This window comes from Scylla paramamosain, chromosome 3 (genome assembly GCF_035594125.1).
Source record: "Scylla paramamosain isolate STU-SP2022 chromosome 3, ASM3559412v1, whole genome shotgun sequence".
NCBI classification, from domain to species: domain Eukaryota; kingdom Metazoa; phylum Arthropoda; class Malacostraca; order Decapoda; family Portunidae; genus Scylla; species Scylla paramamosain.
Genome location: NC_087153.1, coordinates 10418861 through 10490949, shown reverse-complemented (window position 1 = coordinate 10490949; position 72089 = coordinate 10418861). Strand labels below are relative to the sequence as shown.

General features: G+C 41.3%; 2 protein-coding genes across 3 annotated transcripts; one reads left to right on the top strand and one right to left on the bottom strand.

The window, feature by feature from the left end:
- Positions 1–17509: 17509 nt before the first annotated feature.
- Positions 17510–41805, top strand: LOC135090159 (protein FAM8A1-like). Of its 2 annotated transcripts, none has more exons than XM_063986574.1 (10): positions 17510–17669; positions 20420–20592; positions 21281–21491; positions 22643–22763; positions 23361–23493; positions 24400–24542; positions 25176–26919; positions 36717–36762; positions 38627–38782; positions 40349–41805. In XM_063986574.1, the coding sequence occupies exons 2-7, from the start codon at positions 20422–20424 to the stop codon at positions 25357–25359; spliced, it is 963 nt and encodes a 320-aa protein (XP_063842644.1). In that variant the 5' UTR covers positions 17510–17669; positions 20420–20421; the 3' UTR covers positions 25360–26919; positions 36717–36762; positions 38627–38782; positions 40349–41805. The 2 variants fall into 2 exon arrangements, with proteins under 2 accessions (XP_063842644.1, XP_063842653.1); XM_063986583.1 differs by lacking the exon at positions 17510–17669 and adding an exon at positions 17887–17906.
- Positions 41806–45179: 3374 nt separating this feature from the next.
- Positions 45180–57857, bottom strand: LOC135090155 (uncharacterized). Its single transcript, XM_063986563.1, has 4 exons — positions 56939–57857; positions 47236–47480; positions 46801–46925; positions 45180–46400 (listed from the first exon to the last, which is right to left on the bottom strand). Exons 1-4 carry the CDS (start codon positions 57009–57011, stop codon positions 46259–46261), a joined length of 585 nt encoding a protein of 194 aa, XP_063842633.1. The 5' UTR covers positions 57012–57857; the 3' UTR covers positions 45180–46258.
- Between the last annotated feature and the right edge of the window lie 14232 nt (positions 57858–72089).

The following is a 72089-nucleotide window of genomic DNA, read 5'->3' as shown; positions in this document are numbered from 1 at the left end:
AAGAATAGAGAGTCAGTCGGTCTGTTAAAAGTGAACGATGAGTTAGTTAGTGAGAAAAGGATGAGTATAATTCTAAACGACTATTTATTTACTTTTCAACTCAAGTAAGACGTCTATTAGAAAAGGAAAACTAGCGTGGTATAGACAGTTGCTTGATTAAGTTAGATGTTAGAAAAGAAACTATGAGAGAGAGAAGACGAGAAGAAACACACACACACGCACACACACACACACACACACGCACACACACACACACACACACACACCATGAGACGCCAAGAAACATCACATCAAAACACCACAAGCCACGCCACAACAGAAACCGGGAAGAAGAATATGATACACACTGACAACACCAACAAGAGAGAAGAGCAAGGTAGCGAAAGACATCAAGAATTCAAGGACAGGAAATAATGGTTAGGAGAGACCGTCAGTATGGGGTAAGAAGCACAAATTGGCGGCAAGGGAGAATGGAGGTATTTATTGCCTATACGAGCCCCAGGTATTGTTGAGGGAAAGTTGATAACGCCGTAACCCTAAAGCGAAGTTGCCGGAGAGAGAGAGAGAGAGAGAGAGAGAGAGAGAGAGAGAGAGAGAGAGAGAGAGAGAGAGAGAGAGAGAGGCGTCCCGGGTTGGCTTGGAGGTGGAACGAACCAAATGGAGAAGGAAATTACAAGACGTACAAGAGGAAACAGTGATGAAAGGGAGGAATTAAGTTCTGGGAAAGGAATAAGGGAGAATGTGAAAGGCTGAAAGAAGGAAGAAGGAACAGGTATGATGAGATTTACTGAAAGAGAGAGAGAGAGAGAGAGAGAGAGAGAGAGAGAGAGAGAGAGAGAGAGAGAGAGAGAGAGAGAATCAGACAGATAAACAACCAACGAGTCAGACAGCCAGACAGCCAGACACACCCAACCAGACAGACAGCCAGACAAACAGACAGACAGATGCAATTATGTATATATCTTACCTGGACAGTGAGTGAAGCCAGGTAACCAAACGAAGACGAGGAAGGACGAAGGAAGAGAAGACAAGGAAGGGAAGAAAAGGCGAAGGAAAGCCAGAGGAGTGAAGTAGGACGTGGATGGATGAGACAGGCTGGGGAAGGTAAGACGAGGGAAGGAGGGAAGGAGGACGTGGTGTGGCTGGGGAGGGGGAGGGAGGCACACACGTCACCCACTAGCGTCGTGAGCGGGGCTTGAAGTAAGGCGGCCGTGAGGGAATGAAAATAAAATGATTTCGTAATATGTTTCCTGCCGTTACGTGTTTTGGTGGTAAGGAAAAAAAGAGAGAAAACATTGATAACAAGAAAATATTACAATTCTTGCGTCTAATAACATGTTTTGGTGTGTTTGTGGTTTTTCATGTGTATTGAAATGTGTGTGTGTGTGTGTGTGTGTGTGTGTGTGTGTGTGTGTGTGTGTTTACCTGGTTTTCTTTTAATCTGTCTGTTTGTGTTTGTCTGTCTTCTTGTGTTGGTTGACTTTCTGTTTGTTTGTGTCTCACTGTCTCTGTCTATCTGTGTATCTCTGTCTGTCTGGCTGTCTGTCAACCACACAGCCACACCCACTCACCCACCAAAATACTCACACACACACACACACACACACACACACACACACACACACACACACACACACACACACACATACGAGTACCAACCCAACCATCTACCCACTTACACACACACACACACACACACACACACTAGGTCCTAGAGAGCAGGGCGACTCAGCCTTCAACCTTCCCTTACGGCGAGCACAAGACAGGGGACACGTAAGGCAAAGGGCATGGAGGGGAAAAAACAATGGAAAAACGTGTACATCGATCAGCGACAGGTCTTTGTTTAGCGAGCGTGTGATGCGAAGATGTATCCCACTGAACCGGATTAGTTTTCCTCGCTTCCTCCATTAACCAAGGAATCCAGGGAGGTGCTAGAGGCTGCCAGGGGGAGGGACCAGTGGGTGCTAGGGGCCGCCAAACCATCCACACGGGGACCCAACCCAAGAAGCCCCTTGGGAAACTATACGAGGGGGCCACGGATAAAGAAAACGGAGGAGGAGAGAGTGTAATAATAGCCAATATTTTCGCCATACATCGCCAAGCAGGATCGTGAAGCTCTTCCTGACCTCTACTCCTAACTTTCCCCCGCCCGCCCGGTTGGAGAGGGACGAGGGGGGGAGGGAAGGGCAGGGCAGGGAGCGGCAGGGGTCATTCAGAGCGTCTCCAAGGTACTACACCACTCGAATTGGGTGCAGGGAAGGCAAAAAAGGAGGTGAGGTTAGGGGTAAAAGAGATTGGATAGGCAGCACCAGGAGGAGGAGAAGGAGAAGGAGGAAGGTCAGATAAGGAAAACATAGGAAGTTGTTATAAAGAATGTATGTAAGAGAGAGAGAGAGAGAGAGAGAGAGAGAGAGAGAGAGAGAGAGAGAGAGAGAGAGAGAGAGAGAGAGAGAGAGAGAGAGAAAGGGAGTTGAAGCGTAAAAGGAGTGTGGAAGGGTAAGAAATAATGGAAGAGGAGTAGAGAGTGGGAGAAATAAAATCACTACAAAGGGTGAAATAGGTAGAGAGAAAGGAAGAAGCGAAGTAGTAAAGGAGAGTGGGAGAGTAAGAAAGAATGAAGGAGGAGGAAAAGGAGAAGTACTGGACGGTGAAGGAAAAGTGCTTGTAAGAGGAGATAACAGAGAGATATAAGAGAAGGCAGAGGACAAATAAAAAAAAAAAAAAAAGTAGAGGAGAGAAACAAATTACATCTTCGTTATCTTGAAAGGTGTCAGTGCCTTACCTCGACAACTCGTGCCAGGGTGTAGTGGAAATAATTAAGGTTTCCAAGGAAATGTTCATGACTGGTGATAGTTGAGCCGTCACCTTGCACCCTCAGAAGAAGCAAAATATCCTTAAGAACCCAACTCATCATCTTGACCTTTGAAAACAGTCCTGACAAGAGAACACAGTGTTTAAGAGGCAATTTTACGGAGGCTGTAATAGAAGTTACTGCGGTTTCCAAGAGCGTTTTTAGCAGTATTGTTAGAAGTAGCAAAACACCCATGAGAACACGACTATTTACCTTGACATTTGAATACGGTCTTGACGGAAGATCATAGTTTTTAAGACCTCAAGATCATAAGGCTCAATTACTCTTATTTCCCTATTCCTCTTAATCTACTGCAATGATCAGCCTTTGTTAGCACTCAGAGGACTGTAAAACGTCTCTATATGTCCCTGTGAAAAGAAATAGAGAACAAGAGGTTAACTTTGTCTAATCTATGTTAACGAGCTACAGGAACTACCGCAAAGAATTCGTATCTAAAAGTTAATGATTATGAAGACGATTGTGCAGAATTCTTTAAGTGAGAGGTTTCAAGACACTTATCCTCCAATTTTGATCATCTTTTTGGCTTTCTCTTTAGGGACTGACACCTCAGAGGGCTTTTTTCTTCTTTTTTTCTGTCCCAAGCCAGTGTTCCTCTTACATATAAAAAAAAAAAAAAAAAAGCAGCGAAGGGATTAACCTCCAGCTCGCCAGCGTCCACCTTTTCCCTTTCCCTCTCCTCCCTTCCCTTCTGGAATGGCTGGACCCCCTCTGTGACAAATCGGTTCCCGGGGTGAGCCACTCCCGGTCCAGGGGCGCCCCGTTCTCAGCGTCCTCTTAAATCTTACAGCAGAAGCATCAGCAGTTGTCCCTCCTGCCCGCCCCTGCCTCCTCTCCTCCTCCGGGCCTGGTGAAGGAGAGTGAGGGCGATGGTCGGGTGAGGGAGTGTGTGGCTGTGAGAGGGGACGAGTGGGTAAGAGGATTTAAAGTTGGATGAGGGAGTGTTAGGGAATGTAGGAAGATGATTGGATGAGAGGGCTGAGTTTAAAGGAGAAGGTTGGATAAGGGAATTTAAAGATGGAGGGGGGGAGTGTTATGGAATGTAAAAGGACACAAATGGATGAAGAAACTTAAAGAACAACTTGATGAAGGAACGTAAAAGTGAAACGGTTGGATAAGGGAGAGTTAAGGAATATAATCCTAAAGGTTAAAACTAGCAAGTAACTCGTATTTTTTTTCTTTACAGTTTTTCACAATCATATTTCCTACATTTGTCTGAAAAAAAGAAAAAAAATTTATTTCATTTCATTTACCAGATCATTAATTATACAATGCGTGAAATGTGCCTTTTAATCCTTCACATTTTATCCAGTAACTTTGAACACTAACACACTAAGGACCATATTCTGAAACACTTCTGCGCATCACCTCCACTCCATTCAAAAGACTCTACTTGAAGTTACAAGGATTTTTAGGGATATTTTTTTGTGGTTTTATTGACAAATTAATAAGATCTCAACATTATTAACAGGAGAAACACTCTTGTAAATCCGGCTAATCATCTCTGTGGCCTTTGAAATTCATCGTGGTGAAAGACAGAAGCGTTTCAGAATACCGGCTTAAGTGAGAGTGTGTAGTAGAGCTGAGAAACAACTGAGGGACGGCAGGTAAAGCGACTATTAAGGAACAAAAGATAGAGCTAGCCAGGGAAGTACTGAGAAGAACTGTTAGTACCTTGAAATGGAATGTTACGAAGGTCTGAGTGATAAAGAAGAGTGAAGTGAAGTGGTGTAAGAAGTCTTAGGTTAGGAAGTGCAAGAAGTGTGGCTGCTGGCGGTGTTAATGGCTTTGTGAGGCATTACTCAGTGAGAATAGCGAGTTTGAATGAAGAATGTTATGTGGCGGTGCGTGTGTGGAGTGAAAAGTCATCTGGGTTCGGTTTGAAGGATGGAAGTCGAAGGTCAAGTGATAGGTGAATGGTAATTGATAATCTGGGCGAGATGTGGAGGGTTGTGGAGGAGTGTGTGAGGAGTAGAGAGTTGTCAGTGTTTGATTTGAAGGGTAAAAGTCAAAGGTCAAGTGATAGGTGGATGGTAGTCGATGGTTTGGGTGCGACGTGCAGGGTAGTGGAGTATCTGGATCAGAGGTGGAGAATTATATTAGTCTGACTGAAGAATAAAAGGTGGAGGGATGTATGGTTAGGGGCAGAAGGAAGTGGAAATTCTGAATGACAGTTTGAGGGTCTGAGTAAAGGTTATGGGCGTCTTCAAGAGCTGGGTAAGGATCAAAGCGAGAGATGGAAAGTTATGAGGAGCCAGGGAAAAGGAGTAAAGGCGAAGATACGTGTACAGGAAGTAGGTAGAGGCTCTGAATGAGGGTCTGGTCTGAGGAAAGGCAAAGGGCATCTTGAGAAGCTAAGTAAGGATCAAAGAGAGGGATACAAAGTTATGAGGAGCCTGGGAGAAAGAGTCAAGCAGAGGAGACGTGCACGGGAAGGCAGCAGAGCGGGGCCTTCCAGGAGCTGAACACAGGCCAGGACGCTGATCCGGTAATGACTGAAGTGACTCTCCTCAGTGACCTGGAAGATTTGTCCCCGAGCTCTCTTTGGGGCGGGGAAGTGCTGGCCTGTCTCCTTCACCGCCACCTAGGGACCCACACACACACACACACACACACACACGTTTGGGGTCCGCGTGTAGTACGAGGCGTGCACTGCTGGGAAGTCACGTTCAGAAGTGTTAGAGGAGAGGCGTGTAAAGAGTTCAAGGGGTAAAAAGGGGACGATTGGATAAGGGAGTTTTACGTGGAACAGACAGGCAGGCAGGCAGGTGAGAGAGTGTCAGAGGCAGGTATGTACGTACATAGTGAGGCAGGAATTCCTGTGGTGAGTTCTGAGAATAAAGGGGTTGTTATTGTTTTCAGTATTTTGATGTTCTTCTGTGAGGTAAGTAAAGTTTAATTTTGTAAGGATTTATAAAGTATGGCTATATATTTTTTTTCTTTTTATGGGTAGGTGTATGTATATATATATATATATATATATATATATATATATATATATATATATATATATATATATATATATATATATATATATATATATATATATATATATATATATATATATATATATATATATATATTTTTTTTTTTTTTTTTTTTTTTTTTTTTTTTTTTTCAAATGTCATTTTGATTGTCTGATGTTGCTTTTAATTGGAATTAGGTTTAGTTTTCTTCATTTTCATCATTTTTTTATTAGAGATATAGTTTTTTTTTCTAATTTTGCTCTTATATTTTCTTTGCAATTCTGTTCACGTACTAATTAAAAAGTTCATTCTTTCACTACCCAGTTTTTTTCCCCATAATCACTTACAATTTTTAACACTTAGATGTCTATTACAGTTTTATAAATATTTTGGCAGCCTATGTAGAAAAGACAAAATTAACTTTCTACTTTCTCGCTTCTGTATGTCCATTTGATTTTTTCTTTTAATTTTGTTGACAAAAAGCACCATAGCAATAAATAAGTTAACAAAAACTCTCGTTATTTCACTTCTTTCCCTAACCCACGCTGGAACACTCTGCCTTGTTTTGCCTTTCCTCCATCTTTGAAACAGACTTACTCGAGTGTGTCCAGGAGCAGCAAACACTTCGGGAAGTAAACTGACGCTTTCCCTCTCCAAACTTTCCAGCTTGTTGTGGTGAGGCGACGCGCTAGAGACTCTCTCCTTTGTTTTATTTCACCTCTTGGCCAGTTCTGAAAAATACCTATGAATTTGCTTCTATTTTTTAAGGATACAAGTAAGATATTTCGTGGCGGGAGCTATACTTTTTTATCCTCACCGACCAAACTTTTCATTCTCGCCTGCCTGACTTGCTAGAGAATACTTACAAACTTGGAGCAAAGGTTTAATATTCATGAGCGTCTAGATCCCTGAGGAGTCCGAGAATTTATGAGGTATTTGTGAGTTTTGCGCAAGTTTAAGTCAGAGAATTATGCGACTAGTGCAGAAGCATTTCTGGGTTCCTCTTGCAGAACAGTGCTTAAATCCACCTACTGACGAAGGCGGTGAGGGAGGATGGAATAGGATAAAAAAGGTAGAAAGGAAGAAGTGAGGCTTTATAAAGGGTTAGGATTTGCTTCTTTTTCTGGCATATAGACCATCGGCTTCTTGGCTTCCGTCGAGGACAAACCGATCGACTTTAACTTCTGGATGCCCTCGCTGCGGATCATATCGTAGAAGGCCAGAGAGGAGCGCAGGCCGCCCACAGGAAGCACCACCACGTACAGGTGATCCTTGTTGCCCACCTTCGCGCAGGTAACATCCGCCACGTACAGCTGCTTCTTACCTTTACCCACTGGCTTACCTCGCAGGTGTGTGGCCAAGGTTGTTGCATTGCCCGCCAGCCTCACCTGACCCTTAATCGACTCTGAAGTCCCGATCTCAAGAAAGTATTTTATCTGTCCCTTCCGTACAGAGGCCGTTGCTGAGTTCCAGGGGCTGCGCCAGTGACCCTCCAGCGCACACCAACCGTGGAAAGAGGAGCCGTTCAGGAGGTACTGGTCCTTGGTCCACTGTAAGAAGGCCTTGCTCATGATCGTGGCGTCTCCCACCCCGCCAGTCCAAGCCACCACCAGCGCTGCGAGGGACAGTTTGATAGCTAATGGAACACCCATACTGTTGTGAAAAGATAAACTGAATTCTTGTGATATTTGTGTGTATGGAAAATATGAGAGACATTCTAGATTATTTAGGGATTGTTAATTAAGTAAACGCATATAGCCTTATCAAGAAATGCAAGCAGCAGTAATATAATTCTGAATAATCCTTCTGACTATATTCTTTTGGGATTGGTACCTTCACTGAGCCTTTTTTTATGTCTTTATTTTTTGTTTTGTTCCCCTTGGACAGAATTCCCCATCTGAAAATATTGCTACTACTGCTACTACTACTACTACTGCTACTACTACTACTACTACTACTACTACTACTACTACTACTACTACTACTACTACTGCTGCTACTGCTGCTACTACTACTACTACTACTACTACTACTACTACTACTACTACTACTGCTACTGCTACTACTACTACTACTACTACTACTACAAAACCAAACAAATTCTCCTCACTCACAGCAATATTCCCGTGAGCACCCCGCCTTTTCCTTCTACCTTCCCATAATCACTCTCTCTTGCTCCTTCCTTCCCTGCCAGTCCTCTCTCCCTTCCTTCTAACCTATTCCCAACGTCCCTTCCTTGCCTCTTCCCTCTCCCTTCTCCCTCCCTCCTTATCAACTTATAGTCCACTCTTCTGACCTCTCTCTCCACTTTCTCCCTCACTCCTGCAGACTTAGTAGAGTAGATAGAGAGTGGATTTCAGTCTCTCCCAAACATTCTCCTCCTCTCCCTTCCTCACTGGTACGAATGTTGAGTAAAGAAGGAAGGAGGAAGAGGAGGAGGAGGAGGAAGAAGGAAGAGAAGTTTTTTAATTGGTCAGCTGATCCTTTTCCTTCCTCTCTCCGTCTCTCCTGCAGTTTCCTGTGTACTAAGCTGACTGAGGCAGGAGGGAAAAATTTCAAGCTTTGCAGCAAATTTAAGAGAAGTTCGCAGTATTGAAAGGAGACTGTTTTACGTAAGCTTCACTGAAATGTTTTGTTGTATTAGTGTAGTGAAGGTACTGGATCAGATTTTTCTTATCATCGTTGTTGTTGTTGTTGTTGTTGTTGTTGTTGTTGTTGTTGTTGTTGTTATTATTATTATTATTATTATTATTATTATTAATACACACACAGATGTAGTTTTTATATATGATTTTTCGATTGTTGGAAGTAATTAGTATCAGAGAGAGAGAGAGAGAGAGAGAGAGAGAATGCTGTATTGTTATTTCTTCCGACACATTTAATAGGCAGTCATTTACCATCATCATCATCATCATCATCATCATCATTAATATCATCACCATCATCATCAGGAGCAGCAGCAGCACTAACAGCAGCAGCAGTAGTAGTAATAGTAGTAGTAGTAGTAGTAGTAGTAGTAGTAGTAGAAACAGCACCAGTAGTAGCAGTGTAATACTAAAACACCAATTCTCCCAACCATACATACGTACCATAACAAACACGCCATCACCTCCACCAACACCGCACTCAGCACTCCTCTAAGCTCCCTCACCCCTCCAGCCTCTTCCCCCACCAGCACGCTGCCCGGTGCCGCAAATGATGTGTTTGCCTCTCTTATCGGCTGCCGGTGTATGGCGCCCCTCTGCTGGCTCCAGGCGACCATCCTGACGCGGTCCCGCCTCGCTAATGCCTCTGTTTACCCCGCCTGGCCAGTCCTCCTCGGTGACCTACACTGTGAGGGAACGACTTGGAGGAGGAGGAGGAGGAGAAGGAGGAGAAGAAGGAGAGATTATGGGGGAGGAGGAGTTGGAGGAGAGATTATGTGGAAGGAGGAGGAGGAAAAAGAGGTTATAAGGGAGGAATAGGAGGGAAAAAAGGAGGCGGAGAGGTTATGGGGGAGGAAAAGGAGAAAGCGGAGGAGAAGGGGGAGGAGAAGGAGGAATTGGAGAAGGAATGGGGGGGGGAGTTGGAGATGTTATAGGGAAGAAGGAAGGAAAAGGAGGAGGGTTATGGGAGGAGGAGAGGCTATAGAGGAGAAAGAAGAATAGGAGGAGGAGGAGGAGGAGAGGTTATGGGGAAAGGAAAGGCTAGGAAGATGAAAACAAGGAGGTATTTGATTGATAGTATGTATAGTAAATGGTATCGCTGTATTCTCTCTCTCTCTCTCTCTCTCTCTCTCTCTCTCTCTCTCTCTCTCTCTCTCTCTCTTGGCTTGTTTTCTGCTTTCTTTTCTTTTTCGTATATAATTTATCGCATCTTTTTATTGATTGATTTATTTGTTTGTTTATTTTTTTGTTTTTCTTTACTGTTATTTTCATTTTCTTTTATTTTATTTGTCTTTTCCTCTCCCTATTTTTTTTCCTCCTATTGCTTGTCTTTTGTCCTTTTCTTAGTCTTTTCATCCTCTTCCTCCTTCCTTTTTTTTTTTTCCATCGGCTCTTCCGCTTCCTCTTCCTCATCCTCTTCCTCTTCCTTTTCCTTCTCCTTCTCTTCCTCTTCCTGTTCGACCTCCTCCTCCTTCTCTTCCTCCTGTTCGCATCCGCTCAAAACTTTCATCACTTTTCCTTCCCCCCCCTCTCTCTCTCTCTCTCTCTCTCTCTCTCTCTCTCTCTCTCTCTCTCTCTCTCTCTCTCTCTCTCTCTCATAGAAAACGAGGTGCTGTTATAAGGAAAAGTGAACAAGAAAACGTAATATCTCATCTCATGGATCAATATTGGATCTCTCTCTCTCTCTCTCTCTCTCTCTCTCTCTCTCTCTCTCTCTCTCTCTCTCTCTCTCTCTCTCTCTTTCTGTCTCTCTCTCTCTCTCTCTTTCTCTCTCATCCTCAAAGTGACAAGTTCCCAGAAAAGATTTTTTTTTTCGAGTTTCCTTCAAAATTTAATTCGTAAAAGTTATATAACGTAACTGGTGTGCTGGTGATTTATGTGATTTTTGGTTATATATGTATAGAAAGTATTTTTTTTTTTTTTTTAGTTCTCTTTAACTTTCATTCGTACGTAGATTTATGATTCGTATGTTTTTTTTTTTATTCAGGTGAATGTTTTCCTTCGCAATTCAGTGAGCGTTTTTACAAATCCGTTTTTTATTTATTTTTTTCTTTGGTAGAGTTCATTTTACATAAAAAAAAAAGAAAACTTCCATCCATTTCTCGCTTGTCACTCGCTTCTTGTCATTACCGACTACCTCCTTTCCTCACCACTATTACACTCACCAGAATCATAAACACACTCTTGAAAACCAACCAATACCTTCCACTAGAGCTTATAGAGTGTAGAGCAAAGAGACCAATATGTTTGAGAACGCGATCCTTGTAGTATATTAAAAAGATGCTTCTTGTCCAGTGTTCTTGTTCAATGTTCATCCAAGGTTTTCTATCAATCGTTTCAGGAGTGGCTGGACTCGCCTTTCATTCCTCGTTACCCTCCTTTCCCATCCTTCACCTGTAATACACAGTTCCCTCACCCCTTCATCACTCACCTCTCCATCACACCACCCCATCATCACACCTCCATCTCCTTCACTTCACCCTGCACCTCCACCACCATTCCTCACCATCACCATCCTGCAAATTGTACCTTCTAGCAATCCTGCACTCTCCCCATCCTTCACTCACAAGAACCTCCCTCACTCTGTCATATTTCCCCCTCACTCATCATCCCTTCACCATTTCTCACTATCCTGTAAAGTCATCACCCGTCACCATTACGCTTTCTAACAATCTTTCACCATTCTTCACACACAAGAATCTCCCTGAGTTCATCCTATCTCCCCCTCACTCATCACTCCCTCACCCCTTACCTTACTCACTCCTTCACTCTCTCATCCTACATCCTCTGACCATCATCTCTCACATCCATCCTGTTACCTGTACCCTCTCCCAGCCTCTCCCAATCTCTCCCAGGTCCTCTCCCTCTCTCAGGACTCCTCACCGCCATCCTTTGTTCCCTTGACGTGTGATATACAACCAAGAATTTATGCACGTAGTAAATTTTCAGTAGCTCTTTGGCTTGTCCTATTTATTTATTTTATTTATTTATTTATTTATTTATTTATTTTATTTATTTATTTTTTTGCTTCAGTTTGTTCATCTATCTGTCCTGTAATTGTCTGAGAATGGTAGGAATTTTAAATGACATAAATTGCATTGAAAAAAAAAAAAAAACTGCTTATGATGTAAATTATCAATGACTGGTTTTCTTTAGTTTTCCTTGATGAAGATGATGATAAAGAAAACTTATTTATAAAGAAAGTCCTCTCATTATGCCGCTTCCGGGAAAAAAAAAAAAAAAGTAGGAAGGCCATATCTTTTTTTTTTTTTTAAGTGTCTTGATACTCATCTTTTGAAACACTCCAAGTCGTAAGTGTGCTGAAGAGAAAAATATATACTCTTGAACTTACAAGGAAAAAATTTACTCGCAGTCATCTTAAAAAAAATATAAATAAAATGTGACTTCTTAAACACATGGAGAAGAGAAGTGTACAGAGTTACATAGAATAGATACACAGGCCACAACAGACCTTGCGATCCTCAGGAGGTGACCTGGCCTTATGTTATGTATACATATTGATATCATCTCAAGAATTACTAGCAATATAATGTAACAACGTACCGTAGATATAGTCCTTTGCAGCACCTTTGGGAATTACATAAATCCTCCTTTCTCTTACTCTTCTTCTTCTACTTCTCTTTCCTCCTCCTCCTCCTCCTCCTCCTCTTCCCCACTTATCCCACAGGTCACAGTAGCAGGAAGACATTGAGTAATGATCTGAACCCAGTAACTGAGGCTTCGTTCCCCCTCCCTTCCTCTTCCTCCCTTCCTTACTTCCTCCTTCCCGTTCTCTCACCCTCCCTCCCTCATGCAGTTTTTTCCGTCTCCCTCACTAGTCATTTATCACTAATGTTTCCTGGTCCTCACCTTCATCTATCAACTAGCTGTCTATATTTATCAAGACAACACGTACTTACTCCTCCGGGATCGTGTTAAATGTTTCAGCCTCTTGTCTTGACTTTTTTAAATTGCGCTGGTGAGGTTATTGGGGTTTTCAAGGGGTGTTATTGGAGTGCGTGCGAAGTTACTGTGTTTTAAGGAATGTTATTGAGTTAAGGGAAGTTATTTGGGTTGTCAAGGGATGTTACTGGGGTTCTCAAGGAATGTTATTGTGGTTCTCAAGGAATGTTATTGTGGTTCTCAAGGAATGTTACTGGAACTGCCAAGGAATATTATTGGGGTTCTCAAGCGAAGAGCGTAGAGTTTTATTTCTTTCTTTCTTTCTTTATTTATTTATTTATTTATTTATCTTATTTTATTTTATTTTATTTTGTGTGTGTGTGTGAGTGATTCTAATGATAGTTTGTCAAGGGTCCTGTACAATCAACGGGAAAAAGACCCCATGGGAAACCGATTCGTTATCTTGGTGACCTTTGAAAACGATTCTTATGAAATCCCAAAGCATTTCAGAACACGGGCCCTGCCTCGACCAAGTCACACACAAACACACACACACACACACACACACACACGCGCGCGCGCAGAAACGCAAAACATGGATGAACTGAAGAGAAAAAAAATGGTAAACACGCAAATGCAACTAACAAATTAGAAACGAGAGAGAGAGAGAGAGAGAGAGAGAGAGAGAGAGAGAGAGAGAGAGAGAGAGAGAGAGAGAGAGAGAGAAGGGAGGAGACGAGAAAAGAAAGGATGCAAATGTGTAGAAATAAGAGTATGCATAGATGAAAGAACATACACACTCACCCACCTACACCCACACCCACACCCACACACACACACACACACACACACAGAGGCAGGCACACATACAAATCATGCCGTGTACATCCCATAGCAATCTGTATGCTAATTAACGCCTACCCAAGACCCTGCGGAGGTTTATGACGCTTGACAGGGAGCTAAACGGCGCGTCCCTGCTGCTGGGGGCAAAATTAAATGTAAACACACATAACTATCGGTCTGGCTAGGGTCTGGAGAGCGTGGGCGCCTCACAGGACCCATGAGTGAAAGTAAAAGCAGGAGGAATGATAAGATAATGTTGGTTGTCTTTATTCCTTGTTGTTCTTTGGAGGAAGAGTACAATAATAATGTTGGTTGGTTATTTTTGTTATTTTTTGCAGATGGAATGATAAAGTAGTGTTGTTTGTCTCTCTTCCTTGCTATTCTTTTGCTATCCATGACTGAAAACAAGAATCGTAGGATGTAAAAGAAAACAAAGCCTGTATTTTGAAATCCACTAGATAGAAACAGGAGGAAAGATAAGGTAATTTTAGTTGTCTCTTTGTTTGGGCAAAAATAAGAATCGCAGAGTATAAAGGAAACAAAATGTGTACTTTAAAACGCACTGGATAGAATTATGAGGAATGATAATGTTAGTTGTCTCTATTCTTGTTATTCCTTGCAATCTGTGAACAAGAGTAAGAATCGTGGAATACAAAAGAAAACAGTATGCGTAATTTTAAAACGCATTGGGCAGCAGGAGGAGGAATGATAATGTTGATTGTCTATATTCTCTGTTCAAGCGAGGATAAGAATCATGGAGTATGAGAGAGAGAAAAAGAAAAAAAAACTCTATCCTAAGAAGCACTGAATTCTCATAAGGACTGTTTTTGAAAGGCCACAGGGATGATTACTAAAGTTCTCATAGGTTGTCTTTTCTTGTTCATAATAATGGGGCAGAATTCCTGTTAAACTGTCACTAGAATCATGAAAATACTCTTGATAAAACACAAACTTTGTCCACAGCCTGACAAAAGTAATCAAAAGTAGTTGGTGTGGGGAACAGCTGGTGTTGGGGACAGACAGCTGGTGTATTGGTGACAGTTGGTGGTGGGGACAGCTGCTGTATTGGTGACAGTTGGTGGTGGGGACAGCTGGTGTTGGGGACAGCTGGTGTTGAGGGACAGCTGGTGTTGGGGACAGCTGGTGTTGAGGGACAGCTGGTGTTAGGGGACAGCTGGTATTGTGGACAGTTGGTGTTGGGGATAGCTGGTATTGTGGACAGCTGGTGTTGGAGGACAGTTGGTGCTGGGGGACAGCTGGTATTGTGGACAGCTGGTGTTGTGGACAGCTGTTGTTGGGGGCAATTGGTTCAGGACACTTTTTGATATACCTACATTTCTATTCAGTATTTCTCCATTTGCCGCCTTTTTGCAACAAGCGGTTTTTGGCTCTGGTCCAGATCCTCCATTAGACACCTCTCTCTCTCTCTCTCTCTCTCTCTCTCTCTCTCTCTCTCTCTCTCTCTACAGCCCCTTCCTCTTCCATCCACGTCCGCCACCTTTCTCATCCACCCTAACACAAACCTTCTTTTCTACTGCAGTTTTACATCAGTCCTCCCACTCCGCTCTCTATCACTCCTCTCTCTCTCTCTCTCTCTCTCTCTCTCTCTCTCTCTCTCTCTCTCTCTCTCTCTCTCTCTGTTCTCACTCCCCAGCCCTCCCCTTACAGCTACCACTACCTCAGTCAGGCAGATCTCCTTTCCTATCCCTTCACTTCCTCCTAGCGCGTCCTCAGCAGCATCTTTCCCTCTCTCCCCTTCAGACATTTTACACTGTCATTGTCGAAATCATTTGTTCAGGAGTAAAGGAAGGAGACTATCAGAGAGAGAGAGAGAGAGAGAGAGAGAGAGAGAGAGAGTCATTTTGCCGTGATGAAGGAGTTGTGAGAAAGAATGTGCGCCCTTGTTCCTGTGTGTTCGTGTGTGTGTGTGTTTGTGCAGGGGACGTTGCTGTATATCTCCTCTTCGCATCCCGGTGAGAGGGAGTGGCGAGGATTGGCTGGGAGTAGGAGGGAGGGAGAGTGTGTGAAGTTTGTGGTTGTGGGTTGTGTTGTGTACCTCGCGTCTGTAGTGATATATCAAGGAAGTCTTGTGTAAACCCCTCCTTTTCACCGTCAACTCTCTCTCTCTCTCTCTCTCTCTCTCTCTCTCTCTCTCTCTCTCTCTCTCTCTCTCTCTCTCTCTCTCTCTCTCTCTTCCTCCGCCTCTCGTCCCTCACCGCTGATAAAATCTTAAGTTGTCTCTTCTTAGTGTCATATATTCTGAAGTGTGTTTGCTGCATCCTTCCTCTTTCTATCTTCCTTTCCTCCTGCACCTCTTGCTCTTCCTCTTCCTCCTCCTGCTGCACCTCTTGCTCTTCCTTCTCCTCCTCCTCCTCTCCTCTTCCCCCTCTTGCTACTCCCCCTCCTTCTCATTTTCCTTCTTTTCAATTTGGTCTTCTTTCTGTTCTTCTTTTCTGTCTCATTTTTGTTGTGTTTCCGTCCCTCTTCCCTTTTCTTTCTCTTTTTTCACTTCCCTGCTTTCATCGTTATCATTATTATCATCATTCATTATTGTAATCATCATCACAACCTTTTTTTTTCTTTTGGTTTCTCTCCTTATTCTTCCTTTCCGTTCCTCTTTTTGTCCTCTGTTCCTTCTCCTTAATACTCCTCCTTCCCTTTCTTATAGTATTTACATAATCCCTTCTTTATCATAGCTTTTCTTACTTTCTCTCATTATTGCTATTCTCTTCTATGTCCTGATTTAAAACGTGTTTATATTTCCATTCATTATTTCCTCTCCCTTTCCCCGACCCTCACTTCCTTTGTCGTTCTTTCCTTTTTCTCCTATTTCTTCCTTCTCCTTGCTCCTCCTTGTCCTTGCCATAATAGTTTTTATTATGATATTTCTAACGTTACGAGTAAAGACTTTGTATCAGGATTGCTTTAATACAGATAAGTATGTAAATAGATACAAAAGGATACGTAACAAATAATTTGATCTCATTCAAATGTTTCTAAGGGTGAGTATTTTTTTCATGATTTGATTGATACTTTAAATCTCTATGACTACTATTGCATTTAAGTGGGCTTTCTTTTTCGTTCGACTGCTTTTGTTACGATCGCCACAACAGATCAACCTTCTCCAACGATGTCGGTCTTCTGCGCTTTCCTTAGTCACACCTATTAGAAGAATGTGTTCTTTTATTTGCGTTTTTTTTTTTTTTACTGTATTCATTAATTCTCTTTTATTTTTTTTTTCATTTACTTATTTATCTTTTTTTATTTAATCAACTTAGGTAAGCTAGCAGTCCAGCACTCCCTAACATAAACCACAAAGCTTAGTAATACCGACTTCCTGCTAAAGTGTGGAATGTTCGTACAAAATTAATGTTTTCCATCACCATGCTCAATGCATTAATATATGCAATTGACAATAGGTTAAAGTTTAACAAATAGAAAGTACGCTCTCGTTGAAAAAAAGTATCCTTTTGGTATTTTTTATCCCTTGCAGGGAATACTAACATTGTATCGCCAAATTGCAGTATTTCCCAGCACCCTCTACATTTTTTTTTTTTTAGAACCCCAGGTTAAAAAATAATGCTATAAAGGGTTCAAGCTGTCTTTTTTTTTTTTATGTAGGAAGGATACTGGCCAAGGGCAACAAAAATCTAATAAAAAAAAAAATGCCCACTGAAATGCCAGTCCCATAAAGGGGTCAAAGCAGTGGTCAAAAATTGGTGGATAAGTGTCTTGAAACCTCCCTCTTGAAGGAATTCAAGTCATAGGAAGGTGGAAATACAGAAGCAGGCAGGGAGTTCCAGAGTTTACCAGAGAAAGGGATGAATGATTGAGAATACTGGTTAACTCTTGCGTTAGAGAGGTGGACAGAATAGGGGTGAGAGAAAGAAGAAAGTCTTGTGCAGCGACGCCGTGGAAGAAGGGGAGGCATGCAGTTAGCAAGATCAAAAGAGCAGTTAGCATGAAAATAGTGGTAGAAGACAGCTAGATATGCAACATTGCGGCGGTGAGAGAGAGGCTGAAGACAGTCAGTTAGAGGAGAGAAGTTGATGAGACGAAAAGCTTTTGATTCCACCCTGTCCAGAAGAGCAGTATGAGTGGAACCCCCCCCAGACATGTGAAGCATACTCCATACATGGACGGATCTACTGATACTTAATTGTCTCTTTTATAATTGTACTCTAAATAAACATCAAAATTTTCTGAGCTTGAACAACCATAATAGCTAACAAGGATTCAACATCGGTGGTCCAGAAAGAAACTAAAAACCAAATTAAAGATGCCGTTGCAAAGACAAATTCCCTGCAAAGCAACGCGCTGCTACACATCTTCTCCCCGGGACGGTCTCGGTGTTTACCAAGAGTAGGATCAGTTATTCTTGGCACCATTACCCATATCTCCTTCCATTCATGTGCTCTTGAGTGGACAGGGCAGCACTGAGAGGTGAGTGGATGTCTGTTAAATCACGTGAAGGTATGTTACGTCAATAAGAATAGTTATATTGTAAGAAAGGAGATGAACTTTGTGCTTCTTATCATGACGTGGCCTTAGAATTCATTATGGGCCTGTGTTTATTATTGATGCGTTGTTGTGCCGAGCCTTCATGTTAGTTGCTGTTATATCGGTGACAGTGTGTAGTGGTGTCACATCCCTGCTTCTCTCCTTCCTCCAACAAGCTGAGTATGTGTTGTTCTTTCATCCAGTTACATGGTGTGTGGTCAAGAATACTTTGTCACGTATTTTTGGTGCGTTCAGAATGATGGTCGGTAAATTTGCAGTTTCAGCCAATACTCCCATCCTGTTTATCTCTTTCACTAAAGCCAACAAGCAAAGAGGCTTGGTTGGAATGCGGGGTTGTTTGGGTGGGGAAAGCCAAAATGAGTTTTTTTTTTTTTCTAAGGATGACAAACTGCATATTTTGAAAACGGAAAACTTCTACACTATCCTAACCTAACATAACCAAACTAACCTTACTGTGGGAGGCTTTGCCTCCCCCTGGTCCCCACCTTAAGGTCACTAACCTAACCTAACATTACGTAACGTAACATCCTAACGACCCCCTCATAAGATAAACTAATGTAAAGTAACATTTTGTAGCCTCTTACATTCTGTCAGTCATCACTGCATACCAACAGTAATTACTTAACGTAAAATACTTTAATAAAGAAGTTGAGGGAACTGGCAGTAAACTGCCAGTTCATATATTCACAGCCAGCATATGTCTCTTCAGTAGCCATGGTCTAACTGACACAACACAGACAGTTGTGGGTGCTGCTTCATCTTCTAAGCACACACGCCTGTATGTGATTGGCCAACAAATTTCCATGTGACCTGATTCACAGCAGGTAACCCCACATCATCATAGTTCTTAACACATGACTTAATGTCACATTGCCATCGCACATGCACATCATTAATAATAAACATACGAACACACTTAGTATCCTACAAGAGACGACTGGAGGTGGATCTAAACTAGAATTGACTTAAAGCTTAAAAATTCCCATCTGAAGTTATTATTAATTTCCAACAGGGTAAAATGGGGGTAGAAATGCTCTAAGCACTGAGATGTAGATCCTATAGTTATGCCTGTATATATACAGAGGCTTATAGTTACATACAATGTATTGGTTGAAACTGTAATAATACCTGATGGTCATATACTGCAATGAAGAAAATGCCTCATTTCGTCTCTACCAGCTCTCCTCCTTTACATCAAACATTATGCTCTGGCACAAAAGTATTATGAATGGGCTTTTCTTTTTCTTTTTTCTTTTTAGCAAGATATCTGAAATAACTCAGTGAATGTGTTCCCTGCCATGGCATACAGCAAAATGATTTTTCAGGAAATTTGTTTAGAACAGTTTTGTATGTGTATTTCATGATCATTATTTGCTTTCAATTGTTATTAACAGAAATACAAATTTAACATAACTTTTAACTTTGTGAGGCCAACCAGTTAGCAATATGAGGCACCAACCCTGTGGTACGCCATCCCTACAAGACCCACATTCTATATGAACACTGTTATGTGGCCATACTACAGCATGATATTTAATACAAAGAAAATATGGCATGTTTGGCAGCTTCTAAATGTGACAATCATTCTTAACACAGCAAAATACATGAGTGCAGTGAATCTTTGCCTGTGTACTTCATTACTGGTTGAAAGTTCAGTAATATCTTGATTATCCAGCACATAGCACCCAAGATCTTGCCAGATAATGTATCATTATTCTGATAGGCCCTTCCAGCTCCCACAAACCAAGTAATAACCAGCCTAAATAATGATCACAATATGTACATGTAATCATGATAATAATGACAAGAATAGTATAGGACTGTGACATCATGGCAGTTCCTGCAACTCACTATGTTTACAAGCTAAATGCACACTGCACTATCCATTGAAAAGATGTGTAGTGCACCTTTTGCTGAAATAAGCACAGGAATTTTTGCAGGATAATGTATCACAAAGACAGATAATATTTCAGTACAGCTGAATTGCTGATGCTGGATAGTGTCACTTGATGGATAATTGAGAGATTACTGTACCAAAACACCCAACAGGCTCTAGGGACTAGTGGATTTCCTTTTAGTTTGTTACCGTTTTGCTATTTCTTTAGTCATATGGCCCTGATGAGGATGTCATTGGCCACGGTAAAACTAGAGACAAATACGTGCCTCCTGTAGACAGACCTTCATCAGTCCTCAGAGATCCCGATTCCCAGCATCATCCTTGTGAAAATTTCCTGTAAATGTTTTGGTAATCCACTTCCTGTAACTCTCAAGATTAATGTATTTTCTGATAGTATCATGGACTCTCCATTAATTTGGTTAGTACTTCTCAGGAAAGGCAGTTTTTTTTTTCTTTTAAAGGGAAAGCCCTTCCCTTCAATAGGTTATTTTCTGTTTAATATTTAGCATCTGTTCCATGCAAATCAAAATCCATCAGTAAGAAAATTATTTTGTAATTAAAGTATTAATAAAGGTTATGTGAACAAGAAATATTCCTTTCCAAGGCAGGTTAACTATGAACAAAATATCACAAACTTAGCTCAAATTCTGTAAACTTCAACTTTGTAAACACATGCACACAAACACATACCACATGCACACAAAAGATATGGAATTAATAATATAGTGTGTATGTATCCTATGCATATTAATTCTGTTTCCATTAATTCCTCAAGTCATGGCTATAGTACCACAAGAACAAGCTCAGCACCCACAGCCACAGCAAGAGCAGCAGTACGGCAGCAATGAGGAATACATCACAGCACTGCAGGGGTGGATTGCCCAGCTGTACCAACTGCAGTGTGTGGCCATGTCTTTTCCTTACTTTCTGGCCAGTCTGCATTCTCAGGTCAGCGCCACACTTGTATCACTCTTGTTCCTCTTTTTGTTATTGGTATTTATATTTTTCTTCATGATGCTGATGGCAGTGGTGTTATTATTATAAGTTACATTACTGTTATTGTCCTATTGTTATTTGTATTCTTATTCCTATTGTTGTTGTTGGTGTCATTATTATTATCAGTTTCATTTCTGTTGTTCTTTTTATAGTTGTTTGTACTGTTATTTGTGTTGTTGCTAATGGCATTGGTGGTGCTATTACCAGTTATTGGTATTTATGTTATTGATATTGTTGGTAATTATTAAAACAGTAGTAATATATTGATTAAATAAATGAGAAAGAAACAGGATAGCATTTCTGGTATTTTCAAATCTGTGGTATTCTTTTTTTTACACTTTTCTTCCAAATGCAGCCTTACATGGGTGAAAAATGTAGCAGCAGCAGTAATAGTAGTAGTAGTAGTAGTAGGAATTGTACATATATTATTATCCATTACTATCATTCTGTTCTGCGTCAAACTCATTAAGGGAAAACAAGAACCTGTAAACAAAATGATGATGACATTTGTTATTCTTATCATCATACTTGCCATTACAATAACACAAGTCTCTGTTTTCCCCCTCTGGTGTGTGTGTGTGTGTGTGTGTGTGTGTGTGTGTGTGTGTGTGTGTGTGTGTGTGTGTGTGTGTGTGTGCAGGCCTCTCAAGGTGTTCCTCTGATCCCTCCAACCCTGGAACAACCCTCAGCATCCCTTCCAACCCCACCCACTGCCACCCGCACCTCCACCACCACACCACAGCAGCGGCAGCAACAACAGCAGCAGCAGCAACAGCAGCAGCAGCAACAGCAACAACAGCGACCACAACAGCAGCAACAGCAACAACAGAGACAACAGCTGCCACAGAGAGGTAAGCAAGAATATAGTAATTATTATTATATTTTTTACCATCATTTGTGACTATATCACTGTTTTGACATCCTAACCAACACCAACACCATTTAGACTACTCTTTTGACTTGCCTTCAGTATCTCATTTCTGCCCTCTGTTCAAGCTAACTTCAGTTTTTCACTAATGGTAGTTCTTTGGGTCTGTATTCTGAAATACCCTGGTCTCACATAAGAATTATTTTTGAAGGTCATGAGGATATTTACTCAGGTTCTCATGGATCTTTTGCCAGTTGATAATGTAGAATTGTGTTACATCCTGTATGTTTACATATGGATTTATCCTGTGTTTCTCAGGTTTATTTTTATTTGTGTATTTATCATTCTGTGTCTACTTTCTATTTACTTTTTACCTATGGAGCAGGCCAGACAAGGGCACAAGAAAAAAATAAATAAATAAAAAATACCCATAAAGCTGTTGGTTCCAAAAATAGTAAAATTTTATTGTTCATGTTCTTGTGGTTCAAGTTTTACCGTCTGTTTTGTTATGGAGGTAAACTTTTGTTCCATTTTAGATATTCATAACTATCTTCCTCTGTGTACTATTTCAATCCTATCTGAGCTTTGTATATTTATAGACATGTGTTATTTTTGTATCACATCTTTGTGAGTTACCCTGCTCAGAGACCTAAACTGTTTCCTCACACATATTGTAGCAATATTAATCATGAGAATGCTGTTATTTCTTATACTAGCGTTTATTTTAGGTGATATATTGATTGGAAGAGACAGTTTTCATCATGTTCATACCACTTTTGTTTCCTCCATCAAATTTACAGTTTAGAATATCTACTAGTTATGTCCAGCAAACCAATGAATGAGTGGCATATTGTGTGTGTGTGTATGTGTGTGTGTGTTTAATATATATATATATACATTTATTTATTTTATTTTTGTATCCATTTTTTCATTCTTGGCCTGTCTTCCTGATATGTAGAAAAAAAAAATGACAACTGCTTCAAAAAACATGCCATTTATCTCTGCAAGGGAAATTAAGGTTTTGAAAAGAACTAATGACAAAAAACATGCCAGTCAACTCTTCAAAGGAAAACAATAGTGACAATGATGTGTTATTAACTTTGCACTGGCATTAATTCATCCTTCTGTTCCCAGGAGTGGAGTACAAGATCCCCCCAGTCTGGAAGAGGCTTGTGGCAGAGGTCATTGACTTTGCACTCCTCTTTGTCATCAAGCTGGCTGTCACATTTGCTGCCGTGGACACTTTTGACCTCTTGTTAGTATGATAAATTTTCATTGCCTGTGTCTTACTTTTTATACAAATGGTTTGGGTTTGATGTTGCTTAAGGATAGTAAAATCTCAGATTGTTATTGCTTGTTTATTACTTTTTCTTTATTCAAATAGTGTGTATTTGTAGTTGATTAATAATGTGAGCTATTGTTGATTAAAAATATATGTAAGTAAACCTCTCTTTCCCGTAAAAAGTAATCCTCCAAAAAAAAACCAGATAGGATAATTTTCCTTTTTAAAACTTTAATTTGTTTTTCCATTCTTGAATGTGACAAGCGAGCAAACAGTGATATATAAAACATGTAAATACACACACATATATGAATATTGCAGGCATGTTTGTCTCTTGCTTATCATTTCATGTAACTGATTGTGGGATTGAAGGGAACATGAAATATATCCTCTTAGCATTCTAAACTTAGCCTTGATTTATTTTTGCAGCTGTAATGTCAAGAAGTATGAATTTGAAAACCCTTTATATTTGCTGTGCATTATACAGTATACAGCATAGTTACTGATTTGCTTCTTTACTTGAAATATTATTTACTACCACTTTAAACTGGCCTTTGTTAATTTCTGCAGTAGTAACGTCAAGAAGTATGAATTTGAAAACCTGCGTGCTGACTTCCTTGCCGACTACCACCTTGCCTTCCAAATGACCTCCGAGATTCTTGTCCTAGAGCTCATTCATCGTGTGGCCACTTGCCTTTTTGAGGTGAGCATGTGCAGCTTGTAGTGTGATAGAGAGAGGAATGGAGGGCAGTTCCAGATGAATTACTCTTTTCACATGCCTGACGATTTTTCCTATAACCACATATAAATTTTCTGAACATTAATTTTTTTTTGTACTGCAGGCTTTTTGATAGTTATGTTGTCTAAATAAAACAGAATTAATCCTTTATTCTCACTTTTCTTTGTCATTCATGCAAACAAATAAAATAAAATTTACCTCCTCTCACTTTTTTTGTCATCCATACAAAGTATTGTTTAACAGTATTCTGAATCTTAACATAGGATGACCACAGCAGGAAATATGTTATAAAAGATAGCTGTTGTAATAAAAATGCAGAAATATGTATGAAGTGTGATATTATCTTTTCCTCTACATGAGGCACATCTCATTTTTTTTCTATAGATTATGGTGCTAGGTTATGTGAATTTGTGTCTTGTGGGTGTTATTCATGAAATGATGATTGTTTTGTTATGTGAGTGTGTGTATTCATAAAGACTGAATACTGTTATGGTATCAACAAGTTCAGTATACTCATAATGTATTTTAGTTACATTTTCATAGCATCCCTCATGAATGCTTTAGCATATCCATGGTGCAGTGGCTAGCTTGCCATGTTACAAATATATGGGACATAATTTGTGTCTAGGTTCAGGCAGTTGGCACACAATGCACTGAGCTATTCTTTCTTGTGTCAAGTTGGTTGATAAATGGGTCTCTGGGGAAGGTAATCTGTGGAAACCTAGATGTCACAGTGGTGTTGTGTAAGGGATATCATGCACCACAAGCTCATAGGTCAGCAATACAGATATTAGCACTGAGGCCTCATGCAGCTGTAGTGTGTACCCCCAACTTTACCTCTACTCATGAATACCTGTTTTCTTATTCCAGGCTCTGTGTCTCCACCGTGGGTCGGGGGGACCAGGAGGTGCCACACCTGGCAAAAAGATTGTGGGTCTCCGGGTCGTGTACTGTGAGTGGGTGGCACCAACTGCAGCAGATCAGGCCCTGGTGTATCCTGCATCAGACCTTGGGTAGGTGACATGGTGAGGCATTGCAATGTAGTTTATCATTACTTGGAGGTATGTGTGTAGGTGTCATCAGAGAGAGAGAGAGAGAGAGAGAGAGAGAAATCAGTGGTAGGTTGTGTATTTTCATGAAATCTGCTATTCGTCATCATTGTCGGCCTGGGTTTTTTGTGTTTACATGAGTCAGGCAGCTTGTCCATCTGTACATGCAGTGTTTCATGGCTTGAAATGTAGAGGGAATGGCTGGGGATCAAATCATTGACCGAACTTCAAGGTACACAACTTACCAGCTGAGTCAAAATGTTCACTGTGACCAAGGTGGATTCATGTTCACTTTGATTACTCTACTATTACCCTTGTAAGCATGCAGGAGACAAGGACTGACTTATCCCAGTAAGAAATGTGGCTTTCAGGATGACTATGAATGATGATGGTCTAGATATAGAATGTATAGTTTAATGTGATATCATTCTCTCATGCCTTGTCAAACTGTTATTATGTCCTAGCAGGTTCAAGAGTAATGTATAATTTATAAGTCATTTATTAAAGGTGATGTTTTCCCAAGTTACACGAATAGGAAACAAAAAAAACCATGACGTGGCATTCCCAAGCGTAATTCAATAACTCCTCATTTTCCAGACTAGCTCGGGCCATTCTCCGGTCAGTCATGAAGAACTTCCTGCTGATGTTTCTGTTCCCTGTGTGCTTCACCTTCATCTCCTTCCACCACAACCGCACCATCTACGATGTGCTGGCCGGCTCCGTGGTTGTGGAAGACATGCCACTCCGCCAGCGCAACAATCACAACAATAACCGAAACTGATTGTTGTTTCCTAATACTGCCATTATTTTACCTCTAGATGTTTTATGGGTTCTCAGCATTCACCACCACCACTGCTGCTGTAATATTGTGGTGTGCAGTAGTGCCGGCAGTAGAGTGTCTGTCTACAATGCAGGAAGTCCTGTGTTCAGATCCCAGTTTATAGTTGGGGTTTTTCTTAGGTGACTGCCTGCTTCTAGGTTCACCCAGCCTTAAATGGGTACTGGTCAGCAGTGACTGGGAAGGTTAAGGACAGTGGAAAAAGGAGTCAGCCACCCTGCTCCATATGCTGAGGCCTGGGATTGAGTGGTGCTTCCAGTCCATCACCTATGTTTCTTGTTGAACTTCCTCACCTTTACTTGACATACCCAATCTGTTATACACACCTTCACTAATGAGGACCTGATTCTTCTCCCACCCAGTACTAGTTCAGGTACAAGGAAGCCTTTAAGAATTAGTGATTAATATTTCTGTGTTCTAATGTGATGCCTTAATATAATATGGGCCACATCTTTCAGACTACTGGTACCACTACTACTACCATTGCTACTTATAATGATGTTATTGTTGCTGCTACTGCTGCCACTACTACTACTTCTATCACTTTTCTTCATTCTAAAATTTTTCTCATACATTTGGGCATATTTTGAAGTGATTAGAGTATATTTTGATACATGTGAGATTTCTGAACTACATACTTATATCAAAATTTTTAATAACTCATGTTTTTTTTCACGTCGGCATTGTTTTTATGATTTTAGTGAATGAGTTATCAGAATATGAACATGAATTAGAAAGGAGATACTCTTTAGACACCTCATGGTTCTGATATCTAAGTGGTGGTAGTGAGGAAGAGCACCACCCACACCAAGCTAAGCTTGTCATGCTATGTATTCATCTTCCTTGGCCCTGGAGAGTGTGGGAGGAGTGTGGCTTTGTTGGCAGGTTACCAAGTGTGTGGAATAATGTACTACTGTTGTGGAGGAATGAGTTTTTTCTTTTATTTTTTTCTTTCCATGTGAAACATCCCAGTATTACAAAAAAAAAATGTAAAATACTACTGTGCTACATTTACCTCTTCTATACAATCCTTGGACCTGTTGAATGAAAGGGACCAGTTCATATTGTATCACTGTTATGTACTGATTGAACTTGATTATGTAAAGATAGAGTATATGTTGAAAGAATGTGTATGTGTGTGTGTGTACCTGATTATCTAGTTTAAATCGTCCTTGTATTATAGATAATCACAAATTCCTGGAAAATCAGGTTCCCAAAGAAATATAGCTACAGTAAATACTGACATTGTATCATATCATTCTCTTATTTCTAATGTTTGTTCGGTGGTTAGCTTCATATATGCAGCAGCTACGGTCAGCTGTTATGCCACTAGGGCGGCGACACTGGTGCGCCAGTTATCTTTGAGCACCTGTGGATGAGCGTTCATTTCGAATTTGTGTTATAATATCCATCAACAGGCCTTGTCGTGGTGTGCTGCGTGGACTGTGGTTGTAAAATTGTTAAGAGGAACACTTGGAAAAAGTAGGATAGCTTTTTTCACAGGTAAGTAAAGCGCCTTCAGCCTTACATGTAGTCCTTAACAGATCATTTAAGGTGGTAGAGTTTGTAAACAATGCACCGGATCTCGCCCACGCCCACCCGTGTGTTAAGTGTTGGTGGAAAAGTGAATTAATACCTTTTGGTAATAATTCATGCCATTATTTAGCTCTGATAAAAAAAAAAAAAAAAAATAGACTTCAAAAGTAATGTCAATAATGACCTACTCATCTTTGGCAACATATTATATCACATACGATCGATCACTGATAAGCAAGATGCAGTATCGATACTTATTTATATATACATATATCATGCTACGTATATATGTACAGAATATTGAAATTGATAAGGGAAGATAGGCATAGAATTCCAAATGAGTGAACGAGCCAACAATTGTTTATTTATTTATTCGTTTTTTTTTTTTCGTGCATGGTTTTTATACAGTATGCTCGACGTGCACAGAAACAACAGAAAGAAAAGTAACCACAGAATTCCATCTGAGTAACTATGAACCAAGGAAGCTTAACAAGATTCGCTTCCTTGCTATGAACGAAGTGTTTCCCCATGCGTGGTCTGTATTTTGATAGATTTGTTAGATGTATATGTATATAATAGTTAAAGTGAGAAAGAAAAATCTGTATAGAATTCCAATTGAGTAAAAAGGAACCTTGCTGGAGTCGAGCGCTAAGCTGCACGCACAAGTGTAGTGTGTCCCTGTGCATGGTGCTGCCGACACGCATGCGGTAAGACTGCCATTCCTTCCTCGAGTGTTCAGTTGTTACTTGATACTTCTTTGTTGTTGTGATTTGCTTCCCTTTATGGACATACACAGTCTATTGATTTAACATTAGTGAAGTTAGAATATATTGTCTTGGTCGTTGTTATTTCACATTTCATGGTGTGATTTGGTTTCCTTTGTGGACAGAAACAACCTAACACATTATCATATTGATTTAACATTAGTGGTTAGAATAAATTGTTTTGGTCGTTGTTATTTCACATTTCTTCATGTTGTGATTTGGCTTCCTTTGTGGACAGAAGCGACCTAACACAGCATCGGTGAGGTTAATGCAGTGAATTGGTAGTTACACAAGCATTCAGTTGTTTAATTGACTGCGAAGTGTAGTTATACATTCTTCTTCTTCTTCTTATTATTATTATTATTATTATTATTGCCAAAATTTCCATAACGATCATAGTACAGTTAACTTTTATGCGTTTTTTCCTCTCCGAATGGTATATTGGCTATTAAATCATATTATAATTATGCATCATAAAAAAAAAATACACTAGCTATTCAGTGGAGTATGGGGTGGTGTGGGTGGTTGTGAGTATTGCGCAGCTGTGGTGGTGCAGCAGGTGTTGGGACAGCTGGTCATGCACCTTCACACTTATCACTATCCCCACAACCATGGTTGCCACTACTTTTAGACTGAGATCATTGCCATTAAAATTTTATAACTTTGTCGTGAAACTGACTTGGCGTGTATATGAACTGAGAGAGAGAGAGAGAGAGAGAGAGAGAGAGAGAGAGAGAGAGAGAGAGAGAGAGAGAGAGAGAGATTGTTAATCCGTTAATTAACAATACAACCTGAAATCACACACACACACACACACACATTTTTAACATAATCAGAGGCCAGCATTTTTTAACAGTTTTGCATAGGCTGTCATCAGGACTGTTTCCAAAAGTGACAACTGGAAATTCGTGGTGGGGGTTTTCAAGGGTATTTTCATAGTTCTAGTGATAGTGTACAATAATGATCTTGTACCATTAGCAGGGGAGGAAAAAAAATCATTGGTGGTCGTTGTAAACAGTCATTATGAGAGAGAGAGAGAGAGAGAGAGAGAGAGAGAGAGAGAGAGAGAGAGAGAGAGAGAGAGAGAGAGAGAGAGAGAGAGAGCAAATAATTTCAAAACACAAATTTATGTGTCTTTTAAGAACGCTCCTTATGAGAAAGAAAAAAAAAAAAAATTCAAAACCCAGACTCCGGTGAAGGCAACAGAACCAACATTAGTATTTAACTTAGACTCGTCCACCCTCGCTATCAACTGACTAGCCTGACTCATCGCCACCTGGACTTGAACACGTGCGTTACCTACCATGTTATTTATCTATACTCACCCAGGGATTTCCCAAGCACACCTGCAGACTCCCATCAGAGCTTCCTCGTATCCCTTCTGCTCCTCCTCTTATTTACTTCAACGTTGACATTGCAAGAGTATTAAAAGTCTCATTGATTTGTCTTGTACATACATAGTGCGCTTTATAGGGTGATAGGTGGGTATAGGTGAGGATGAAAGACGGATAAGGTAGGCATGTTTCATAAAAAGGATTGCCACGTTTAGGCCTGATGGCTTCTTGCAGCTTCCCTTGTTTTCTAGTGTTCTTATGTTTTTTTATAATTTCTAAACACTTCTGCAGGTAATTCTGGACTTGCCTTCGAACTGCTTTCTTTAGATATTAAAGCTTTTATTGTTTTTTTTCCACTAGTTTTGGTTCTCCTTACCATTTATTTATATCATCTATCTCTAAAGACTGTTTATATTTCATCACTGAAATGGTTAATAGTAAAATAAACAGGGACGAGAGTGAATAGGATGATGATTAGGAATGATTCATATTGTCGTCACCATCACCAATTCTTATATATTTTTTTTTCCTTCCGTATAATTAGGACACCCTGCGTTTTGCTTGGCGTAACCATATTATTGGTGAGTGATAGAGGAGTGATGGATTATGATGAATAGTAATGATGATAATGATAGGAATTGATGCAATGATCATATTAGTGATGAGTGATAGAAAAGTGGTGAATTTTGATGAATAGTAGTGATGATGATGTTAGAGGTGACGCGTATTAATTAATGGTGATGACAGTAAGATACGATAAGCTAAAATGGGAACGATGAATGGTACTGATGGGGGTGGTAGTGGTGATGGTGGTAGTGGCGGTGGTGGTGGTAAAGTATATTGAGGTGTTGGTCGAGCCATTAAGTGTTCTGACTTAGCAGGGTTAGGTTAGTGTGCTGTGAGGAGTTTATACACGAGTTGAAGGGGGATGTGTATTGAATGGCCAGAAGATAATATAATCTGTGTTTGTGTTTGTGTTGTAGTTTATATTTTTTGTCAATACGGTAACTAAGTAACTAAAGAGAAAAAAAAAAACTTATAATTAACTAAAAAAATAAATAAAATAAACTAAGTAACTAACTAAGGAAATCTAAAGAAAATAAAGAACTTAGTATCTATCTAACTAGGCTAACCAGCTAACTGCTAACAAACAAACAAACTAATCAACAAACTAATCAACTGACTAACAAATTAACGAATTAACAAACTAAATAAATAAAGAAAAACGAAAGGAAGGAAGAAAGAGAGAAAGAGCTTATTAAAGACTAAACTACCTAACTAAATAACTATTTAAAACACTCAAATACGTGGCTCAACAGGCTCGTCAGGATGGTTGCGTGTCTTGCTATCGCGTTTTCACCTCCTGGGAGTGATTAGCGGCCCCTGATCGGCGGTAATAACTCACCCTACGACCTGCTTTGTGTTGAGAGACGAGGAGGAGACGGCACCATGCGACACAAACACACACCTACCGTTGAGACGTGAAATATAGATGGGAGAGAGTCAGAAAGTAGGCCATTGGAGATCTTGTCGTGGTCATTCATATTTCAGCTTGCCTAGTGTTTGTTATGCGTTTTGGTGGTAATTATTTCGTTCTGATGCCTATAAATAAATAGTAGTTGGCATGATTCTCAGTAATCAGGGTAGAACAAAAATAATGAGTTCAAGCTTGATAAGTTAGATTTACAAAAAAGAAATAGGAAGAAATTGACTCTCAAATAGAAGATGAATGGAGTAGACTCAACAGTAATCAGGTTGTTAGCGCCGAATCATGAGGAATCTGAACGAATATGAGGCGAATTTGTGGATAAGCATCATAGGTAGAAATAGGTAGGCATGTTTTATTTAGGAATTGCCACGTGTAGGTCCGATTACTCCTTGCAGCTTCCATTATCTCCTTGTGCTCCTTATGTTCAGTGCTTACGTAATGCGTACCGTAGCCAATTAGTGTGTATTAGGTTAGGTTTTAATGCCGAGGAATACGTAATGGTGAGAGTGGTGTGAGATCTTGTGATGAATTATATATTTTAGTCTGGTCAGTGCGTAATGCGTTTTGCTGGTAACTTTAAAGTGTAGTGTATTTTCGATGCTGAGATTATTGCAGCCTGGTGAGAGACGGTTCGGTGTTACTTGTTCAGGAGATTGGGATAATAGCTTGGAGTATAGTTCGAGATGTAATTGAAATGTGTGTGTGTGTGTGTGTGTGTGTGTGTGTGTGTTATTATTATTATTATTATTATTATTATTATTATTATTATTATTATTATTATTATTATTATTATTACTAGTCATTAAGGAGCAATGTAATTACCTAAGTTTTCATGCTATCTTTTTTGTGTTGTTTCTTTTACTTTTCCGTTTTCCGCTTTTTTTTTTTTTAACTTTGTTCCCCTTTTTCTCTTTTTTTTCTTTTTACTCCTCCAAGAAAGTAAAAAGATAAAAAAAAGATGTACACTTTTATTCATTTATTTATTTATATATATATTATTTATTTATATGTGTCTTGCTTTATTCATTCATTACTTTATTCATTCATTCGTACATTCATAAATCTATCGCTTAGCCACATGAGTGATGATGGGGATAATGGTGAAAAATGACTGGTTGTGATGACTGGACGATAAGTGGTGACCAAGGTGTGATGAGCGATTATAGATAGTGATGAGGGATGATGAGAACCAACAAGTAGATGGAAAGAAAGTGTTGTGGTGAATGCGGTGAATATCCTTGTGATGTGTGGTGATGAGATGGCCATTAGTGATGAATGATAGGTGATGATGAGTAACGCATTGCGGTAAGTGGTAGTGATGATGATGAGGATGATGATGTTGATTAATGGTGCTGGTAATGATAGTAATGATAGGTGGTGAAAAAGTAATGGTGGTGATGACAGTAAGAGACGATAAGCTAGTATGGGAATGATGGTGGTGGTGGTGGTGGTGGTGGTGGTGGTGGTGGTGAGAGGGTCATACAGTGCGATGGTGAATGATAGTGGTGAATATGGTGATGGATGATGAGAATGTACATAAATACACCAACAGGAAATGCGAGAATGTTCTGAATAACTGAGTGTGTGTGTGTGTGTGTGTGTGTGTGTGTGTGTGTGTGTGTGTGTGTGTGTGTGTGTGTGTGTGTGTGTGTGTGTTATTCACGATGGATGATGCAGATGTTTTTAGCACACACACACACACACACACACACACACACACACACACACACACACACACACACACACACACACACACACACACACACACACACCGCTACATATTTATTCATACAATTAATTTTTCAATCCAACACCACACCACTGCTCGTCTTCAAAATAATCAAGCTGTGTACAAGAAAGGAGTGTCAGTCTTGAGTCACAGAAGGAAAGACTCGTGTCACTTGTTATGTTGCTTGCTGAATGTCGGTCAGTACATACACCTTTGTACACTCTCGGTCACAAGTCACGTACACACCATTCCGCGTTCGCTTGCTTTCTTTTTTTCTTTTTTTCTTTTTTCCCTCAGTTATGAGTCATCTGGTTCGTTGATATTTTCACTGTTTTTTTTTTATTAACAATAAGAACTGAAAAAAATAAGTAAATAAAATAAGAAAATAAGTAAACAAATTATTAAATAAAATTGAATACACACAGAAATGAAAAGAAAGAAAAGAAAAAATAAACAGAGAGACAGATTGAAAGGTTAATGTTGTTTATTCAACAGTAGAGAGCTACGTGTGACAAAAACTATGGTACAAAAATAACTGGCTAAAACTTTGTAGACGATGATGCTAAAATATCCTCCATTTGTGAGAGGATTTAGAATTTTGTCAGTATTGTCTAGATTTTGTAAGACTCTCAGCTGACCAGAAGACTTTATACTGAGAAAAAGGCGAAACACATTTTTTATATATACTTTTTTTTTTTATGCACAAGTGAGAAAGACCCAAATGCAAAAAGCAAATTCAGGAGAGAGAGAGAGAGAGAGAGAGAGAGAGAGAGAGAGAGAGAGAGAGAGAGAGAGAGAGAGAGAGAGAGAGAGAGAGACTGCTAATTAACTCACCCATAGAAGAAAAAATAATACTAGAGACAATTCAGGTTTGGAATGCATATGTTTATTTGATTTATTCTGACGATGACTGCACAACCTCACGTCATACATATGCTCTCTGTACCAGGAGACATCCCCGCGACGAGGAAGGAGCGGCATGCGTGGGAAACCGTGCACAAATCATTCCCACGCCCTTAAAACTCAACAAAGTGACTCAAACCAACAATTATGTGGTGATGAGCGGTGGTGAGTGGTGAAGGTTGGTGAGGATTCCCGGTAGTGTGGTGATGAGTGGTTCGAGAAATTAATAAAACGAACTGTGTCTCCCCATTTGGTGATGAGTGGTGATGAGGGTTGGTGAGGTGTTACGGTAATGACTCAAAGGAACAAATACTATGCCTTTCCGTGTGGTGATGAGTGGTGGTGCTGGTGTTAAGGGGTCCGGGTAATGACAGGGCTATTAGGGAGTGCTAGTGAAAAGACATTCAGCTTCCCACATTTCCACTCTTTATTTACACACACCTGCGCTGCGCATTAACTCGCCTAACTCACCTGCAAACCCACGGACACATGCCCCCCGAGTACTGAGGCCGCTGCGTAGTGTGACTTTTCCACATCTGACCACACGAGAAAAGTCAGCTTTGGTTCTTGGTTTAGTAAAGGTCTCTACTACTGGGGGTCAACTTGGTAATTTTAACACGATAAACAATTTCATCCATCAAGAATTAAAATCTCTTAAAAAAAAAAAAAAGCAAAAAAAAAATTATCTTAGTATCACTGAGTTTAAACGCAGATTATCTAATGCGAGAGAGAAAAATTACTTACAAATACGAAGTTTTGTAAACATTTACTCAACTTCAACTTCGATAATCAGTTTCATTAATCAATAATCAAAACACGTAAAAAAATCTTAATATTACTCAGTTTCAACGCAGATCAGCAAGTGCAAGAAAGAAAATTAACTTATAAATACGAAGTTCCCTTTGATATTTACCTTTTAACTTCAATTTATCTAATTTCATCAATCAAAAATAAAACACGTAAAAGAGCAAAACAAATATCTTGCTATCACTCCATTTCAACTTAGGTCACCATCTGCAAGAAAGTAAAACAATTTACCGATGCGTACAAAGTTCCTAAAATGTTTGTCTTTAATTTCAATTTTGACCACCAGCGTCATCAATCAAGAATTAAAGTTACGTAAGAAAAAAAAAATCTCTAGTATCACTTTCAACGCAGATCACGAAACACAAGTAAAGAAACTACTTACAAACATAACATACCCTTTAATATTACCTTTTTCTTCAACCTAGATGATCAAATGCAATAAAAGAGTATTGAATAACACTAATAACCCCCATCGCCACCACTCACTGACGTCACCTCTCTCATATATCGAACACTCCGGTGGTGGGGAGCGTCAGTATTTCTTCAGTCACCAGCGTGGAAGTGTCCCCAGTAAAGGGTGAGGAAGAGGGGTGTGTGAATGCGGCCAGTTAGGAACACCTGTGTCGCTTTTATCTAGTCTGCCGGTGGACGTGTGTGTGTGTGTGTGTGTGTTGTGTGAATCAAGGGAGAGTGGATTTTGATCTTAACGCTGTTTCTACACTTGGTCCATATAACGCCCATATGACGTGTTAGAGTTTCACAATGATATGCGGCACTTCACAGCACTATAAACTCTATGGAGAATATTTACAAGCACTTACAAGAAATTAATTAGACTTGAACGAGTAGATTTTTCCAATTTCTAGTGTTGAGTGAGAAAGAGAAGGAAAATTTTGGATTTTAACACCGTTTTAACACTTTACCTTAAAATACTTTGTGATGTATGACAAGTTAGCATTATCACTGCAATATGTAACAATTCACAGCACCGAAAGTATGCTCTAAACTTTCACCACATCATTCTAATAAGCTCGATCAGAAATTTATACAAAGAAAGGATTAAGATACACGAACAAAAGCAAAATCCTGATATTACTTAGTTTCAACTTAGGTCGTCAAAGGCAAGACACGTTGATATATCACTGCAATATACAAAAACAATAACAATAGAGACTATACAAAACATTTACAACCACCTTCGAAAAACAAATTAGATTGATGGAGTATATTTTCCAGTCTGTACCCAGTATAATGTTCAGAGAGCAAAAAAAAGAAAAAAAGAAAAATATATAAATAAAATAAATGATAATAATAAATAAATGAATAAATAAATGAATAAATAAATAATAAATAAATAAATGAAAAATAAATAAATTAATAAATTAAGAATAAATAAATAAATAAATAAATAAATAAATAGAATAAAATAAGATAAATAAATAAGTAAATAAATGAATAAATAAATAAATACATAAATAAATAAAAATGAAATAAAGCAAAGTTTTAAAAGAATAAGAAAACAAATGTTTGACTCGTTTGTGATTAAGGAACGGTGTGTTGAATTCAGTTAATTAACTTTTGAGTGCACAGGTGTAGCAGACTCACCTGTGTTTGCTAATCAGTTCATCTTAGTTATCCTGAGTTCCTGTTTGCCTAACTCCAGCATATATTTGTTCATAGTGCTCTGACTAGTGTAGCCACAGAGTTTCACCAATGTGTGTGTGTGTGTGTGTGTGTGTAGATGACAACAACCCACACCCTACAGACACACATACACACATAACATTATCTCCTGTGTGGTTGTGATTGTGGTGGTGGTGGTGGTGAAAGTGATGGTGGTTGTGGGGGTGACGGTGTCATGACCTTCCTTACTCCAAGCTGGAGTGAACTGGCGGGACAAGCTTTTTATTATTGTTATTATTATTATTATTTTTTATTTATTTATTTATTTATTTTTATGTAAGAGCACAAGGGCAACAAAGAGCCTGATGAAAAGGCCCACTGAAGCTGTCAGTCCCCAGAGAATAGTCAAAACGAATTATCCAGAATTATGAGGAAAAGTGTCTTGAAACCTCCCTTTCTGAAGAGTTCAAAAGGCTGCCCATATTGTTGACTATAGTGCTTTGTTATGTGTAAATTAAAGGTACTAGAGGTGTTGGGGTATTTAATAGTGACTGGGGGGAAAGAAAGTGAAGGAGTTGGGATGATGAGTGTAGGGGAAGGGATTATGTTAGGTGTTGTGTGTAGAAGCTTTTGTCCTGCTGTGGAATCACGCAAGCTGGTGATAATGGTGATAAGGAAATGTGGTGGTGCATGTTGTGTGTTTTGATTGTGTATTTATTGTTAATGTCTTGCATGTTTATCATCTTCAGCGGTGTGGTGTGGAATGTTTGTGACACACACACACACACACACACACACACACACAGGAGATGAGGGTGTGCTTTAGTACACTTTTCCGAACACAGCAGTACGTAAACCAGTAGAATGAATTACTAGAGCAAGTGGTGTGTGTGCATAAAATATATATTATTTCATTATGAAAATGTGATACTTCTCTTTTTAAAAAGGTACATAATCAACTTTGATTAACACACACACACACACACACACACACAACTAAACATGATCCACAGAAAGACAGTATTATTATTGTGCTGTCCACCCGTTCCTTTATGTGTTAATTTATCTATAATATTATTTAATTCTTGCTTTACACTGCGTATTCTTTATTACAGATCATCATGCGTTGTCTGGCTTTAGTGATCGGGGTGTTATTAGTTGGTAAGTACACTGTGATTTTGCGTTATAGGCCGGGAAGGAAGGGCACTGGGCAAAGAAATTTTATTTGAGTTTACGTTGATTAATGCACTATTTTCTTCGTTTATCCGCCAGAGAAAATTAATTGCTTTTTATGGGTAACTGGAATTGATTTTGAAGTTTGTAATTAATATATATATATATATATATATATATATATATATATATATATATATATATATATATATATATATATATATATATGAACACTCAGCAGATAGTTATTAATTCATAAGCAGTAGAAATGTAGTGTAAGTATTGTAAGTTTATGGAAAAGTTATTATGATTTGTGTAGTGGTGGTGGTGGAGATGTGTGTGTGTGTGTGTGTGTTACAAAGATACTTACCGGAGATGATTTTGCAGTTACACAGAACAAGCCACAATCAGACCATAAAATTTAGGTAAAGGATAAATCTGTAAATAAAAGTGTTCGTCAATATATCTGTTTAGGACAGAAAATAAGTACAAGTCCACAAGATAATAACAGATAAAAAGATAAACAGTTAAATGAAAAAAAATAAAAATAAATAAATAAAAATAAAATAAAATAAGTAAAATAATAATAATAATTAGCAATGGGATGAAGTGCTTCTAGTAAACAAAGCAGCTTTATAATAATAAAAGTTTTACATTTGTTGCATCACCATTTACGTCGAGAATCTGAAGTCTTAAGAGAGTTCTTGAAAGAAAAACTTGAGTGTCTATAGACGAATGAGAAGAACAACACTTGGCGTATAATAAAGAACTTTAACAGAAAACAACACGGGTTAGACAAAAGATTTAGAAGTTTAGGATGTAATTAAAAGAGAGAAAAAAATGGATATAGGACATTTCATGCACTGAACAGATGATAGAAGAGACTAATGATACAACAGAATAGTGTCTAGGGCAGTAGTTCTCAGTCTGCTAAGTTCATGCATCCTTCCTTGAGCTTTTGAGAAGTTCATGTACCATAGCGCTTAGGAAAACGAATGTTTAAAAATACATGATTAATTAACTTTTTTCTCAAATTTTGAGACAAATTATAGAAATAAAAGTATTAACTTCAAGCCTCTGTTTTGAACATAGAAAATAAGTATTTGGTCCTGTATGATTGTTATATAGGTGCCCAATATATAACAAAACAAATTGCCACATCTTAAACCTTGAGGGGCGAGTTGTGTCTGGGTGTAATATGCTAATATGATACATAATTTTTCTAATATTTTCTTTTCAGTTTATTTTTTCTTCTACCTGCCACAGGTAGAACGTCTTTTCCTACTGTACACTCTTATATATACTGGCCTTGTCATGCACATGTTACATGCTATACAATTCCCAAAACATCTTTTCCTTCTGTGCACCATTGTACACACTGGCCTTGCCACCCTCTGAAAAATTTCACGCACCCTGGGGAGCACTGTGCACTAAGGTTGACTATCAGTAGTCTAGAGAATAGTAAAGAAGGCAGGACGGACAGAGAACCAAATAGAAAGATAAAGACGTCCAGGTTGTGACTGAAAGAGAGAGAGAAGTGGATGAATATAGGACACATCATTCGCTGAAAAGATAATAAATGAGCAGTTAATGTAATAGAATGGCATCTAGAGAATGGTTAAAGAAACAGGATAGACATAGAACCAAAAAGAAAGATGCAAAATTTTCTGGAATAGCCTGGAATAGATGATCGTTCTTATTGTTACTGCTATTACTGTTTTGTCAGTTTTACACCGCTGAACAGCAAATCCGTGAGAGGGAAGTACTAACATTCCTTTAAGGAGGGTGTGTTACACCAGCCAGTAGTGAGTCAAGCTTCTTACCACCTTCCCCTGCCCTGCTTCGCTTCCAGGATGGGTGAGCTGCGTCTGCGAGAAGGAGCCTGGGTCGAGGTACCGCACCATCAACAACTGTCCCATTAACCGCATGTTCCGGCCCCTGTGTGCCAGTGACGGCTGCTCCTACATCAACGACGACGCTCTGGCTTGTGCCAAGAAGGATAACCCACGTGAGGCTCCACCTTGTCTCTTTGTCACCACTTCAGTTTGCTTTCACTCGCATCACTCCCTTCGCCTTGACGCTTCCCTTCTCTTTCTTCATTTTCGTGTTTTCTGTCTGTCTAGCAAGTACCCTCAAGTCTTGTGTGAAGTCTGCTCGGGTGCCTTGCTTTGCCTTACTGATCCTGAACCAGTGAAATTTCTGCGCCCATTCACACCTTGAAATTTTTCGGCTCAAAACCCATCCAGCTCTCGCAAAATTTCTGTGCTCGCCCACACCCCGAACCTACAAAATTTTTGTGCCTGCCCACGCCCCGAACCTGCAAAATTTTTGTGCCCGCCCATGCCCCAAACCTGCAAAATGCCTGTTCCTGTCCACGCCCCGAACCTGCAAAATTTCAGTGCCCGCCCATGCCCCGAACCTGCAAAATGCCTGTGCCTGTCCACGCCCCGAACCTGCAAAATTTATGTGCCCGTCACGCCCTGAAACCCCAGTTTTTGTGCACCCCCACTTCCAGAAACTGCTAAATTTTTCGGCACAGAACCCACACCAGTTCTCGCACACACTGAGTCCTTCCAAGTCCACATACGTTCACATTCAGGAAACTTTGAAGTGAACAGTTAACAATGGCTGATTCTAGTGTGTTTAAAAATAGCTGCCTCACTTTCCATTCGCCTTGCATCCACGTCTTTATGACTTCCCGCTTCCACCATACACTCAGGATCAGCGATATGGGTTAAAGTTACCCACATTTTCAAGCCGTTCTGAGCCATCTTCACACCACATTTAGACCTCAAACAGCACAGTCCTCCCTCATATACTAACATCTTTTTTATTCTCGCATCCAATCCCGCGTGCCTTCACGGACTGTCGAACGCAGTAACATTCTTCTTATCAACTAATTAATTCTTTCCTTTAAAACTCAAATTACTTATGTCCAATCTTTATTGTTATTTATTTATTAATTTTCGTTATTTATTTTATTTTCTATGTAACAGCTCTAGTTTGGCAAAGTATTAATTTCTCTTATTTTCCTTATCTTCCTTAAATTTTCAGCAGTACTTATGCCGCAAACCTTATCCTTGCCAGGCTCACTGGGCTAAGACGGGGGTTTTTCCTCCGTATTCTTAAACGTCTTGGCGTCTTATCTCAGCTACGTACTTTTAACAGAATTTAATGGAAGTTGTTGTGGTTCTCAAGTGTGCGTTTTTTTTTATTTATTTATTTTTTTTATGATTCTAATGATAGTTTGATAAATTCTACACTCGTGGGACAAGCATCTATGAGAACTCACCTAATCATCTTTAGCTTTCAAAATAATAAAAAAAATAAAATAAAAAGAATCCTTATAAGAGACGAAAACTTTTAAGAATACAGGCGTTAGTTAGTATAATATACTTAGTCTCTACAAATGCTAGCAAATTAATACTAACTATCTTATAAGTAGATTGTAGACAGTAGAATAGAACTTGTGTATCTACTCTTCAATCACATTGCTACCATGTACTATTGTATGCTATTCTATGGACCTTTACTCTGTTCTTTGCACCATTACTAACACCACCGGGCGTTGCAGAGCTCAGGTTTGTTCACGATGGGATTTGTAAGGATGCCGAGGACCCCAAGGCGGACAACAACCTGCTGTAATGGAGAAGGGACCTCATGCAGACGCTCCTCGGTGGATGACTGATTCTTGCAGCGCCCTCCCACGCTCCCACAGAATCACCAGATACTCGCATACTCACAAAGGCACCACAGGACCACGCACATTGCACTGGATTCACATAATAACGAAGGGGAACGTAAGCACGAGGACACCTTAAGAGAACACGCTGAGTGGGATCGGTCTCGGAAAGCTGGTGTGAGACGAGGACAGAATTTAAAGGACGTGCAACCATCAGAGAAAACATTAAAGCAAGAACTGAAATGAAGGTGGAAGACTAGACAAAAATGTTTAGCCTCTTCCATTGTATATTCGTCATTTATTGGCATTCAGAACACCGTAATAAGATCTTTAGACGCAGAAATGAGAGAACTGGAGGTTAATTTTGTCTTTTTCTTAGCTACCAGACTATTTAAAAGACTATGGTACGTAAAAAAAGCATCTAGAGATTTGGTAATTATGAGAAACAATGTCTAACATTGAAAAAGACTCTAATACGTAAAGAAAATGCCTAAAAAATTGAAAGTGATGACCAGAAAATCGTCTAGTATTGAGAAATAAGAACAGTAACGTAGAATAAAAACAACAGATAACGAACGTAAACAAAAAAATAAATAAAAAAAAAAATCGGCAAGAACACAGAAGAAAGATTCTGGCTGGGGAAACGAACGTTGCACTAAGAGAGAACTAAATATTGGGCTTGTCAGAAAGAAGAATTAGTGACATCACAGCAGGAAAACGAGAGGAGGACAGACCCAGGGAGGACGCAGAAGACTCAAGGCTCCTGGGAGCGAGCAAAAAAAAATAAATAAATAAATAAAAATAAAAATAAATAAATAAATAAATAAATAAAAATAAATAGATAAAATAATAATGATAAATAAATAAATAATAAGAAAAAGAAGAAAACACAGCGAACCAAACCACGAAGTGTGTCCACTCACGAAGCAGAGTCTTCATCCCGTGAAGCACCAATGATTGAAGCACAGTATTCCTTCTACTTAGGTATATCATTATAATCCTGCTCGGCATTGGGTAATAAGCATGTTTTTGTCAGTAAGAGTTATTAAGCAACAGAGGACTCATCAGTGTTTCCTTGTAAGCATTGCACAACATTGGAAAAGCCTTAGTGTTTAAAGAATTTAATTATCTTGGGAAAAATATATACTTGAATCTTTACTCCCAATGATATATAAGGATGTAGCTTTTTTCTGCCTTTCTCTGTTTTTTTTTTTTTTTTTAATATTGCACGCCATTGTAACAGCTTCAGTCGGTATAGAACTGAATGATCTTGGGAAAAATATGTACTTGAATCATTACTATAAATGATATACGTACATATTCATACGTAATAAATTTTCTACTGCTTCTCCTTTTTTTATATTATTACTTTTCTAAACACTACACGCTACTGGAACAGCCTCACTCATTAATTAATTAAATTACCTTAAGAAAATATGTACTCGAGTCTTTACTCCCAACGATATATGCGTACGTAACTCTTATTTATTATTTTTTTGCTCCTTCCCTTTTCTTTTTATCAGCCTTGATGCTTGAAGAATAAAAGGTCTTGCGAAAAAAAAACATATATATATATATATATATATATATATATATATATATATATATATATATATATATATATATATATATATATATATATATATATATATATATATATATATATATATATATATATATATATATATATATATATATATATATATATATATGTATTTGAATCTCAACTCTTAATGATTTATGCGTACGTGGTTCTTTTTTTACCTCTTCCCTCTATCTTTATTTTTGTTGATCAGTCAGAGAGTGTCACTGCGTGCTCAAGGCCGCTGTCAACCTTATAACTGTAGTAGTAGTCATGTTTTTTTTGTTGATACCTCTGCTGCGTGCGCCACCGTCTTGGTATGGAACTCTCAAACATTCTTGCATCCTGCCTCTTCAGGTTTATTCATTTATTTATTTATTTATTTATTTTTTATTTTTTTGCGAGTCATCGTGTTAGCATGCCATTCTCAAACTTTCCAGCGTCTTACTTCGTCTACCTTGATTTGGCTTTTAGTGGAAGTTTTTAGGGTTTCTCGAAAACATAAGAAAATAAGGAAAACTGCAGGAAGCTATCAGGCTTACACGTGGCAGTCCCAGTATGAAACATATCTACCGGTTTCCATCTATCGCCCTCATTCAAAAAAATTTGTCTTACTTTTTTTTTTTCAAAGCTCCCCAATGACTCAGAACTAACAACCTGATTACTGGGTCAATTCCATTCATTTACCACTCTATTTGAGAAGCAATTCCCTTCTATCCCTTTTTTTTTTTTACTTTAATTTTGTTAAGCTTGAATCCATTATTTTTTGACCTAGCTTAACAAGTACTGTGCACTATCAGTAGGAAGAAATGCCCATGTAAACCCGACTATTCATCTTTGTGGCCCTTAAAAAAATGTTTCACTTCTGATCAACGTTTAGAAAGAAAGAAAATTACACTTTACTGGGTGATATAAACTTTCTACATACATATTTTACTTCTATATTTCACTTGTCAAAGTTCTGTAGTTTTTAGAGAAAAATTGTCAATTGCATTTTTTTTTTAATTCCGTAACAAAAAGTGGAAACCTTTTCAATCTCAAAATTTTTTGCTGAAAATATATATATGTTCTTGCTTAAAGGAGACACATTGTGGGTAAGTTTTGTGTTCATAGGAGCTGTGGGAAGACAGTGATATTTTACTTTAAAAATAGTCCTGAAGAGAGACGAAATCATTTAAATATGAATGATAATAAATATAACACGAGGAAGCTTACAGATGATACACACATGACATGGAGCAGCGTGAAGGAGACCTCAGGAAAGCGTGACGGGGCTGAGGGTGGTCCAAACGGTGATTAAGAATACCGCTTCTGCTCTTCTGATCTTGTTAAGAGCGTTCCTCCCCATCTCCCTCGTTCATATGTCTATGAATATTTTGAAGAGGAAGCTTTCAAGATATTTATCCTTCAACTCGGGTAAGTCACTTGGCTTCTTTTCATTAAGGACGTGCTTCTCAGTGGGCCCTTTTTCTTCTTTTTTGTTGCGCCGCTCTTACATCTTGCGTAATAAAGACTTGCACTCGCTTAGGTTAATGAAGTGATAGGCTGCCGTCTTGTCGCCATCATTAGTGCTCGTGTCTGCGCCGTAAAAAAAAAAAAAAAAAAAAGCGAGAGTAAAAAAATAGTGCTGATTTTATTTTATAAGCGTGTGTTGTTTAAGAGAAAGTGTGTGTGTGTGTGTGTGTTGAATGAGTTTTTTTTTTTTTTTTTTTTTTATGCAGCTGTCGTCTGCTTAAGGGCAACATGTATATTCCATCAGTTCTCATGAAGATATAACACCGTCTGCGAGTGTCTGTACCCATCACACACACACACACACACACACACACACACACACACACACACACACACACACACACACACACACACACACACACACATGCGTTGTCAGCGAGTATGCAGCGCAGCACCCGATTATTATGACCTGGAGGTGATGAGGTGGTGAGGTCATGAGACGGAGGAAAGTAGAGCACAGGAACGTCATTCCTATCAAGGCTTCTTTATGGATTCATTCGTAGTACGTAGTTGTAGTTAACTGACAAGATTTATTTTAGAAAAATGTATCAGTCTTTCTTACAAAATAATTTTTTACCCAAATAAAACCATAAATGCGTAATATTAATACAAAGCCGCTATGGATTCCCGCACAGAACCTTCCTTGGGTGTCATCAGTAGGTAGTTTAAATCACATGTTGTATTTCGCTGATGTTAAGATCACGTCCTGTATCTTTCTTGAAGTTCGATAATCTCTTGAAAACTGTACGATTAACTTAAATGAAGACTGAATTACTAATGCAACAAACAACCTCATGACTGAATGGGACTCCCCCACGTAACCTTGCCTGGGTCCCACCACTGTGTCGTTGAAATTGCGTGTCATATATCGCAGGTGTGAAGACTACTTCTTGTACCTTTTTGTTCGATAATCTCTTAAATGGTGTAAGATTTGACCGAAAATTATGAATGACTCGTGTAACAAACAGTGTCGTACATTTTCTGAGTGTGAAAGCAGTGCGATTGATTTACGAGTAACCGAAGGAATGACTAGTGTGGCAGACAATTTTAATGTTTTTCAAAGTTATTCATCTTTATACCGAACACAGTTTTGCGTAAGATTACTATAAGAAAGAAATAGAACGTGCATGTCTTATACGTCCCAAGGGTACGAATGGAGAGAAAGTGTGTACTGCGTGTACTGCGTTCTTCACTGTTGTCAATACAGTGTTGTTGTTATTGATTATGGTGGTGGTGTCAATGTTTTTGTTGTTGTTGATGATGACGATGGTGGTGGTGGTGATGGCAGTGTTCTTGTTGGTATTTCTGTTGTTGTTTTCATTCTTGCCATTGTACTCTAAGGAAACATATTGCATGCCCCGAGACTCACCCTTATGTTGTGTTCAAAGTTCATTCCAGCACCGACGCACACACTGTTGCATCACATAACCAAATGGATCCAATAACTTACAGCGAGCGTATGCAGTGGTGCTACATACCACCAAATAGTAGCTTTGTTGGCCCATCACTCATACAGCAAGCAGCTTATAAGTAATCCTGGAACTTTGAGATATTCCAGAGAATAAGGAAAATAACGAGGGAACTCACGGCGCAGTATTGTACATAGAAAGGAAAGAAAACTCCAGGTACAGTATATCACTTTAATATTATAGGACGGACTGTAACAAAGTTTATTTTGGGAATGTATGTATAAACCGACAAAAAAAAAAAAATGGGGAGGGGCTTAGGGAATAAGTTAGAGGAAAATGCCAAAATACGTGTGGATATGGACACGGTCGAGTCCTAGCGAGGGAGGGATGGGGGAGGGACAGCTCTAGGACAGGAGAGAGAAGCAGGAACAGAGAAGTGAGGTGAGAGGAAAGAAAAGTAGTTGGAAATACTGCTGAATCACAAGTATTCGCCTCAGTAGCGGGACGGGATGAAAGTGAAGGGCGATGACTCAGGAAAAGTTAGCATAGCAAAACAAGACGGAAGGCTCGGCAGGGTCATCAACGCCTGCTGGAGGAGGAAGGGAATCTCTCCTGAAAACTCGTGTTTGGCAGATCAGTCCAACCAGGCGGGGTGGTCGGTCAGATGGGATGAGATGGGACGGTCAGGCTTCTCCGGCCGGCCTTTGTCGGGAGTGGGACCGGCCCGGGGCTCCCTCGCTCTACCTACAGTGAGATCATCGTGGCCGGCTATGCGTGCGCGGGGCGGAGGCAGCGACTATAGCAGTGGGAGGAGGTGGCGGCGGCGGCAGTGATGAGCGACCAAGAGTAAGGCGACGCTTGGCTTTTGTGGACTTAAAGACTCTCAAGCTTCAGGCGGACTCTTGAAGAAGACGCAGACTGGATTCCTCCCATTGAGCAGCGCCGGAGGGAGGAGGCGAGTGTCAGGCGTCAGGAGGAGGCCGTCAGATTATGAAAAGCTAGTCTGTGCAGGACGGGACGCCTCCGACACTTTAAACACTGTGGCTTCCTGTGCATCATCGTCCTCTCGTTACAAAAATACGACCAATGTGGCCTAAAAACAGTACGACCTTTACGGTGACCAATGTGGCCTAAAGAGATTTTGCCCTCGCGTCGTGTGGGTGGGAAAGCAAACCCTGGACACGCAGCATGGTTCGGATCCCGCGGTGTCGGGCTCACGTGCTGCAGGTGGCGGTGACTCGACACGCGGCGGCCTATGCAGCCTCCCACCTGCCCTCCGTGGCCTCTGCTCGCCGGCTAAAGCTCCTCCTTGGGCGGCGTGAGTTTGCCCGGCATGAGGGTGACCACGCTGGAGGAGGAGGTGGCCGATATCTCTTCGTCCTTGGAGGGCTGCTTGGAGGCCGGGTCAGGATCCACCAGGGAGATCTTTGACTTGACTCTGTGGGGAAAGGAACTCATGTTAATGGAAGACAGGGAGTCACTGGCTGGGCAGGATAGCGTGACACTTGCCCCACCATTGATACTACACTGAAATCACTAATATGAGTGTAAAGACTTTGAACTTGACCACAGGAAAAAGAATGACGCTACAATTAGAGGCAATGAAAGCATGACAATGATATAGTTTTGTTGGCTGGACAGAAGAGCATGACACCTGCGTCACCATCAATGCTAAATTGAGAACCAGTATGAGTTAAATACTTGGACTTGACTGCAGGAAAATCTCCATAGCCAGAAGCAATAAGAGCAATATAGCTGGCTGGGCACAGCACAACGCCTGCCTTGGAGATAATGTCTATTAACACCGTAAGACAAAAGCGTTGATCAGCATCCCTTACCCAAGAGAGGCGTTGACGGTGACCTGATCGTGGCAGCGCAGGTCAAAGGCCAGGTCGCCGGGGAAGATGAGGTCATCGTCGTGCTGCACTACCACCGTGTTGACGTACGCACCCAGCTTGTCGTCCTGAGGTGGGGTGGGGCAGTGATGAGTCGGGGATGACTTGTGGCTAGTATTTTTGTTTATACGCTTTACGTTTCTACTTATAACTTTTTCAATCAATGAGTAGTTAAATAGATAGATGACTGAGTTACTGACTAAAAGATTAACTAGCTAACTAACTAAACTGACTGAATAAATAAATAAATATGTGAGCACTAAACTGACTGAATAAATAAATAAATATGTGAGCAATTTTCTCTCTCTCTCTCTCTCTCTCTCTCTCTCTCTCTCTCTCTCTCTCTCTCTCTCTCTCTCTCTCTCTCTCAGTACTCACATATTTAGTGGAGCAATCCTTGTAGGAGAACTTGAGAACAAACTCCGTGCCGCCCTCTGCGTCGAGGAAGCAGGGGCCCTGGCGGGAGTGGAAGCTTCCCCTCGTATACACTACGCCCTCAAAGTCCTTCTCCATGCGGATCACGAAGGCCATGTTCTCGTCCTCGCAGTCCAGCACGACCTTGGAGTAGCCGGCGTCACGCACCCCGATCCTTACGTAGTTGGTGAGGTCCTCTTTCCATCCGGCTGGGCAAACAGAAAATGAAACGTTAAAATGGAGGAAAGCGAGAAAAGTTATTTGTTTCGTGTGTGCGTGTTTTTTTTCTTTTCCTTTCTCGTGGAAAGAAGAAAGAACGGGTGATGCGATTTGTATAGGATTATTATGTAACACGCCTGATCTATTTTTACCTTTCCTTGGGGCTGCGAAAACATGAAAAAGAATGGAAGGTTAAAAGGGAGGAAAGCGAGTTGTTTCATGTTACTGTTTCTCGTGGGAATAAGAAAGCACGGCCGATGCGACGCATATCGAATTATTCTGTTATAAAGAAAGAAAAAAAAACATGCCTGACTTATTTCTACCCTAACCCCCAATAAAAAAAAAGAGTGAAACATTAAAAGGGAGTTGTTTCATGTTTCTCTGTCTCTCGTGGGAAGAAGACAGAGGAAGAAAAAATTTGCGACAGAGTTCTCCTATCATAAAAAAAAAAAAAAAAAAGCACGCCTGACCTATTTTACCTCTGACGAAACTGACGGCACGAGAACCTTGCAGGAACCAAACGCAGTAAGCTTCCTGCTTACACAAGCGTTGATTAAAGACCCTCCGTGGCAGGGCAGGTGGCGCCATGCCCCGCCCCTGCGCAATCCCAGGGCGCTATGGTGGCTGCAGGAGGTGAGGGGGAGGGGAAGCAATACCCAGAAAAGGTTCTCGGTGGCCAGTGTACCGTAAGTGATCGGGTGGCGCCACCCCTGACCAGCCTTGACGCCGCTGTCTCGTTCGCCTTGTGCTCAAAATCGGAAATTCAGGAAATATCAGCTTAACTAAGGGGAGGGAGAAGCATTGCCGGCCGCCACACCTGCTGATCCCCCGCGGCCCGGCGGCGTGGCGACGCAGAGACACACCTGCACTAGTGGAGCACAAGGTCGGGAGTTTCTCCATTCAGCAAGACCGCAGTGAAAACAAAGCCTCAGGTTAATTGGCGGTGTGTAGCAAGACAAGCAGGAGCCGTGCCGCGTGAACAACACCAAGCATGGGAACAATGACAGCTTGGTTGTTGTTCCATTCCTCTACTGTCATTATTTCTTTGTGTTAACGTCGCTATTGAGAACATCCTGCTTCTCCAGTTATCTTTGTCCTTAATCTGTGACCGAACTGATGAGCGGCTATTTAGGAAATCTGACACAGGGCGCCGCAGTGGAAGGAAGTTAGGTGGCACCGCGCGGGTCTGCGTCACGGCGCCAATCTGATGCCGCCGGCCTTGTCCCGCGCGCGCAGAAGGTTACATAGCATTTTCACTTCAGCACATCCGTCTACAGGAAAACTAATTGTTCACGCGACTATTATTAATCTACTTATTCATTTATTCGCTCATCCTCTAATATATCTGTCCATTACTGCCTTTTCCTGTGGTGTTTTTGGTGAAGTTGATAATCCAGTCTTGTGATTTTTGTTCTCCAGCATCCGACTAGCGACTCTTGTCTTGCTGGAAGTGATGACTAGGCAGACAGGTGGCCAGAACTTGTGAAGAGTGTGTGAGACGTGTTTCTTGTGACAACGACAGTGAATGTAGTAGTAGTAGTAGTAGTAGTTGTTGTTGTTGTAGTAATTGTTGTTGTTATTGTTGTTGTTGCAGTAGTTGTTGCTGTTGATGTTATTTCTTTTCTTCATCTTTACCTTCTCGTCCTCGTCCTCCTCCTCCTCCTCCTCCTCTTCCTATTCATCATCATCATCATCATCATCCTAACTAAAATAGCAATCACAGCAGCAAAAGAAACACACAAAAACACAAACTTAAACACCAGGAAAACAAACCCCAAGCATGACAAGGAGCAGGTCAGGTTGGGTGCGGGCGGCGGGCGGAGAGCGGGCGTGTTCCCTGTTTATTCTAAGGTCTACACTCAGGTGACCCCGGCGGCTGCTTACCTGGAGGGGGCGCCTATATTTAGACAACAATGGTGACCGCAAGAACCTGTCACTCACCTACATTCACGTGTGTGTTTGTGGGGTTAGTGTGTGGAGGGGGCGGGGAGAAGGGTAGGTGGGAAGCTGTGTGTGTGTTGGGGGGCTGGGGGTTTGGTCGGTGGTGGAATGTTGTCTCTGGAATCATATATTAGCTTCTTCGCTCTATTGTCTCCTTCGATTACGGGGTTCCTGTAAACATATCACCAGCATTTCCACTTTTTCTCTTCCACCGGCCGACTACCAACAGGCTACTTTTCTCTTCCTTCCCTTAACTTGTTGTTGTTGTTGTTGTGTGTGTGTGTGAGTGACTTTAGAAGCAGCGACCCGAAACTAAATATAGATATACCCTTTCCTCATACAGTACTACCAACAGGCTTCTTTTTTCACCCTTTGCTCTCGTTGTTGTGTGAATCTGGAAACGTAGCGACCTGAAACTGCGTATATTTATATCTTCATACAGTCCACTATTTGTTTTCGGGCGGTGTTCTGACAGTGAGACAGAGAGAGCAGAGACGTAAAAACACAATAAAGTGACCAGCAGAAGTTGTACATACGTATAATCCTTTCCAAACGGAATGATAATTGGTTTTGAGCGGTGGTAATGTTAATCTAAGAGGGAGGCATACACACACACACACACACACACACACACACACACACACACACACACACACACACAGAGAGAGAGAGAGAGAGAGAGAGAGAGAGAGAGAGAGAGAGAGAGAGAGAGAGAGAGAGAGAGAGAGAGAGAGAGAGAGAGAGAGAGAGAGAGAGAGAGAGAGAGAGAGAGAGAGAGAGAGAGAGAGAGAGAGAGAGAGAGAGAGAGAGAGAGAGAGAGAGAGAGAGAGAGAGAGAGAGAGAGAGAGAGAGAGAGATAAGAACATAATAAAGCGACCAGGTACTGTGTAAACTGCTCTTCCATACAGTACGATATTTGTTTTTGAGCGGTGATGTTAATTTCAGACAGAGAAAGGGATGAGAGACATGGAAGCAAAATAAAGCAGAACTCACATAAGTAAACTCCTTCTTAATACATTGCAACTATTACCTTTGAGCGGCGATTCTACTTTCGAAGGAGAAAGAGAGAGGAACCACAAGAGACGGGGTGAAAGATGAGGCGTAAATATCGGGTGAGCAGAAGAAAGCTCGCCGCGGCTCCTCTGACATGTGACCTGACCCTCACACTTTCACTCATTATGACTCAGTGAGAAAAGCTGGCCCGCCACGTCAAGCACGCCACTCCAGGCCAGGCCATCTCAGGTCAGATGTAGATGGGTAGATTTACTATAGGAAGCGGACTACAGGGGGAAGAAAAATACAGCGTTTTTGTTATTGTCTGTATTCTGTGGGTGTTCTTTTTTCTTCTTCTTCTTCGTCTTCTCTTTTTTTATTTTCTTCTTCTTCTTCTTGTGATTTTATTATGTCGTTTGTTGTTGTTATTCTTATTGTCCCTGGTGCTGTTACTACTACTACTACTACTACTACTACTACTACTACTACTACTACTACTACTACTACTACTACTACTACTACGACTACTACTACTGTTACTACTACTACTACTACTACTATTACTACTACTACTACTACTGTTGTTACTACTACTACTACTACTATTGTTGTTACTACTACTACTACTACTACTACTACTACCATCATGACTGACTGCCACGTATAGGCCCACCGGCTTGTTACAGCTTCCTTTATGCTTGTATGTTCTGTTTTTTTTTTTTTTTTCAGTGTTCTTACGTTCCATTGCAATAGACAAGTCTCTTCGTATTACGTTATTCGAGAAAATAGCAAAATGCACCTAAAATAATTCAATATGTAGTGTTCAGTATGTAAGAAGGATTAGAATGTACAATCACTACTTTCCAGCATATAGAAGGGGACGCATTGACACACATTTATTATTATTATCATGCCATCATCTCTTTCTCATCAGTTAAAGCCACCACCCTCTCTCTTTCATTCCCTCTCCTCCACCCTCTCTCTTTCAAGCTACCCACGACCTCCTCCTCCTTCAATCCATTCCTTACCTCCTTACCTCCTTCCTGCCACCCAACCCTCCTTTCCCTCACCCTCCCTCTTCCTCCTCCCGCTTCCACACCCCCCTCCTCCTCCTCCTCCCCACAATGAGAGTGAAAGCCATAATACCACGAGCGTTTAGGAAAGGAAAAGTGAAGGTCGTATATGTTTTCCGCCTTTTCCTCTTCCACGTCCTTCCCGCGCCCTTTCCTTTATTGCTTGTCGGCTCCTCTGCTCCCCAACTAAACCCCCTTCCACCCTTTTCCTCCCCTCCCATCCCCATCCCCCCACCGCGTCTCCCTTCCTCAGGCCGTCCCCAGTCACCTCCGTGGAAAGTGTTGCGTGTTGTCTTTTTCGTGGTTTTCTTTCTCATCGCACTTTTCCGGGGTGTTGAGATTATATTGTAGTTAGTTTGTGTTGTGGTGTTTTTTTTTTTAATTTTATGTGTGTGTGTGTGTGTGTGTGGTTTTGGGATTTTGTTCTCTCTCTTTTTGTTTGTTTACTTGCGTTTGCTGTCTGTGTTTGTCTGTCTCTCTGTGACTCTATCTTTCTCTGTTTTTCTATCTGTCTCAGTGTGTGTGTATATCTGTCTGTTTGGACACACACACACACACACACCTCACTACCTATCACAAATACCACCACTTCCCAAACCAATCCTCACAACACACTCTCCACACCTCACCCCAAACACTCCTCTCCACATCACACCTTCCCAGACCCTCCTAGTATACACTCTCCCTTTGACACCTTTCCTTTAATGATTCATGAAAGATGGATACTGGCCAGGAGAACAAAATATATACATAAAAAAAAGGCCCACTGAGACGTCTATACCTAAGGGAAAAGGGGGCCTTACTAAAGTACTGCGTCTTCTGCGGTGTTCTGCGTCTCTACTGCGTCTACTGCGTTTTGCTCACTGCGTCCCCTGGTCTTCCCTAAACTTTGCCAAGGTCAGTGTGTGAGGAAGCATCCCGTGGGCAGTGATAAGTTATAGGTAGGAAAGCGGCGGCCCGGGGCACTGCAGACCGCTAGGCAGGGGGAAGGGGAGGTTGCGGAGGAGGAGGAGGAGGGGGGAGGGTGCGGAGGAGGAGGAGGAGGAGGAGGAGGAGGAGGAGGAGGAGGAGGTAAAGGTAGTGAAAATTTTGGAGATCGTGAATGTAGGATTTTGAGTTGCCAGAATGAGAGAGAGAGAGAGAGAGAGAGAGAGAGAGAGAGAGAGAGAGAGAGAGAGAGAGAGAGAGAGAGAGAGAGAATTGCTCACTTCCGGCTCTTGTTTGCACAGCGGATTGATTATGTTGAGGGACACTTCATCTCTCTCTCTCTCTCTCTCTCTCTCTCTCTCTCTCTCTCTCTCTCTCTCTCTCTCTCTCTCTCTCATATAACTGCCTATTTTTTTTTTTTATTTCCGCAGTCCTTCCTTCCATCCTTCCTTTGCTCCTTTATATTCCTCCCTTCCTCACACGCAGTGCACTTTTACTCTATTCCATCCTTCCTTTTCTCTTCTTATATACACTTCCATTCATTTACCATTCCTTCTCCTCCATACTTTTCTCTTTTTACTCATATTCCTTTCCCTTTCCTCCAGATCCCTTCCTTCCCTTTTACTTCCTTCCTATTCTGTTCCTTCGCCTTCATATACCTCCTTCACTCCTTTCCCTTTCCTTCACATTGGTCACCCACGCCACGCCCTCAAAAAATCAGGCCGGCTTGCGGTTTGTCTCAAGCGAACAAATGAAGTCTCACTGACGGCCGCCTTTCTGGTGAGATTTATTTTTACTGTGCTTGTGGCGTATGGTAGTGGTTTGTCTGAGTTGAAGGAGGAGGAGGAGGAGGAGGAGGAGGAGGTGTAAAGGAGAGAAAGAGGAGGGAGGAAGTGCAGGTAGAAGAAGAGAAAGATAAAGAAGAAGTGCAGAAAGGAGAGAAACACGGAAGGAGGAGTAGGGAAAGGAAGAAGAGAAAGAGACAGGGGGAGTAAAAGGAAGAGAGAAAAAGAATGAAGAGAAGGAAGTGCAGGTAGAAAAGACAAAAAGAGAAGAAGGAGAAGGAAGTACAGGAGGTGGAGAAGGAGGAGGAGGAAGAGAAAAGAAGGGGATGAGGAAGAGGAAGAGAAGAATGGTGTGTGACAATGACAATGGAAAAAAAAATCAATGGTGATAAATGTTTTTTTATCGTTATTGCTTTTTTAAGATAGTAATGATAACAATAAAATAAATTATGTTAATGATGATGATGATGATGATGATAAGAAAAAGAACAAGAACAAAAACAAGAACAAGAATGAAATAAGTAGACAACGAAAAGTACGAAGACAGCAACAAAACAACAACAACAACAACAACAACAACAACAGCAACAATATTATAGGAGGAGAAAGAGAAAGGGAGAGGAAGAGGAAGAGGAAGAACAACTGTCGACAGAACTGAAAACAAATATAGACAATAATAATAATAATGATAATAATAATAATAATAATAATAATAATAATAATAATAATAATAATAATAATAATAATAATAAGTAGTAGAATACTGTATGTGTGTGTGTGTGTGTGTGTGTGTGTGTGTGTGTGTGTGTGTGTGTGTGTGTGTGTGTGTGTGTGTGTGTGTGTGTGTGTGAGGAAGAGAGAAGAAGGAATAGAATGCATATGAAGTTCAAGGTAAGAGAAGAAAAAACAAACAAAAAAAAAGCAACAAATCTGAACACAAAGAAAAACAAAAGAACAAGTAACACCAAGAACGAAACAAAAACAAGAAACAATAAATAAAGATGAAGAAATCGAAGAAGAAGACAAAGAATAAGAACAACAAGAGCAAGAACAAAAACAAGAAAAAACAATGGGAAACACAAGGAAAGAAAGAAAGAAAGAAAGAAAGAAAGAAAGAAAGAAAGAAGAAAGAAAGAGCGAAGTAGGAAGAATAAGAGGAAAGCAAAAATGTAATAATAAAGAAACCAAAATAAAAGAAAAAAAATGAAAATTAGAACATTATTAATTTGACACCCGATAGGAAACAGAAAAAAAACATAACACGAAATGGAAGACAAGAAATAAAGAAACAGAAAATGATTTGAAATAATTACGTAGGAGGAGGAGGAGGAGGAGATGATGATGATGTGGGAGGAGGAGGAGGAGGAGCAGGATGATGTGGGAGGAGGAGGAGGAGGAGGTGCTTTACATGAAGGGACGAGGATGGGGAGGGGAGGAGGGATGAAGAGGCGAGGCTAATGTAAGGAGCAAGAGGGGGAAGTTTGGATGTCATATAGAGGGCATGGAAGGTGCGAGGGGAGGAGAGAGGAAGAGAGGTGTGAGGGGAGAGAGGGGAGGATAGAGGTGTGAGGATGAGACAGTAGGGTAAAAATAGTAGTGACACCTGTGCCCTCCAAAGGTGCATACTCATTACCGACGTGGAGAGGAGAGGGAGCGTTATGGGATGCGCCACTCAGGTCCGGCTTGGTGCGGGGCATTACGTGAGTGAGAGAGAGAGAGAGAGAGAGAGAGAGAGAGAGAGAGAGAGAGAGAGAGAGAGAGAGAGAGAGAGAGAGAGAGAGAGAGAGAGAGAGAGAGAGAGAGAGAGAGAGAGAGAGAGAGAGAGAGAGTATAGTTATATAACCCTACAATTGAAAAATAGAAAGTATATACATAGCACATGAGAAAGTAAAAAAAAAATAAAGGAAGCTGCAAGAAACCATCAGGCCTACACGTGGCAGCCCATGTGTTGTAAAAATGCTTACCTATTTCCTCCCATCATTCCCTATTCATAAATGTGTCTGATCTTATTTTAAACCTCCTTATCATTATGCAAGTTGAAGATGCCAGAATAAAAAAATAACAAAATATAAGATGACACGAAACAGTAATTAAAAGAAGCATTATAAAACTTACATACGTATGCACAAAACAATTTCCCCCCTCACTAGGTCTACTTTCAAAGGCCACAGGAATGATTAGTCAGGTTCTCATGCGTGCTTTTCTCATTCATGGTGCAGGAACCTTGTTGAACTTTCACTCGAGTCATGAAAACACCCTTGAAAAATCCTAAGACGGAGCCTGTTAAAAGCAATGGAGACGAGACGACGAAACGTTTGAGAATACAGAGGGAACGGAGAGTGAAATGTGTGAGAGGAATTGAGATAAGCAAGTGAGAGTGGATGGGAAGTACTTGGGAGAAGGGCAGTGACAGAGGGCCGTGGGATATGATGATGAGATGATGATGATGCTGATGATGATGGTGATCGTGACCGCAGTAACCTTGGCCGGCACTGAAGATGACACTTCTCACCGCCTCCTCTCCGCCTCATACATAAATGTGCGCACACACACACACACACACACACATAAACACACACACAAACACACTCACTACATGATCGTCATACAGAAATCTGACACATGTATTACGTAGTCATTACTTTCACATTCTTGCTGTTGTTGTTGTGTGTAGTTTTTGTTGTTGTTTGTTGTTGTTGTATGAAGCCCAGCGTGCGTGTCCAGTGGTCGCTTCTCAATGTCGACAAGAGGAAATGAAGGAGGAAGAGGAGGAGAAGGAGGAGGTGGTGATGGTGGTGGAGGAGGAGGAAGATGAGGGAGGGAGGGAGGGAAGGAGGAAAGGGAGGAGCGTCTAACCTTGAACACAGGGCACCATGACATCCACCAGTCCACCGCATTACCCCTCCATTTTTCCCTCCCTCCTTCCCTCCTTTATTCAGCATTATGTTGTTGCACGTTTTCGAAAGAGTTTGCCTCGTCCGCCACCAGTGTGTTGCAATCTGTGTACCTACTGACCTCTTCTGCCCAAGTTTTTTTTTTACTCCCAAACATAATTTTATTTTTTCTCTATCATATTAAACATACTCGTGTTAATAGGAAAGTCAATACTTATCAAATACACAAAATTCACTGTTCTTGGTCTTCATGTCAAATTTCCCGCGTAAATTAATCGTAACATTTTCTTTTCCCAGACTGATAAACCACCAAATTAGCCAGCTTGTTACCTCCAACACTAACATCACCCCCAGAAGCCTCCGCTCGTCAGGCACTCAATCCGCTTTCCCTGGCACGCTCTCGGTCTCTGCACTTTCCTTCCTCTCACCCCGCATGCACGTACGGACGGCAGACCCAAGAGGCATTGTTTACCCGAGGACACGTCTCCACACAGGCGGCCTCAACAATGGTGTATTCCCTTCTGGTGGCGGTGGTGACGCAGCCCCGACGTTTAGTTACGCGAGCGACAAGTGAGATGCGCCGCGCCCCGGACGTCATCTCAACGCCGGCACTCCCCCCACACCTGCTCTGGTCTATTAGCGCACCACTGCATAGCGTCGGTGACCTCACAGGGTCTCGGCGTCACAGCCACGATCACCAGCACGTGATCTTCCTCACAGATTACAAGCCACTGCCCCAGACGTTTAGGTGTTTGTATGAGGCAACTTAATGTTTACTTAAAAAGATTACCTTCTAGTGAGGCTAACACGAAGAACACGAGACACAATGACTTACCTGCCGAGGCTGCGAGGGCGAGGAGGCCAACCAGCACTGTCTTGATCCTCCAAGCGTCTACTTCGCCGAACATCTTGAAGGGCAACTCAAGGTCCCACGCCCGAGTGATCTCCTGGCTGCTGCCGCTGCTTGGCTTTGCTGGTATTGCCAACAGCAACCAAGTGGCGCTGTACGGGATGAACCGGACCTGACTGCCTCTCACTTCAGCCGGGCGGGAGTTGAAGTGACGTTTACTTGCTGTATAAGGGAGGTGGGGAGTCCACTGGGGTCAGTACCTTCAATGGCTCGTTATAACAGGTTGTTTTGGCAAACTTGTACCGTGAACCTGGCTGCCGCTGGGTGGCGGGTGCCGGCGAGCGTCCAGGGAATGAAGTGATGATATCGGTGATGAGTGGCGTGATGTGGATGGATGAAAGAAGGGCGGAAGGGCGTGTTAGGTACCCTCCAGAAGGATGGTGATCACTATCGTGGTGCCTGTAGCGTCCAGGTTCTGCATGGTGGCGGGGATGCTGGAGCGACGCCTGCCTTGGCGGCTGACGTCCTCAGGATGCGTTAGGGCGGACTCGTGGCGTGTGAGCCGAGAAAGTCACCCTGGGCAGGGGCGGCAAATGAGGGCGGCGAGTCACCTGGGCAGCGGGCGAGCTGAGCGGAGCAGCCACTACCTGCGCGGTTGGCGGCGACAGCCAGACTGGCGGTGCTGGAGCAACGCGCGCCGTTTTCTCTGGCGCTGCGGTTGGCTGGGCACGGCGTCTCCAGTGAGAGTGTTGCGGCCGGCCAGGACAGGAAGCACCTGCAACTTGTGCAACTCTCAGCACCAGCTTCACATAATTTCCGGCACAGGAGTGTACAGGTGACGCCGGCCGCGTCGCACACACCGCCCAACACGGCGTCCCCTTCCTCCTCCAGCAGATAACTGTCCTGCAAAATTCAATCTGTGGTAGCTGGCGCCCTCGCCTCCCCTCCCACATGTTGCTGGCCAGGTGCCAAGCCCACCGCTACCCGGCCGCGGTCAAGAGGCCTCCCATTGGTGACCCGCTACGCGTCACGCCGGGTCACCTCGATCTTGAGGTGCTATTCACTGTCACTTCGTGTCTCGTAGGTCTTGTGAGCCTCCCCTTCCCCACAGCACCCCATGAGACGCGTAGGCGACGCAGTTGTGCGGCGGCTTGTTGCTCCTCCCTCACCATGCTGTCCCCCCGCCCCCTTCCTTGTCTTCCAGTCCCACCCTTCTCCCGCTCTCCCTCCCCCACAGGACTAGTCACTCGGTCACTAACACAGCCGTCTCTCTCTCTCTCTCTCTCTCTCTCTCTCTCTCTCTCTCTCTCTCTCTCTCTCTCTCACACACACACACATACACACGCACACACACATGAGCGTTGGTGCAACACACACTTGATCCACCAAGAGGAAGGAAGGAATGCGCAAGGCTGTGTTGGCAGAAGAAGGCTTACTGGCCGGGCAGCCTCAGCCCCTCATCACCTGCACCTTCACCTTTACTCTACACCAACACGCAAACGTTTTCACAATGTCTGACCACTCAGAGGTGAACGTACCTGGGATATTTTTTCTTTTTGTCTTTTTTTGAACGCTAGTAGTTCAGTCCCTTTGTTTCTTCATAACCAGGCGCGTGTTGCAGCCCGTGCCGGCGCAGCCCTGCGTGTCACGCCGGCTGGGAGTCGCCCTGTGCACGTGAGCGTATACGCCTGGAAAAGATCTCGCACAAGCGTCAGAGCACTTCATATTTACTGAATAAACTGTTCACTTCGTCCCACGCCGCGAGTCCCGTAAACAGAAGGTTAAATGACCCCGATACCTGGTGCCCGGGGCGGGGCCTGGGGCCCGTACTGGGGCGTAGCGGCGCTGGGAAGGAGCCGGAACTTGTATTTATTTCCTTTCTCTGCTCCTTCCTCTTTTCTTCCTTCCTGGCCGTTTGTCCTGTCCTTCCTGTGCCTCCCCCTGCCCCACACGCCGGGTATCCTCCGTGGAAAAGACCGCACCGCTCAACGAGTACCTTCCTCCGGTAGAATTTGCCGAGTAGTACAAGTAGCAGGAAGGTGGAAATCAGGGAACTTACCGTCCAATAACTCCATATGTGTATAGTGAGGTGCCCGTCAGGCAATGCAGACAATATTGTTACCCAGCAGCTGAAGAACAATGTCCTGAGACTCTGACAAATGTTCATACATTCTAGAGGTAAACTGACGCTTTGAGCATTGCACCAGACTCCTCGATCTTCTCCCGCTCCTCCTTCACCACCAGACTAGCAACAAAGAGCAGCGCGAGTGAAAGCCAGACGCCTTCAAATTTAAAATCCTTAACGCAGCTCCGGCAAGAGATGTGACAGGGCAGCCACGGCGCGGCCAGGACAGGCTGAAGGCGTGCGAAGGCGTCCTGAAGCTTCTGTGCACCTGCACCCATTTTCTGACTAATGAAATTTGTGTGTGTGTGAGCTGAGGCATTTACAGTTTCTTCGCCAGTATGGGCAACACTTAGCTCATGATGGATAATGGAAATTAGGGGCGATAGCCAGCCATACATCACCCCCTCACGCAGACCCAGAGTTCTAAACAGACTGCAACTGATCCTCTAACAATGAACTCTGTGTGACCTTCCCTGCAACTCACTGTTCTCGCGACTTTATCTTCCGTGTCCATGATAATTTTTGTTTTCTTTTTTAACCCTGTGAGCGGCGAGCACCAAGTTTTTGTTGTATAGCATATTAAGCACCCGTAGACTGGAGGGTGGGGGCGGGAGGTCGTTGGGAACGGTCTTAGTGTTCATAGTCGTATTATTATCCACGCATCGGTGAGACAATAATATCGATACTGGCAAACACACGATGATGAGCGAATGGGTCTGAGGTATGCTTGTAGTTGCATACTACACCGCATGCCTATCCGACCACTGCAGGAACTGTGGCGTCAGTTGGTGCGCCTGCTGGTGGTGGTTACGTGTGAAGGTATAAAACACAAGCAGAGCCAGCAGCCAACGCAACACGTACACCCACCAGGATTCCGCTGCCACTTGTTGGCATTTTGATTATGTCAAACTGTACGTAAGAGTTAACGACCTTGAATTCCTCTACGCGTCTCGTAGCCTCCGGTGCTCAGCTGAGCCCGCGTGCCTGGGGCTCCAACTCATCGGTGGTCACCCTTTGCCTTTGTTTCCTCGTGTCTGTTTATCCATTTATGCACTTATTTAACTTATTTACTTGTTTTATTCTAAGTTTGCGGCGTATGAGTGATGCTCCTGCCTCGATAACTGGCACAAGTAGGTTGCATCATCCCGCGCGTTTGTTTCTTCGTGTCTGTTTAGTTTTTTTATTCACTTATTTACTTATTTCACTCTTAGCTTGCGGCGTGTTTGTGATGCTCCTGTCTCGATAGCTGGAACTAATAAGTTTTGTCGTCCCGCTCATCATATTCAGGTGGCCATTCACGTGTCCCTCACTGAGCCTTGCCGCCTCGCACCGTCATCCTGCCTGTGGTCGACGGCCAGACATCCTCCCTGGCCACTGTTACCATCAGCAACCACTCCACCTCTCTCTTAACCTCAGCCACAACTCTTTGCTCCCAGACAATCACGCTAAGACTCCCCACACGCCACTCGTAAAACAGCACTTTGACATCTCAAGGTAACACACACACACACACACACACACTCACAGATAGATTTTTATTGACCACCAAAATGCGACTGAATAAAACATAATAAATGTAAATTACGTTACTCTCCGTAATTATAAAGTCATCAAAACAACATTTACAATAAAGGATGGTTTGATAAAACAGAACATAAATAACAAAAGAACACACTATCAAAAAAAATAATAATAATAATAATGATAACAGTAAAATAAGATCATGATTATATTGAATATTCTCAAAGTAATAAAATTAAAAGATCTATGTTAAGTTACGGAACACACACACACACACACACACACACACACACACACACACACACACACACACACACACACACACACACACACACACACACACACACACACACACACACACACACACACACACATATACGGCCATGAAAGTGCTATAATCCTACGGAGACTGGAGCCACCTCGAGCTGTCTATCATGCGGCGTGTCTCGCGTGACGGCTGCGGGAGGCGTGTTTGTGTTCCGCGAGCTGAGCACTGTCATGACACACAGAGTTATTCAGGGGATACGAGTACCTAAACTCGCTCTACATACCTTCCCTCTTGATCCCGCCACAGCTACAGTCGTTCTTTGTCAATATTGAAGGTACTGTATAAAACTGATCGCGTGAAGAGTTCGAAAAATGTAAGAACAAGGCAAATTTTTGTTTCTATTTACCTTTCCTTGTGGTCCCGCTGCTGCTATGGTCGTCCTTTGTCAATGTTGAGGGTGCTGTATGAAATTGTTTGCGTGGAGACTGAAAACTAGGAATACGGGGTGTAATTTCTGCTTTTGTTTGTCTTCCTTCTTGATCCCCCTGCTATTATAGTCGTGATTTGTCGATATTGAGGGTACTATATGAAACTGTTCGCTTGGAGGCTTAGAAAAACGGGAGTAGGAGAATCATTTTTGTTTCTACTTGCCTTCCCTCTTGATCCTCCTGCCGCTTTGGTTCCTTGTCATCTTTGAGGACACTGTGAAGAAAGGGAATAGGAGGATATTTGTGTCTCTTCCAACCTATACAGAAATGTTTAAGTTACTAGTTCAAAATAATTATCGCAACAAAAAAGGCACAAAAAAGAAGGAAAACAGAAAAGGCACACTGAAGATGGCTATCCGGAAATAAAAAAAAAATTTAAAAATAACAAAAAACAATATTAAAAATTATGATCTGCCAATAATCTCTTTATCGGACGTGACAAGTGACAGATTATAAGAATATCAGAGAACTCATTGTTAAGAGAAAAATTCAAGACACAGTAAAGTGAATAAGGAAGGCTACTTAAGTTCTAAAGTCCGCATTCTCAAACTTTTAACGGCCTCTAGTAGAAGTCATTGTGTTTTCATGGGTGCTTTTATGATCCTAGTGATAGCTCAACAAAAAACTTCACCATTAGTTAGAGAAAACACGTGTGGGAGATGTAATAATCATCTTTGGTTTTTCAAAATAGTCTTTATCAAAACCTCGAAGTGTTGAACCTTTTACTTTCATGTTTGTCTTTTGTTAAGATTTAGAGTACTGTAAAAACATATTTGTATGGATACACAAAAGGAAAACAGAGATAAAAGGAAGTGCGTTTCGTCTCTTGTAGTTACTGAGCTATGTACTGTAAAAGACCGTGCTACAAAAAAGAAAGTCGAGAGAAATGTAGATAATCATAGAAAAAAAAAAGAGAATAGATGTGTTTCGTCTGTTTTACAGCACGTAAAAAATTAATAAAAGGACTTTGCTACAAAAATAACTTTTAAAAAAAGCTGCAGATAATCAAAGAAAAAAAAATAGAATAACCACTGAAAAAGACTGCTACAAAAATGTCCAAAAACAACTATATATATAATCACTGAAAAGAAGAGAGGGAGGATAACTATTTAAAAGACCATGCTAGAAAAACGTTCAAGAAATCCAGATAATCATGAAAGCAAAAACGAAAGTTGTCTAGCAGTGAAAAACAAAAGAACGTGGACCCAGAACCCACCTCAGGACAGCACGCAGAATGACGTAGCAGGAAAGGAACTCCCTGCAGTAAATCACGTTAACGACGTACAGTGCTCTTGGTGGTGGTGGGGGTGGTTGTGGTGCTTGGTGGGAGTTTCCTTACGTTGTGATCTCTGGGTGCCCTTGTCCATGCTTCAGAGCACTTCCCTGCCTTGGAATCTTAATGAATGGTAATTTACAGCCAGCCTACTCCATCGGTGCTAAAGACAGACTGGAAAGCCGCCGCTGCCTGCATGATTACTCGTGATCTTGATAGGAAAAAAAAAAAAAGGTGATAAGAAAAAGAAGAAAATTAGAGGCTTCAAAGATATTATTGGAGGAAATTTATTCAGTCAATATTAACATTATGATTTGTCTGTGAGGTGATGGCTGATAATGTTGACTGAGGGACAGGGAAACCAGGTACTTGTGGGGCTTTACCTGTACTGCTTGTCATGGGGATTAATTTGTTACATTATTATTATTATTATTATTATTATTATTATTATTATTATTATTATTATTATTGTTGTTGTTGTTGTTGTTGTTGTTGTTGTTGTTGTTGTTGTTGTTATTCTCAGTAGTAGTAGTAGTAGTAGTAGTAGTAATAATAGTAGTAGTAAGAGTATAATAATAATAATAATAATAATAATAATAATAATAATAATAAAAATGGTAAAAGTAATAATAATAGACTGACACTCACATTAATGCCATGAAAGGAAAAGCGTGAGATATGTATTACTTCACTTCACCCTAATAAACACGACCACACACACACACACACACACACACACACACACACACACGCACGCACAAAATAACTACGACTCATAACAACAAGCAAACAAGAGAGAGAGAGAGAGAGAGAGAGAGAGAGAGAGAGAGAGAGAGAGAGAGAGAGAGAGAGAGAGAGAGAGAGATGGTGGGGCACATTAAGAAAACCCCCGCACGTTACTCTTCAAGAAAACATGACTTGTTGCCTCGAATCCCAAGCAAGGTCACCAACTGAGTGCGCGTCAACAATTATGATTTAAATAGTGCTACACTCAATAGTCATTCATATTTCAAACTTGATTCACACTTCACGCACCATCAGTTCTGTGTACCTGAGGTGTTTTGTACCTCATTCGCAATTATGAGAACGAAAGAACATAAGAAAATAAGGGAAGTTACAAGAAGTCGTCAGGCCTACACGTGGCAGTCCCTGTATGAAAAAAATATGCCTACCTGTTTCCACCTGTCATCTCCATCTGTAAATGACGAAGGAATAAAATGTTCAAATGGGAAAAATAATGTGCTATTATTGGTGGTAGTATTAAACATTATTGAAGATAAAAAGATTCTTCAAAAACCTTTTTACATGTTTATCCATTAAGTGATTTGGGTAATCGTTGATATAGAAAAATAATGCTTGAGTGCGTATCCTTTTGGCTCTATTTTTTTTTTAGCGACTGGCACATTAGCGTTTTTTTTTCTTTTTAATATTTTGTCCAGAGCCTTTCCTACACACACACACACACACACACACACACACACACACACACACAATTCTAAATCTTACTATCCCGAGACAAAATAAAACTAATACAAGAGCCTGGATTTTCAAAGCCTTTGGTGTTTTCAAAGGCCGGAGAGATGACTAATGGGTTTTTTTACGGGTCTTTTTGCACTGCAGGTGAAGAATCTTTATTAAACTATCATTACATTCATGAACACACCCTTGGAAATCCCATTACCTTCCTTTACATCCTGTTGAAAGTAGACTACGTGGATAAGACGATGAAAAGTTTGAGAATACGATCCTTAAGTTGAGTCATTATGGGTATTTGAGTTTGCAGGGGGGTCTGCAGACGAAGTTAATTCACCATCACATCATGACTCACTTACGTAACTTGTCAGGTGAGGTCTCTGAGTGCTCTTCTGAATCCTGATAACGCTCTCCTGTCTTCAGCCAGAAGAGTCAGTTATCGCCAGTCACACCACTTCAGCACAATATAATAATACAAGAAGCAATCATAAAATGAAGATGACGTACAAATTTGAATCTCTGAGTTAAGGTTCCAATACACTCATGTTTGTAAGAGACAGAGGGAGATAAGAAGGAACTGGGTCTTCACCAGAGTAGTACGTAGATGAATGGAATAGATTTAGTAATTAGTTGTTAGTGCTGAATCATTAGGGAGCTTTAGGAGAAGATTAGATAAATTAATGAATGAATACGATGAGTAGAAATAAGTATTTATGTTTCATGTAGGGACTTCTACGTGTAGGCTTGATGGCTTCTTCTAGCCTCCTTTATTTATTGATGCTCTTATATTCATATGTAGGCAAACTGATACTGCTTGGAGTAAGACAGTGCTATTATAAAACTTCATGTAGACTTGATTCTGCGGTCAATTAGTGTGCCTCGCAATGAAGACCCCCGCCCAGGTTAGTTATGGTGCTGCCTGTGAAACCAGCGTAACGGTGTGCAAGGTCCAGCGGTACGGTTGGTCCTTGTATTCACTCAGAGGACGCAGTATATTAAATTTTCGTCCAACTGCGTCTTCCAGGAGCTTAGCAGGATGTGGGTGGGGATGCTGGACTTTGTTTAGGAATGTCTTTTACTACTGCATCTATCATTAGAATTTTACTTGTTTTTTTATTGTCTTTCTTTCTCTCTTTTTTTTTTTTTTGAGGTTGAGAGGTTGTAGAGTGGTGTTGAACATAGTTTAGGAATGTCCCTCACCACTGCATCTATTACATTTTTTTCCTCTCTTTTTTATTGGGCTGGTTCTTAACTTATTAGTATTGTGTCTGCTCGGATGTAGGGAAATTATTAAGTGATGCTAGATTTAATTAAGTGGCAGGAGGTCAGGAGGTCTTGGAGTGGTATTGAACTTAGGTTAGAAATGTCCTTCACCACTGTGTCTATTAGAATTTTAAGTTTATTTTTCTCTCTCTGTTTTTTGTTGGCATTATATTTGGTTTCCATTCCATTAGCACCGTGTCTACAACGATGTACGGAGGTTATTAACTGATGCTTGATTTACTGAACTGGCATGAGGTATATACCATGACTGATGTAAACGAGATCCTAGGGTTAGTAATAAGCTGTAAGTAATGGCTTCAAGCTTGATAAAGTTAAATAGAGAAGTGTGTGTCTGTGTGTGTGTGTGTGTGTGTGTGTGTGTGTGTGTGTGAGAGAGAGAGAGAGAGAGAGAGAGAGAGAGAGAGAGAGAGAGAGAGAGAGAGAGAGAGAGAGAGAGAGAGAGAGAGAAAGCCAGGAAAACAGGGACTCCCAAACAGTGTGGTAGATGACTGGAATGGACTCGGTAATCAGACTGTCAATGCCGTAACATAACAAGAAACTTTAGAACAATAGAAATAAAGGTAAATTTTACACACTGTATTTAGATAGGCATACTTTACACAAGGATTTCTACGAATGTACAGTCCTCTCGGTTTCTTGCATCTTTCCTTATATTCTTCTCATGTACTAAAACAACTTGTATATTTTGTTTATTAGTAAGATAATGGCTTTGTTATACCCACATTAACTTCTACTTTGGCGGCTTACTAATCACTTCATTGCTCATAAAACCCCGCATGTGAGTGTACGTGTATCTAACCTCAGAACCCTGGTGGACGCTTGGAACTTACTTAAATATTCCTTTATTGAGTCAGAACTGCATGGAACTAGAATCTTCAACTATATTACTATTAGGTACAGTGCATAGCTTACTGGCTATGAGACTAACCGTAGAACTTAGTCATTCAGAGCTACATGAGACTAGAGACTTTAAAGTTACATATTAGACTCAATGCGTAACTAACTGATTGTATAAAAGTAACCTTAGAACTCAGTCAGATCACCTAATTTTAATCCGAATAGGAATGTGGAAAAGCTAGGGCTGTCAAGGAATTAGATAGTCCTTGTTACGTCCTCACACTCGCCTTTTCCCCCGGCCTTTTAATGTGAAAGCTCCCCCCCATGTCTCTCTTGTACCTCTCTGCATATCCTTGAAGCGCATTAGCGGATCCTGGCAGTATGTTCAGTATGTTAACACAACACATGTTTGCACTCTCCACCAGCCTTCAGAGAGACGGAACCAGATCAGTCTTTGAAATTTACCTTCTCACCTGCATTCTCTTCTTTATTGTCATTATACAAAGAGTCGATTATCATCTTTGTCCACTAGGAATATATAGGAAGTTACATATACTAGCAGGCAATTGTATATATTTTTTTATACTACGTTTTTTCTCTCATGCAGATTAATCACTGAAATTTACCTTCTTATTTCCATTCTCTTCATTATTATCACTATACAAAGCACAAATTTTCTTCTTTGTCCTCTAGGAATGTATTCACAGTTACGTATAGCAGGCATATATATATATATATATATATATATATATATATATATATATATATATATATATATATATATATATATATATATATATATATATATATATATATATATATATATATATATATATATATATATATATATATATATATATATATATATATATATATATATATATATATATATATATATATATATATATATATATATACGAAATATAATCTTTATACTGCCAATTCCTCTCTCTCTCTCTCTCTCTCTCTCTCTCTCTCTCTCTCTCTCTCTCTCTCTCTCCTTTCACTCAGGCACTTAAAATAACGTTACATAAGCACAAGGCATAAATCTTAATTCACGTGTGTCTTATCTCCACTGAGACGTCTGCTAGTTTTTACACCACCGCCTCCTCCTTCGCGCCGCCATCACCCGAGTCCCTGCGCCTGTGTGACTCGCTTGCTGTTTTAATGCGCAGCTCGATTTGCATTTGCATCTCTTTTTTTGATGTCTTCATGCCTGGACGCATGGATGACGGACTAAGTGTTCCTCTGGCCCACCCATGGAAGGTCGTGTTTGTGGTGTTTTTGTGACGCTTGTTTTGTTGCTATAATTTTGAGTTGATTTGCATTTGCGTCCGTTTGCATTCCAGTTCCTCTTTGATGTCTGGATTTATGGATGACGAATTGTAGGATTGACTGTCTCTCTCGGACACCCAAGTAAGGTTGGTTGTGGTGTTTGTGCAACGCTTATATTGTTGTTTTAATCTTTTTTTTTTTTTTTAGTCGCGTCTCGCTTTGATGTCTGGACTTATAAATGACGATTGAAGGATTGAACGTCCTTCTTAACCATCAAGGAAGGTCATGTGTTTGTAGTCTTTGTGCAATGCTTGTTTTGTTGTTTTAATCTCATGTTTATCTGCCAGTGACCCTCTTACATAAAAATAAATAAATAAATAAATAATTAAATAAATATGCGTCTCTCTTTGATATCTGGGACTAACGGATGACGGATTGAAGGATTGACTCGCCCTCCGGTCCAGTAAGGAAGGTCCTTTGTGTTGTTTGTGCGACGCTCTTTTTGTTGTTTTAATATGCAGGTTTATTTGCATACGAGCTCCTTTGATGTGTGGACTCCTGATGGGATGAATCTTGCTCCGGTTTGAGTGCGTAGTTCCCTCAGACACACCACCGTAAAGTAAGTCCATCGCGCAACAGAAATCCCAGCGTGAACTGACTTGTGTCGTAATGAAACTGCGTAAGATGCAAGAAAACGCTAAATTAACGTTACGAGTGTACGCGTCAGCTTCCATCTCCGTCTGACCAATGGTGGGTGAGTTTTAGCGCAACACCGAAAATAAAACGTTTGAATATTTGAGACGCCGGTATACGATCACTACTCCTAAACGTTTTAGTGTCTAATCTCAACTGCTTTTAACTGACCCTAGTGGGGTTTACTGGAATTTTCAGGGCTGTTTTCATGATTCTGGTGATAGTTTAATATAGACTCTGTGCTATCAAAGAAAAAAAAAAGACTCCCATAATAACCGAACTAAACCGTGTAGCCTTAGAAGACTATCCTGATGAGAGAACAAAGTGCTTAAGAATATGGGCTTAAATTTCATTACGCACTAAACATTCCCACGTCTACAAACAGGTATCTTCACTCGGCCTTGTTACCTTCGTGCTGGTCGCGTGTCCGTACCCAGCTTTGCACGGGGGACGAACACCGGTAGATTCCGAGAAAGGTATTGAGAGGCTTTGTATACCAGTGTGGCTGTGCTGTTTACGCGTCATGGTGCGCATAGCAGGTCACCACCATGCACCTGTGTCTCCATCCGCGCTGTGGGAGATTCCAGAGGTGTTGGTCGCCTTGCCCCTGTGGAATGTAGAGGAGATGATGAAGTGGAGATTCCTCTGTGTGTGTGTGTGTGTGTGTATGTGTATGAGGGCAGGGAGCGTTGAAGAATTGCCCTTATGATATAGATAATTGTTTCCCTTTCTATACTTCATCTGAAAAGAGTTCATTTTACTTTATCCGCTTCCTTCTTGAGTCTGTACTTGTGTATCGTCAGTTTACAACAGCTCTTCGTGCAGTGCTCTTCTCCATCTCTCTCTCTCTCTCTCTCTCTCTCTCTCTCTCTCTCTCTCTCTCTCTCTCTCTCTCTCTCTCTCTCTCTCTCTCTCTCTCTCTCTCTCTCTCTCTCTCTCTCTCTCTCTCTTCTCCATTCATTTGTACTTATTGCATCGTCTTCTCATTCCCTCATTCTCATATCCTTTTCCTATTCCATCACCACCACATTTCCCTCCTTCACTATTTTCCCTCCCTGCGGTTCTGCTTCTTCCCGTCACGTCCTCCCCTCCCTTATCCTTCCTTCCTGTTGCTCACCGCTCACACGCACCATCCGTCTTAGTCCTCAACCAACACACTCTATTTGGATTCTGAGACCAGCCAACCACCTTCAGGCTTCCTCACAGCACGAAGGCCCGCCGTTCCCTGCCCCCTGAAACTCCTCCTCCTCCTCCTCCTCCTCCTCCTCCTCCTCCTCCTCCTCCTCCTCCTCCTCCTCCTCCTCTTCCTCCTCCTCCTCTCTCCTCCTCCTTCTCCTCTCCCTCTTTCTCCTTCTCTCCCTCCTCCTCCACCCCTCTCAGCATCATGAAAACCTGACCACACGCACCTCCGCCCCAGGATACCCACTCCAGCCTCATCTCCTCCCTCGCCTCCCAGTCTGAATGGACGTTCACTCCTGGTCTCAACCACACCTGTCTTCCGTGACTCGCTCTTATCCCTTCCCTCTCGAGTCAAAGCCACGCGTGTGTTGCCTCAGTGTTCCTTGGTTTGAAGTAATGTGTTCTTTATTTATTTTTTTTCTTATCCGTTAAATTTGCGGTTCATGTGTCAGTTAGGTGGTGATTTCCTTTCCTCTTTCTCCTCCTCCTGCTTCTCCTTTGTCTTTTGTTAAGTTCATTCGCTCCTCGTCTTTCATTTAAGCCTCGCCTCTCTTGTCCACTTGTGTAATTTAGGATTGGTAACTTAAGCGTGTGTGTGTGTGTGTGTATGTGTGTGTGTGTGTATTAGCCATTCATCATCCACCTCACCTGTCCTGGGTTCACGTGAGGCTCGGGTGCAGAGGAGATCAGGTAGACATATCAAGTAGACGTATTGCTTCCGTACGCACCACCCGCACGCCTGTCCAGTCCCCGCCCACACTTCCCGTCCCACCCAGTCCTCGGTCCCCTCCCTCCTCCCATTGCTGCCCGCCCAGAGAATTTCCTTCCGCGCCCAGATCGTTGACCTCTCCTGCGGGAAGCGTCGGTGGGTTCTCCCTCATTATGTGAATCACATCACCGCGCCGCCACAACCACCACCACCACCATCACCACCACGTCCCCCCTCCCCATCTCTCTCTCTCTCTCTCTCTCTCTCTCTCTCTCTCTCTCTCTCTCTCTCTCTCTGCCAACTCAAAATCCTAAATCAACGATGATCTCCAAAATTTCATGACCTTTACCTTCCCTTCCTCCTCCTCCTCCTCCCCCACCTTCCCCTCCTACTCCTCCACCACCTCCACCTCCACCTCTAGCTCCACCTCCACCCCCACTCCCATCCCCACCCCTACCCCCACCCCCACCTCCAGTTCCTCCTCCTCTTCCTCCTCCTCCTCCTCCTCTTCCACCACTCTCATTCATGAATACCCTTTTGTCTTCCCCCGCCAGGCGCTCCAGACTCTAACTAACTGGTGAAAGTTGGGACATTTGCCTTGAAGCTCTTTTTTTATGCTCAGAGGAGTGAGAGTGAGTGAGGCTTAAGGCAGCAACACAAAGGATACTAAAAAAAAAGTCAGCTGTTATGGTGCTACAAAAAAAAACAAAAAAAAAACAAGGGAGGAGGAAGAATGTTCGGTCCTAAAGGATAGTTAATCTTAATGGGTGTCCCTGCTGTTCCTCTCCTCTGTCAGTCAGTCGCTCGAGGGACGGAATACTACATTAAAGGTATGTTTATTTTTTTTATAGGTTGTGGTGACCTGAAGGAAGGGTTTTATTCCTTCATAAGTGAGGGGTGGAATGAAGGAAGGAAGATGGAATGACAAAGAAAGGCAGTGGTATTATTCCTTCACTGGTGAGTGATGGACTGAAGGAAGAAGAGACAAAAAAAAGAACTAAAAAAAAAGAAACAAAAAGGGAACTATTTCGTAGCTTGTTTCTGTAAAGTGGTGATAGGCTGAAGTAACAATAACAAAAGGAAACGCAGACAGATTTCCATATCTTGTCCGTAAAGTAGTGATGGATTGAAGGCACAAAATTAATAAGACGATGATATATTCGGCATGTATAAAAAAAAAAAATACAGAGTTGAATTGTGTGCCTGCGTGCGCGCGTGTTATGTCCTTAGCCTATATCACTGGTAGAAAATTCTGCTGCAAATCTTCTTTAAGGTTTAGTTGGTCAGTCTCTTATATTTATGAAAGCTTAATTAGTCTGCCCCCGACCCTTGGTTAAACAGACTTAATTTTAGAATAATGCCCTCGCAGAGCCTCACACCGCCCCTTAATTAACCCTTTCAGTGCGATATGCAACAATTCACAGCACTGAAAGGAATTTATGGTATATTTATAAACATCTGTAGGAAATAATAAAACAGAATAGATTTTGCAATTTCTGGTCAATACAATGACTGTAGAACAAGAAAACATGTCTTAGAGTGGCTAGTAATGAAGGAAAGATGTGGTAGATAGCAATGAATGTGTTATTAAAGCTCCCGATGCAGTCACCGTTGAGGATAGGAGTGATAGGAAGCATGTGGTCACTCGGAGATAGACTGACAAATGGCGGTATTCAAACTAAGGTCCCCGAGATCACCACGTGCAAGAGCTAACCACTGAATCACCTTCTAACCTTGTGTGTGTGTGTGTGTGTGTGTGTGTGTGTGTGTGTGTGTGTGTGTGTGTGTGTGTGTGTGTGTGTGTGTGTGTGTGTGTGTGTGTGTTGAAGGGGAGGGTCTTCACGCCTGGATAATGCCAATGTGAAACCAATAATATGCCTCACCATTGCCCGCCAAGGCTGCCCATTACCATCATATTATCTCCAACTGAGATCCGACAGCACGCCTTGCTCGCTCACTGTCCCCGACACATCCATTCTCTCCTTACAAATAACTTAATCATATCGTTTTA

Excerpts from the sequence above, each read along its gene's own strand:
- LOC135090155 (XM_063986563.1), bottom strand. The coding sequence starts at position 57,011 with ATGTTCGGCGAAGTAGACGCTTGGAGGATCAAGACAGTGCTGGTTGGC. Across the intron at positions 47,481-56,938 it reads CGCCCTCGCAGCCTCGGCAG|CCGGATGGAAAGAGGACCTC; the intron begins GTAAGTCATTGT and ends CTGTTTGCCCAG. Across the intron at positions 46,401-46,800 it reads ACCGTCAACGCCTCTCTTGG|AGTCAAGTCAAAGATCTCCC; the intron begins GTAAGGGATGCT and ends CTTTCCCCACAG.
- LOC135090159 (XM_063986574.1), top strand. The coding sequence starts at position 20,422 with ATGGCTATAGTACCACAAGAACAAGCTCAGCACCCACAGCCACAGCAA. Across the intron at positions 21,492-22,642 it reads ACAACAGCTGCCACAGAGAG|GAGTGGAGTACAAGATCCCC; the intron begins GTAAGCAAGAAT and ends TTCTGTTCCCAG. Across the intron at positions 23,494-24,399 it reads TGGCCACTTGCCTTTTTGAG|GCTCTGTGTCTCCACCGTGG; the intron begins GTGAGCATGTGC and ends TTCTTATTCCAG.